Source organism: Rhipicephalus sanguineus, chromosome 10, assembly GCF_013339695.2.
Source record: "Rhipicephalus sanguineus isolate Rsan-2018 chromosome 10, BIME_Rsan_1.4, whole genome shotgun sequence".
Lineage (NCBI taxonomy): Eukaryota > Metazoa > Arthropoda > Arachnida > Ixodida > Ixodidae > Rhipicephalus > Rhipicephalus sanguineus.
The window spans coordinates 10,673,448-10,744,495 of record NC_051185.1 but is presented as its reverse complement, the minus strand read 5'-3'; the positions used below and the strand labels follow the sequence as shown (position 1 = coordinate 10,744,495).

Here is a 71,048-nt window from a genome sequence, read left to right as displayed (position 1 = left end):
GGAGGAGAGGCTGAGGAAATGGCCTCCCTGCCTATCACGTGTAAAGTGTTGTAGGCAACACTTTGGTTGCACCAAATCATGTACATAAATACAATTCGGCCTCTACATTGCCTCACTCTTGATAAGAAAGACAACTATGAAATATGACCCCACCAGCGCTTCATCAACCTCGCGAAAAGAAACACTTTCATGTTGCTATCTCACAGGAACATACTTAGGGGTTCTCTGCAACTTTTTCTGTAATTTCACTTCGAATTATTCGAAAAATATTTGAAAAATATTCGAAAATTATTCGAAAATATTCGATTCGATTCGCACTCAATCTTTATTATTCGAATTCGCTTCGCACCCAAACTTTTGCTATTCGCACAGCTCTACTAAAAAGGCTTCCAAGTGAGAAGCGGTGACGCGAGAAATGCGCAAAAATCGCGAAAAAATGGTGTAGTTTGCGTCCTTCTGTTGCGAAAATGACGCGGTGCCCGCCATTTGCAATCCTGCCCGCATGCAGCGTAAAGCTGTCTTCTCCACAATACACCAGGGGTTAGTCTCGTATCTTCACGCAGAATAAAGAAAAAACGAGAAAAACAACGCGTACGTCGAGCGTTTTGAATTTCGCGGCACGCAGCGCGAGGCCGCCATTGGACGGCGGCGCGCTCCACCCTCTCCTCCCTCCCATCTCCCCGGCAAAAGAACGAAGCCTCAAACACCGCGACCGAGTTGTTCTGCGTTTCTTCTGTATTTTCGTGCCATGGCAAGCCCTAAAAAGCGCAGTTCTGACGTTCGAAAGTTCAGGACTCGCCACAAGTATCGAGGGAAACGGCGTCGGACGCTTCCCAAAGCGACAGCGATGGACGATGCCCCCGACGCTCCGATATCGGATAGGCCTAACGCCGACACCGAACCCCGCGACAGTGGTTGTGAAAGTGACGCTGCTGTGGAATTTATCAGTGCATCCCAAAAGAAGATTGGATTCTTTGAGAGTGAGCCTAGACTTGTAGGTGCTCCTACTGTCAACACGATGCTTTGCGAAATCGGCGCGCTCACGGCACTTGTGGCGGGTTCGGCATGCCACCCTTGCCGCGAACGGAAGCTCGGCGTCCGAGAGGCGGCTGGAAAGCGCAGATTTTCGGCATTCCTCGAACTGTGTTGTGAAAATTCCGATTGCCCCGAGTCTACACTTTCGTCCACGCACACGTGGAGGCGGATTGTGGCCCAATTTGATGTAAATAGTGTTTTTTCTGATAAATGCCAACGTTTCAAACTTTCAAACTTGTTTTTCTCATTTTCATTTTTTTCGACAATTTCACGTTTTGCGGGCAGCCTTTTATAAACTTATATTTATTGTATAGTAACGAAACCTGGCACACGTATTCTTCAAGACATGTAGAATGCAAATATCTACTTGAAATTGCAATATCTATCAGAATTACTTGTGAAAATATTCGGTTACTGTTTCAAAGGAGACTGAAAATAATCAGTTACAGAGTACAAATTTTTTTATTAGTTCCATTATCTCTGTGGAATATCTGGATAGATATTAGCACTCTACAGTCTACAAAGAGTCTAATAAGATTCAACCCAATGATTTTACTGAAAGTTTAGTACATAAAAGAGTTCCCGCAAAAAGTGTAACATTTTTCTATTGTGTATGACATAACTCAACAACTGTAGCAGCTACATGGAAAGTAATGACATATTTGAAATCTGCATGAAAAACTATACATATAACAGAATTTTCAAGTCTCTATTGCAAAAAATTAAAAAAAAAGTTGTTTCAAGGAGCGTCTCCCCTTAAGATTCCCAAGCTTAGGTTCCCACCTAATTAGGAAAGTGGCCCCTAATTTTCAATATGCTTCACCTCATCACACCCCCGTATTGCGGCAAGGCTGCCTTTCTAGCTCCGTTACGGTCGAACTTTGCCAAGACGCAGTCAACGTCCGATTGGAAGTGGTCTCTAGAGTTTCAATATACTTTACCTCATCACACCCCGGTATTGCGGCAAAGCTGCCTTTCAAGCTCTGCCACGGTCGCAAATGTATTAACTGAAGAAAACGCTGGTTCCAACATGAAGATCAAAGATGTCGCAGAGGTGGGGGCTCAATTAATGCTGTTTTGGACCCGAAATTTGGGCAGGAAGTCCAAAAAATTGGAAGCCAAAGCTTTTTAGCATCCAAAATTTCAGATGTTCTTATATATCGACGTCTACGAGGGAGATTTGGAACCCCGGCCTTGAAGGGAGCACACCCTTGTCCGCCACATCAGTTGGGCTTCCACAGAAGTTGAAAGAGGAGTAGAGGCTGAGAAAATGGCATCTTTGCCCATCATGTGTAAAGTGTTGTCAGCAACACTTTGGTTGCACCAAATCATGTACATAAATACAATTCGGCCTCTACATTGCCTCATTCTTGATAAGACAACTATGAAACACCACCCTGCCACAGTGCTTCATCAACCTAGCAAAAAGAAATACTTTCATGTTGCTATCTCATGAGAACATACTTAAAGGAGTACTGACACGATTTTGAAGTGCAGCAAAACGGACGTTTTTGGTTTCCTTGGCATTTAGTGTTAACGTTCTCCCCACACCGCATCCGGGAAACACGTATAAATATTTAAGTTTGATTTTAAAGTTTTCATCTCCCAGCATCTGCAAGGCAGCTTCACCGCATGGAGAGCCCTATGACGTTTCAAGTCGGCTCACTTGGTTTGCGAAATCTGGGTTCTGCATGCAGCCTAAATCACAGAAATCGCTGTCGGAGGCACTGGACGACAGTTCACTCATCATGAACCACGTTCGACTGACAGCAAAGGACAGCAGGTGCATATTTCGTGGGTTGCAGTCTGCCCGTGACGTCACGGGCCGACTTGACACGTCACTATGAAGCTGCCTTCTCGAAACCGAAACCGAAACTGCTGGTTGAAAGAAGCGGTATTAAAAATATATGCAATGCATCCCCAGGCACCACGACACTCTTTTTAGGGTTCTCGACACCCGTGCTTTCATTTAGAGCAACAACCCGAAAAATTTTAAAATTCATGTCAGTACTCCTTTAAGGATTCTCTGCAACTTCTTTCTGTAATTTCTAGAGGTGTGCGAATATTCGAAATTTCGAATATTTTTCGAATAGTGTTTGCTATTCGATTCGATTCGCACTGAAATTTTACTATTCGAACTTCCCAAAAACAAATGCAGTCAACGTCCGGTTGAAAGTGACCCCTTCAGATTATCAATATGCTTCACCTCATTACACTCTCGTATTGCGGCAAAGCTGCCTTTCAAGCTCCGTTACGGTCGAACTTAGCCAAGAGACAAAGTCCGGCTGGAAGTGGTCCCTAGATTTTCAATATGCTTCACCTCATCACACCCCCTATTGAGGCAAAGCTGCCTTTCAAGCTCCGTTACGGTCGAACTTAGGCAAGAGACAGTCAACGTCTGATTGGAAGTGGTCTTTAGATTTTCAATATGCTTCACCTCCTCACAACCCCGTATTGCGGCAAAGCTGCCTTTCAAGGTCCGTTACGGTCGAACTTAGCGAAGAGACGGTCAACGTCCGTTTGGAAGTGGTCCCTAAATTTTCAATATGCTTCACCTCATCACACCCCCGTATTGCAGCAAAGCTGCCTTTCAAGCTCCGCTACGGTCGCAAATGTATTAACTCAAGAAAACGCTGGTTCCAATATGGAGATGAAAGATGTGGCAGAGTTGGGGGCTCATTTAACGCTGTTTTGGACCTGAAATTTGGGCAGGAAGTCCGAAAAATCGGATGCCGAAGCTTTTAAGTGCGAATGCACTTTATAAGCGACCCTGAATCTGCCGTCCCATAGCAACGGCGCGAGGAGCGGAGGGGAGCGTCTGTAGCAACGGCGCAGCGACGTCACGCCCCACGTGACTGCGCGCGCTCCGCCCTCCGCTCCGTGGCTGCGCGCACCCCGCGCATTGCCTGTGGTGATGAAGGCCGGCGGCGAGACGCCGAACGAAAGCGTGCGAAGCGAGCCGAGCACCCCGAAGCCGATCTGGCGCGGGGACGCGCGATGCGTGAGCGAGCGCGGGCCCTCGAATTCGATCGGCCGGACGCGCGCTTCAAGCGAGACTTCCTGGACCGCAGCTTCGGATATAGCTGCGCGGTGTGCGATCGACTGTGGTTCGACAACAACCTGAGCCCCATCTCGGGCGTGCGCAACGCCGCCAACAAGTTGAACGCGTTGCGGGTTCTTTGGAACGAGTTCGGAAGACAGATCATCATCAGTAAAAGTGCTTTGCACTTAAAAACGGCCAGACCTCCGTGGGTCGGCTGGCACGTGCTCTCTCGCTGCCGTCTCCTTCGCTCGGCTCTGCAGTTTAGTCGCGCGCGCCCCCTCATAGCATCACCCCGTGCTTCGCACTTCCTCATACTCCCCTTCGGGGAAATGCGGGTTTTTTTTTTTAGCATCCAAAATTTCAGATGTTCTTATATATCGACGTCTACGTGGCAGATTTGGAACTCCGGACTTGAAGGGAGCAGACCCTTGTCCGCCACATCAGTTGGCCTTCCACAGCAGTTGAAAGAGGAGGAGAGGCTGAGGAAATGGCATCTCTGCCTATCACGTGTAAAGTGTTGTCGGCAGCACTTTGGTTGCATCAAATCATGTACATAAATACAATTCGGCCTCTACATTGCCTCATTCTTGATAAGAAAGACAACTATGAAATATGACCCCACCAGCGCTTCATCAACCTAGCGAAAAGAAACACTTTCATGTTGCTATCTCACAAGAACATACTTAGGGATTCTCTGCAACTTTTTCTGTAATTTCACTTCGAATTATTCGAAAAATGTTTGACAAATATTCAAAAATTATTCGAAATTATTCGATTCGATTCGCACTCAATCTTTATTATTCGAATTCGCTTCGCACCCAAAATTTTGCTATTCGCACAGCTCTACAAAAGAGTCTTTTGCAATTTCTCGATTTTCAAAGGCCGCATCCCCCTTTAACTTGCGAGTGCTTTAGTGCCAGTATGACTGAATATTTTACTAGCCCAAATTACGACCCCGTTGAGTTACAAGTAATAATTGCAAATATAAAAATTTGTAGCATTTCGACGCCCGAGGTATACGAAAGGCGCGAGTTGCAGCAGTGCAAGCAATTTTTTTAAATCTAACGATGGCAGTGACCACAACTGACCTGCGAGGGTTGGCGACACCAACTCGGATGGGCTTGGAGCCCACCAAGAGGGAGTGCTGCATGTCGACCAATGCCTCCTGGTACTCAGTCCCATCCGAGAAACGCACAAAGCCAAAGCCCTTGCTCAGGCCAGTTGGATCCAACACGACTGTAACAGAAACAGACCACCAGCAGACATCAGTGCCAACCCTAGAGAATGAAACCATCTCATCTTGTCCTGTTGTCTTCCCCTTTTTCATCTTCGTGCGCTTAGATCAGTCAAACCATGCATCTCATCTACAAAAGAAGCTAGTTTATAATAATTGTTGGGGTTTAACGTCCCAAAACTACGATATGATTAAGAGGGACGCCGTAGTGGATGGCTCCGGAAATTTCGACCATCTGGTGTTCTTTAACGTGCACTTAAATCACGGACGTAAACACGGGCCTCAAGCACTTTTACCAATAACAGAACCTAGAGCCTGGGTACAGCAATAACAGGTATGCACACATTAATCCGAAGGATTGCCTTGTGCTTTATGGTCCCTACTACTTTCAGTGCAGTTAAAACGATGCAATTAAAATGGCATTCTAACGAAGTCAGCTTTTTGGCATGCTAGGGCAAATGAGCGCAGCCAAAATTAGATGAATGCACAAATAGAATGTTGCACATGCAACATTGGGGAGATGTCCCTGTTAATAAGTGCAACTTTCAAAGTGGTTAACTGGACTGCAGGTTTGCAGCTGCACGCGCCACAGACTAGTCTCCAGCAATGAAACTGGCAATGGCAGTTATAAAGTTGTGCAGAGTTTCCCAAATGATTTTGTTACACTATATCAAGAACTAAGAAGTAATTCCGCTGACTGGTCAAAGCCAGTTTAAGTCCGAAATCATTGCACTGAAGCGGCTTTGCTAATTAACTTAGCACAATGAAAGCATGGTTGCCTCAATATGCAGAAGCAAATTGCATTTTGTGTTTCTCACCTTTGGCAGCTCTAACTGATGGGTAACGCTGTGAGAACGCCTGGTAAAGCAGGGTGTCGTCCACGTCGGCCGAGAGGTCGCCCACGAACATGGACAACTCGTTTGACCTACGTTGTATGCAAGGAGTACATGCATGAAGTGGTGAACATGCATGAAGTGGTGAACATGTATGCCGTTTCATACGCAGCATGTAATGCTGTGAAACCTCAAGATACTTCACATTACGCAATTAGTGAGCTACTTGAATCATGCTCAAAGCATGCCTAAGACTCGAAACCAAATGAAGTAACAGTGATTTTTCCTGCCATGTCGCTTCTTAAAGAACCACATTTTTCAGTATTTTACATTTCTGACTGCCTACCGATGTAACCACAGCATATAAATATGAAAACAAAAAGTGATTTGGCCTAACAATGACCTCACATAACATACACTGGGTTCAATGTTCAAATATGTTTTTGCTAATCTTTGGAATATGGCTTTTCTGCTTAATCCAGACATTTATTACTCATTTATTTGGCAACTAAGTTCTTTTAGTGTAGAAAAGTATATGCATTTGATAGTCTGCATACATAAGTAAGCATTGTGCTTCAGCAACCTCACTTGCAATCTGTACAGCTGCAGTGTCACACTGTTTTCCATACTCCTCAGCAGCAATTTTTTTCCCCCGGAAAGAACAATTTTAAAGTGTAACAAAGGTTGGCTTCACTGCATACGTGCGGGCTCATAATCGCTGTCCACAGGATAATATCACTCGCACTCAAAAAAGCTGAGATCCCACTGCAGCCAAATCTTCTCAGAACGATGCACCCGTGCAGTGGGAGGGTGGAGGAGTGTGCCATTTTGGAACAGAAGGTTCGCATCAAAACAACATGTATAAGCTTTCAATTTTACTCTTCTGCAGGCCCTTGGCAACTTGAAATTATCAATAAAAAGTGCTAAATAGACCTGCACCACCCAGAAGCATGGCGCATCATAGGTGCCCAAGTTGTCTACAGTCCTGCCGGAAAAACAAACAAGCACTGATCTAACTGGGTCGTTTGTCCTTCTTGCAAGTATGCACTTGATGAGTTAGGCTCATCTCCTTTTCTCAAAGGGTAAAGTTGCAATATAACAGCACCTTTTCCCAAAACTGCAGAAATTACATTGAGGAGAAAAGGTACTTACTCACCACTTTGCAGGCCTAGCTTCAATTTCTTAGAGTGGAGGAATTTCAAGATTCGTTTATATTTACACATACTGACAATTATTTGTTCGAATGCAAACAAGGGGAGGCCAAAGGGAGGTGCGATAGACAAGGAAGTTCTCTTGCATTTAAATATCACGGAACTCATAAGAGCTAGTGCCGCAGAATGTTTACTACTACAGTCGACGTCCGATTTCTCGGACGCCCGAAATTCCGGACATGCCTGATTTCCCGGACTCATCTGTGGCACCGTCAAGTTCCCCGTAGAGTCAATGTATTAAAAAGTCCGAAATTCCGGACGCTTATAGCCTTCGCCATCCGATTTCCTGGACTTTTTACTGTTAACCGCCGACCCAAAGTCACCACCGATGCCGCCATTTTGGTTGTTTTCATTTTCATATCCTTGAACCCGCGCATCAGCAGCAACAGCAGCAACATGAGCAGCAACGCCGCACTGCGCCGCGGTTGCCATAACCTCGAAACCGCACGTGTCAATCCGTTGCCAGCCGTAGCTTAGCCAAGCCAAACCTCACTGTGTTCGTTCACGTGTTGTTTTTGTCAGCTGTGCCAGCTCTGCGGTCGTGTCTGTGGTTGATCGTTTGCTGCTGCGCGCTACCTTCAGTGATCACGTTTCCCGACCTTCAGCATCCACAGAGTTCCTAGCTGTTTCGTGCTGCGCTTTTCGTCTAGTGGATTCGCCGTTTACAGCAATGGCACCGACTGCTCCTTCGTCTTTGTCCGCGCCTTCGAAGCGCACAAAGCCACCTCGTAGGCTCACGATGACGAACTGCCATCCGCGGACGTTGCCTTCGACGATCTGCGCGCTGGCGGCGTGTTGATTCCAGCCGAGATAACCCTTGAGGGCTTCGCCGACGCTGACAAAGACCTCGAGCTATGTGCGGAGTTGACCGATGACGAAATCATTCATCAAGTTACGGAGGATTCCGATGCCGACACCGAGAACGAAGAGCCAGCTCCTACACAGCCAACGAACACGGAGTTGATGCGAGCACTGATGACACTGTCATTGGTGTACAGCGGCAACATGACGTTGACTGAAATTGAGGCAGACATAATCGCGGGCAAGTGGACCGTGCAAAAGAAAATAAGCGACTTCTTTGCGCCCAAGTGCTGACCTATGAGGTAGTGCCGGCCACGTCGTATTTTTTTTTTATAAACGGCTCTTTTCAGAGCCACCTAAACAATGCATTGGCTGAATTGCTATGGGAATCTTGTACTCCGGCTGTGACCCTCTCCGTCAGCGAAAAATACCTACCAAAAATGTGCGTTTTCACATGCATTCGTTTTTCCGGACTGCCCGATTTTCCGGACGTTTTCGCGGTCCCTTGAGGGTCCGGGAAATCGGACGTCGACTGTATTTGGAGTAATGCACTTACGATGATCCATATTGGGGGCGGCCACCGCCGTTGGCATAGCCTTGTTGTTGTTGGTAGCCTCCGCCTCCGCCACCACCACCTCCTGTGCTGTTGTTTGCGTGGTTTAGCCGGAACGTCTTCGGCTACAAAAAAAAAAAAAAAACAGCTCACACACACAGACCAATGATTACCACCACTGTCAGCATTGAGTCGGCCAAGCACCACCCTACTGGCCACACTAAAGAGAAACAATGAATTTGTTTAGATTGATAAAGTGCGCTCTGAGAACTCTCGTGTAGTTTATTTCACCACCATAGGTTTATTACTAGAGGAGAAAACCAAGTTCAAAGTTTCATTTTTCAATTTCGCGCCGAACTTTGTAATTCGTGACGTAAAAGACTTCAAAGAGCAGTTAACGTATTTTGGCGCCACTGGCTCGACGAAATTTCCACAAACTCGTTATGTCAAGTCTCTGGCCCCCTCAGAGGACAATGTACTTCGATTTAACCGATTAGGAACTACAGTAAAATCTCGTTAATTCGACCCCCGTTAATTCGGAATTTCGGTTAATTCGGACGCGGCGTCTGGTCCCGTCCAAAATGTGCATTGTTCTATGGCTGAGAACTCTCATTAATTCGGACAGATTCGACCGCGCTTCGGTTAATTCGAACTCCCGACCGAGGTCGGGTCGAGACGGGGAAGCAGCAGCGGATACCGCCATGGCCGCGGTTCAGATATAATTCGGATTCGCAGCCGAAATCGACGGCGCATCTAACACTTCGAGATCGGATCATGGCCTCCGAGAGTTAAAACGAGCTTTGCATCTCGGAGGCACATACACAATGAAAGGCAGTGCATCGCTACTGTCATCAGCAACAGGCAACATGGCAACGGTCCGTCCGCGTTATCAACGCGATCAGCCAGCCACGAGGGGCTTTAGCCACGAGTGGTGGATGATAAGAATAGCATAGAATATGGCATAAGGCATCGTTCCGCGATAGCACCCCTGGTGTTCCGCAACGTGCGCGGTGAAGCGTTGTGCAGGCCTGGCGTTCCGGACTTTCCGCACGCCTTTCTACGTACGAGCCGTGCAACATTATCAACACTGACGAGACAGCGCTGTTCTTTAAGGCTCTGCCTGAGAAGACGATCGTGTTTAAGGGGGACCCGTGCGTCGGCGGGAAACGGAGTAGAGAGCGGGTGACGGTTCTTCTGGCTACGAACATGACCGGCACAGAGTAGCTGCCGCTGCTGGTGATCGGAAAGGCTGCGAAGCCAAGATGTTTTAAGAACATTAAGCAGCTGCCTGTCGACTACCGCTTTAATAGAAAGGCTTGGATGACGGCCGAAATATTTCAAGCCTGGCTGCGTCAGCTAGACCGCCGCTTTGCGGCACAGTGTGCGCGGACAGCCACCTTCAGGAACTTAGCAAAATTGTGATTTCCTTGCACGTTGCCTCCGCGAAGCAAACCGCGATCACCGACTTCTTTAAGAAATAAAAGTCTGGTGGTGGCGGAAACATTTTTCTAGTGTTTTGATCGTACTCGCGATAATTCGAACCCTCGGTTAATTCGGACATTCTCTCTGGTCCCGTGAAGTCCGAATTAACGGGGTTTTACTGTACATAGGCCCAAGCAGGCGCCGTCAAAAATATGTGACGTCACGGCAAATGGTGCGGGAATTCCAAGGTGGCGTCGCCACCTGTATTTTCTTTTTGCGCGTTTTCTCGCTTATTAAGAGTCTTCGCGCAGTAAGCGTGGTGTTTTTGGTATCGTGGGAGACTACTTGACTAATGCGAGAAAAATCGTTTTGCTCTTTAGTGTCCCTTTAACAGCAGTGGCAGAAGAAAATCAGCTGCTTTAAAGGGGCCACGACACCCAGTTTTCAATTATAATCTGCACTATGTGGATTAATCCTTGTGCGTTCACAAACAAGCTGGCAAAATTTTAGCTCATTTGATCAAGCACTTGATGTATATTTGAATATTTTTATGAACACGCGAATGGCCTGACAGTCTGGCCACACTGGCGCACTCGTGAGCCATGACGTAACAAGCTGCTTGCTGTGCGAGTGTCTGCATTCCGTTGAACGATTTTTTTTCTGTCACAGCTGCACATACAATCGAGGTATTTCAGCTTTTTTCAGCTTTACAGTGAAATTCGACAATTTGCAGCGGCTGAAATTTTGGTTGGTAGAAGATGATGGCTCCGCTCCATGCAGCACATGACATCACACAGGCCGTGGCAAAATGACGGTCGCTGGTGGCAAGTGGGGTTTATAGCCGTTGACTTCTAAGGCCTACCATAAAATCCCCAGCAAGCGGCCCCCTTACGGTGGAAGATAATCGGACTAGATTTGGAGGGGGGGCCCATCCTCAGTCGCGGACCAAAATTCAAGATGGAGGTAGAAGGGCCTCTAAGAAGAATGCACACCTGTGCTTCTAATAAAATGCTTTACTGAATATGCATGCATTTACTGTTTTTTTTACTGAACCGGAGGGAATCATCGTGTGAAATCTCTTGTTATGACCAAGGGGGAAAGACGCTCTTCAAATGTTCAGACAATTTGTGACAGCTAAGAATGCAACCACGAGGCACCACACTGTAAAAGTACTAAGAAATAATGCATATATCTAAACTCTCAGAACTTGGGTTCCCAGGAACCACTGCTGCAGGATTCTGTAGTGGAGAACAGGTTGAAAAAAAAATGCCGGGAGGGAAGGTAGGGTGCACTTGCTCGGTCATTGGCACATATTTCTAGTCCTCCCGAAAAGGAGAAGGGGGCACTTGCTCGGGATTTTATGGTATACTGCACTGAAATTTTCTTTTACAGTCCATTTTTCATATATGTAATACAGCAGGGGTCTCAAACAAGTGGCCCGCACATGGCTGCCTTCGTCTCATACATTTCGTGAGGCACCCCACGCGGTCAAAGTGCATTGAAATAAAACCGCGCATCAAAACGTCTCTTTATTTCAGAATCGGCATCCAGATTTCAGTCATTGTGGAGATTGGTATCAGTTTGTCAAGTCCAGAGACCCAATCCTTATGAGAAATGATTCATTATGAGAGTGGGAAGGGTCCTTCAGATGGCAACGTTAGTTGGCCGACATTTCCTTCAAACCCTCCACCCTCGCACCTTCTTTACTGTCCTGGCCCTAGAGCGACCAAATTTTGTGACTGCGGCTCGCTAGCTGAGGAGTTTGAGAACCCTGTATATGGGCACAGCAGATATTCTGTTTTTCGCCGAAAACCGCAAGATGTTGGGTGACCATCTCATGGCCTCTTTAGTATGGTTGTTTCTCGTACCACATACCTGCATTGCATTAGGAATGGGTTTCCCATTGCAGCGCAGCAACGCTCGCTCTGCGGCTTCTTCATCACCAAAGTCCAGAAATCCATAGCCTCTAGGCAACCTGCTTGCAAACAATGACAGATATCGAGGTTCTTCTTGAGCCACTACAGCGAATTCACTATTAGGAATAATGAAAAGCATAATGTCGCCAGGGAAAGGTGGCTGTGCGGATGACGGATCAAATGCAGGAACTATACATGGCTTGCACGTGACGTCACAGACAGGTTCTCTGTGCTTGTTCACAAACATGGCAGCCACCGTGACTTTTTTTTTTTTTATCTCATTAGAGAGTCATTTCAGCAATCAGTCCCTCCCTGTGCGTTCTTTTGTGCTCTCCCGGCTTTCTTCCTTTCGCCAGCTGCACCAAGGAGGAACACAAAGGATTGGAGGGGGCACTGGAACTAATCTGATGTCACAGTTTCTTGCTGTGCATGCCTCAACTAGTTTGCTCACAAAGATGGCGGCCATGGTGACGTCAATGCAAGCTATGTATAGATGAAATAAAGAGGAAGAAGCAGTACTGATAAAAGAACTAGCATGACACTGCATTTTTTTTGCCCTTATAGAGATTGGCCTTCAGAGACAGGTTTCCACTGTTCCAAGAGAGGGGAGCGTGCATTGGAACTGTGCATTGAGGAAAGTGCAAAAAAAAAAAATTAATCTGGCATTGTTGTGATCGAAATTTGGAAGTTTATGTAATGTTCATTACAGCAGTACACTAAACGCTTTGTACAAAATGCAGCCAGTCATTGTGGCTGCAAAGAAGTGTACCATTTCCATGTAGAAAATGTAAGAGAAACACTAAATTTGGTTTGAAAAAGTTTTCATTCAAAACACGAGTTCTATTTATTTAGCAGCTGATAACGAGAAAATGAAGGATAAACTTGCTCTGAAAATTCATACTGAAACCTCGGTGCTAGTATGATGCTCTGATGTCACGTACTGCGGCGTATTTTCTTATAATTTGGCAGTTAAGGCACAGCGAAGTTCTACAAATTTGTAAGTATAAGTCAAACTTTTTTAGAGCGCAATGCAATCTACCTCTGCCAATAAAAAATGAACTAGACTTGTGCAGGTGCTGCAAAAACACCACCATGGTAATTTGGGCCAAGAACTTCACTGTGGCATTGCCACCGATCTTGCACGACATCTTTTTAAAAGCGCTGATCCTCCTTATGGCAAGAATACCTTTTTTGCTATTGTAGAAGCAATAGTTTTTATTTAGTGTCCCTTAGATACAAACTGTGAAAGACTGGAGAGTGCAAGTTACATCTTGCATACTACTGGTTACAGTGCCAATGATGTAAGAATTGTACTCAAATCACCTGGCCACAGTTCTGGCAGATGTAAAATTACAGCAATTATGCAGAGCAAGATTGCAGAACATTACCTTAGTGCCATTCTTGAGTGGTCTTTTCAGAGTGCTCCAGCAACACTAAAAAGTTGTGCAAGAGTGCACTTAAATTGCACTGTAAGGGTGCCAGTCTAACCAATATCAGAGCACCCCTTAATCTAGCGAAAGAATCTAGCTATCTTTTACACAAACTTCATTGCGGTTCACAAACTTCTTTGAAACAGTGCATTAATGATGACATATAGAATATACACACTGGAAACAAGCTGTTCAGCAGTATCTGGCCTCTTTTTTTTTTCTTTTTTTTACAAACAAGGCTGTACAGCTTATGCAGCCAACACTGTGAACCCAGTGGACAAGCAAACTGGACGATTTCGCCAGGGGCACATGTTTCAAACAAAGCAAAACCCTGAAAACATCATCCCAACCGGAACGTTCTAAGAGAGGCTAGTACTAACGGATGTCTCAAACACAGCTTGCATAGCAGGTTCTTAGCACAAATGGGCATCCATCCAGCACTGCATACTTACCTGAAGTGCCCATAGGGCTGAACCCTGGTAACTAAGTGCCTGCTCAGCACTCCCCCAAATACTGGCTCGGTTGAGCCTCTGATTCTTTACAGGCCCGAATTTTTACCCATTCCTGAAAGGGAGAACCAGCAATGTCCCATTTAGTCATGCCTCTGCCCATAGAAGTTACAGAAAAGTAGCTTTATAACCAGCGTATAAATCACTGCAAAAGAGATCTGAAGCAGATATGCCTTGGTAACCTAGCCCAACACACAGAAAAGATGTTACTGAGAGGACTAGCAGAAAGACCCGCGCAAAAGGCTTAAGACATGAAGCATCAGCAAAACATATTGCAAGCATTACATGCACGAGCGCACAGTGACAGAACGAAGTGCCTTAAGGTTTGTTACGAAAAGTGCAGTGGCTCTTTCGATAATTACATGCAAAAAGAGCTAAAGTGCAACATATAGTCGGCAGCCGGGCCCGTGCGTTTCAAGGATTACGAGGCTGAAACATCGATATCTGAACAACACAATAGAACGGCAAGAGAGTTGTAAGTTCAAGTTAGGAGTCGATTTCACAGTGCATGCAGTTTTGTTTCAATCAAGGACAAAGCCGTGCAGGCAGAAAAGCAACACATGATAAGCGCTGTGCACGCAATTAACGAGCTTGCGCCAACGACGTCGCCAACGGCTGCTCACCCTGTGAGCCGGTCTCGGATGATTTTCACGTGAACCGGATTCTCGCCCATCATACTGAATGCCTGCTGCACGAAGTACTCGTCCATGGTAGGCTCCAACTGGAAGATCGAAATGAACAGATTGAAACAAGACACGTTTATAACCGTTAAAAACTTGCCACCGCACGCCCGACTTCGCCGATTTTCAAATGTTGCTCCGCCCCATTGCGCGAACGGTGCCCGCTAGCTTGTAATACGTGAGAGACTGCGTTTAAACGACCGACACACGTCGTGAAGGCACACTTTGCCCCCAGGAGTTCCTTCTAAGGTAGGGCGTAGCGACGTCAAATGTTTAACGTACATACACACTCGCAAATATGCGCAACTGCCTTGTAACTCGCATTTATCGAGGTTCGGGATACTAGGAAGTAAGAAGTCGTTTGATTTGTGCAAAAACTAGGACTGTTCCTTACACGATGCTCTAGGCATTACTGGGAGGAAAGAATCATGTCTACGTGACCCCGAAAGTTTACTGAACTTTATCAACATCTATCAAGAGACATTCCAATATACTCACGTCCCCCATCCAGAGTGTTGACGCTGACCCAGCCATAACAAAATGTGGTAGAAGTAAAACACGAAGAACAGTCGCGCAGAAGCTCGCGCAAGTCAACAAAAATAGGATACGTGAAACGTGGGTTCACTCTGCTTAGACAAGCAACGGGGGCCTCGCACCGCAACGCAACGACGACGTCAACACAAAGCCGGAGCAGAAAATAAAAACTACCGCTGCATCGGCATGCGCGTACCACGGTCCGTCTGATACAACGATGATGATAGCTGCTGCGGCCAATGCCTTGCAACAACTGTTTCCAAAAGAGCCAAGATCGAACAAACAGGAAATAATTAGGCTTTAAAAGCTTGAATTACATTGAGCGTACTTAGTGTTGCATGAACACAGCAGGCAGCACATACACATAATTGTGCGATTCCTTTGGAGATTGTGTCGATTGCGAGGACAGTACAACGATTCGTATCACAGACAATGAGTGCATGTGCCCCTAGCACTGCCATACTTGTGGTGAAACACTGCGTATTAATTTCTTAAAATGGACGAGTGGAAAAAATGCTGTCAATGATGCCGTCGTTCACTTGAGCCGCAAGAGGGTCAGAGCGTCGGCATTGCGTCGTGCAACACGTTGTCGGACAGTTGTCTGATTGTCAACCATAAACACCATGGCTTCCAAGAAGGTTATAATAATAATGACCTCCTTGACGGCTTCCAATGGGTTAAGCTTGGGCCGACGAAAAAAGAAAATAGAAGAAAACACGATGAACAATAGAGGGAACACTTTGGTCCGTGCTTTTCTAGTGCCTGATTTTTCATATTGGAACCACATTTGGAACCTCTGTCGCCCAGCTTTCTGATGGAACCTGCCATCAAATGATAACCGCCAGTGAGCGACATCGCTCGCCGGCGGTTACGTCATTTTAGAAAATACCACGTAGTCTTAATTGATGCTACGTGGCGTACGTTTTTTTTTAATTACGTAAGTGTGCAGCATGTTGGTACTCCATTTCAGCCTTTTAGAGCTGGAAACAGCACCAAGGTCGATTCAAATAGGTCGCGAAGCTTCGGGCGAAAAACGGTTCAGAACCTATTGCCAACGACACCAGCAAGGGGAGTTATGGGTGCTGCGATTGAAGCGCGGCTATGTTTGGAGGGAACAAACACTAATAGCGAAAAACCAAGTTTTATTGTAGAGGTAAAGCAGTTTTTATGTTTTACAAATTACATTTATTTCGCGAACGATATTATGTAGGTGCAATGTGCCAAGAATGTACGACAGTGTTTAATTCTTACGAAAAACCTTTTTCTTAGCGCCCCCTGAAGAGAGGCGCACGTCATTATCATTCAGTGCAGCGCTTGCGGTGCATGGAAAGGCGCGCTCGCAAGTTCGTCTGCGGCGACACGCCCCCTCAGGTGTTCTGGTGTTTCGCACTTGCATGCGTTCTGTGAATTATTGTGGTGAGAATTTTATTTTGGTGTCCGCGAAGTTGCGAGGTGCGTTTCAACGTTGGTGAACCTGTTGGCTATGGTCTTCAACGGACAGCGGCACGAGGCGGCTAACATTTCGCGCCGAACGCTTTCCTCGGTACTCGCGGAAACGATTTGGTGTTCCAAGAATTTCCAGCGCTCGTAGGGGGCCGCCATGTTTGGCCGACCGAGGCGCCGCGGTGCGAGCATTTGCTTGGGGGCAGCTGAAACGCGCTAGCGTACAGCGCGGTGCACCACGTTTGTGGCTCTCAGTAGCGGGCGATGGCAGATTCGCGAGCGCTGCAGCCGCTCAGTCTTCTCTGAATGTCGGAACGTGCATGTTCTTTCATACGACTACATTTTCGAACAGTGGAATTGTGCCAGGGAGCTTGCCAAACATCGCGAGAACGTTCAGCAACATCGTCACGAAAGTTTGAATAGTTGCAACGCCGTGCAGTTGTCCACTCTTTTTTTAGAACTGTATCATATCAAGAAACGCTTTAAACTTACGGATTTGCGTATGATAACGGCCAGATGAAGCCTAGTAAGCTGTATCTTCTTTTTTTTTTTTTCTGAAAGACAGCAGCGACAGATATTTTCGTGCCGCGCTACCGTCCGACTTTGTGCTGCACGATGGCTGTTTTGTGCTCTCTCGCAAAATGCAACGGGATGAATTTAATTAGGCGACTATTTCAGTTTTGAACGCAGAACGCTGTAGCGGAGATTACGTTTTAATCCGATAGTGATTGAGTTCAATCCTGACCAAGCAGCGCACACGCGTGCACTTTCTGTCGCGACGTGCCTCGTTCAGGATATACTTAACTGCAATTGAAGGATCGCCCCTGCAATGACAAGATCCCTGTCACATGGGCACCTTCGATCACAATTGAGCCGGATCAGGATTTATCGCCTCGACCTTCCTTTGCTGTCACAGTAAAACTTCTTTGTTATGAAACCACAGGTCGACATGCCTCGCGGCTGTGAGGTTCAAAATACATATCTTCTATAGACATGAAGTTGTAAAAAGTGAAACAGTTCGTTACATCGAGGTTTACCTGCGCCTTTTTGAACAAATTATCAACAAGGTGGTCGCATTTTGGATTTCAGAAGCAAGATTAAACAACCGCGTGTTCAAATTTCTGTGCATGTTAATAACTGAAGCTTTTTTCCACTCGGCAGCTGCGGTGGCGCCTGTAAGTCTTCAGGCAAAATTAAGAAACCTTTGTTAATTGGCTTCGCAGTTTGAGAAAATATTGTCGTTCTAGTAATTCAGTTTATTATTTTTTTTTTTCATCCAGCAGGTGGTCCTGTTTTAACCCATACACTTGCAGTGCAGCCCTTTGAATAGGTAGAAAATATGGCCTCCTGAGCAAAAGCACCAGCTCACATATTACTTATCGAAATCAAGGGCCTTGAAAACGTCTGGAATACACGCTGCACAAACATAAGCCGCTCGTGTTACCGTGAACGTCGCAGGTCTGTTGCATCAGCCGCTTCCTTTTTATCTCGGTGTTCGGGCACCCAACGACGGCGCAGTGCCACCCGGACGAATTTTTATACATTGCACTGCCGTTCCGAGTGTGCGGCAAGCAAGCAACTGAGACCGCAACTTTCTAACAGCTCTGAAAGCACTGACACAAGCGAACACGCGACGCAAGCGCGGCTATTACCTCCCGCCACCAGCAGCCCCCGCCGTCGTCTGCACCACCAGGCGGCACCTGGTGTCGAGAGTAGCGGCGCGGCTGACACTCGCGCTACGAGGCTAAGAAAAATCTGGTCTCTCTCTTCTAGATAAGACACCGGGGCAACGGTTCGGAGTAGTGTGCTTGCTGGATTTTCATGGATCAGTACTCCTGCTGCCCGGTTTCCTTCGTGAACACGCGGTGCCTACTACATTTCCTGTTATCGGTGAGCAGATCGCTGAGTTATCTGTCGCTCTACAATCACTACAATTTGCATGTCTTGATACGTTGCACGTAAAGGTAATTTATCGGAACAAAAGGCAAAACATAGTGCACGTAGTGTACGCACCTTTTGTACTTATTATGACATTTGTTGCTCATTCTGTCGGGTGTGTTAAATTGCGTTATTGTGACCATTGAATAAAACTGAAATATCATTATTATGGCGTGACCAGGCGTCATTTCTTTTTGTTAGAACTGAAGCACACATGCAATGCGCTCTTTAAGTCCCCTGCGCATGTGCGAAGCAAATAAGCAACGCTGCAAACATGAGAGGTACGCTGTTGCCTACTTTATTCACGCTGTGGAAGGTGACACGAACGCAGAATAAAAGCTCAAAGAATAAAGTTTCCTGCTAAAACCAAGGCGAATTGCACGACGGTACACTTAAACACCGCTGTTTAGTCACGGGTCGATATTAGATTAGCTAGCGTTGGCTTCAAGCGCATTCGCCAAGGGCTTGCTGGCTCGCCGTAGCGCAAGTCCTTAGCAATCAGGGGCCTAAGAAAAATATTTTGAGGTCAAATTTCGCGCTAGTGCTAACAAAATGACGTCACTTTTTTTTTACCGGATATTGCGTCACATCCGCTTTATTTTTTGTTCCGCCGGAAGTGTTCCCTCCTCACACAGATGGCGCCAAGCCCCATGAGCAGCTGATGAGCAGCCATTTTCTGAACGTATGGGCTTCTATGGAAGCTTCGCTACCATTTACATTTACCTTGACAGCACTACGACAAGCACGTGATACTCTGCCACAAAGAAAGCAGGCGCTACTCCGTCGTTACATATATACGTATATGACGCTGTCATTGCGCGTCGTTTTCTGCGGTAAAATGCTAAAGATACGTGGCTTTACTATAGAGGGCACAGAGAAATGCGCATGCGCGTAATGTTGCACTCGTGCCTGTTGTTTACAACGGAAATGAGCTACGAGTGCTGAAGACGTGTAAACAAGAGTTGCAAAGCCATGGTATTCTGTGAGCTGTCCGTAAGCCTTTTAAAGAACGGTCGGCTCGGCATCAATTTAGATTCAGCCACCTAAACTCTGCATTCAACACCGCCTACTTTGAGACGTCCACACAAGACGCGTTTGGAAGCCCTCATCGCTTTGTTCAGCAAACAGGTGCGTATTTTTGTTACCTTTGTCACACACCCGACACATTGATATAATGCTTGTGGAACAGAAATGTGCAGTTCATTTTAAACACTATACCGTATGGTTCAGGCTTAACGGCCACTATAGTGGTCAGGTCTACAGAGTTTATTGAGTCACATAAGCGAGAATAATACAGTGTAATTGCACCGATTACATGATGGCTAGTGTAGGTCCAATCAAAATCATACATCGATCGTTTGTTACTTATAACGATGTTTGCTGCGAGAACTATACGAACTGGAGAAATAGAAGGACAGTACAGAGCGCTCTCATTATTCTGTCTGTTTCGTTTGCAGTTCGCGCAGCATGTTACTCGTTTGAATAACTGCTTACACACACATGATGCATTCATCTGAAGTTCAGTGAATTGACACATTATCAGCAGCATTTTCGCGTACAGAGGTCGACCGGAAAGGCGCGCCGGAAAGGCGCGCTCAGGATTGCACTGCAAACTATGTGTGCCGATTACACATGGTTCAGAGCCCAAATTATAGCGTGCATGACCGCTTATATTGAATGCTCAAGCGCGGGCTGCCTCAAACTACTTATTATCGGTATGCACGGCCCCGGAGCGCGCTGGAACGTGCCGAAACGTGCCTTTCAAGCGTTCTAGGCAAATGCGTTGACCTCTGTGCTAGGAGTGCGCACTCTTCGCGAATATGTCGCACTGTGCGTGCCACAACATTACATGTTCCGACCAGATAACTATAGTATGTCTGGTTAGAGGAAGTGCAGGTCTTGTCACAGTTTTCAATGTTGAGGCATTGTTGTCGGTCGTCTCACGGTCGCAAAGCTGTCGCATGGCACCACTGAGCAGTATACACTGGGCTTACACGCCATCCATTTCAAGCGAGGAGATCATTGCCTACGTCCATGAGGATCCTGGTCAGAGACGGCGATGCTGGTTTGCTTCGACTTGCCACGCATATGCACGCCGTCGTCACCTCGATGCTTACGTTGCGACGCTGCTCCGGGTAGTAGACGGGATACATCTCCGTCACCTCGTGACACCGGAAGTCCCCCACGTTTCCGCAGAGCGAATCCAGGCAGTTGCAACGCACCGTGGGGATCTCGGGAGGAAGGCGAGCTTGGTCCTTGTCGACAGTCCTGGTGTACGTGCACAGCGCCCGTTCTTCGATCCTGCTCGATGTTGTTTTGGGGTCGCAGTTTTCGCTTACGTCATTCGTTGGTGCCGCTAAGATGCCTCTACTCGATATGTTGGTGACTGCGACGATTACGTATATACAGACGTTCATGTCTTCGATGTCAGTGAGGCCTCGAGACTTGTGACAAAGACCAGATGCTTGCCGAAGACGCTGTCTTTCCAGTACGGGCAATCCAGAACGTAGATTTTGGTTCTAGAACCGCAGGATACTGAATCAAAACGGTCACTAAGCTCAATTTTCTCTTGGCAACTGCACCGGTCTGTCTGCAGACCTGTTTGGCAATTGAAACTTTCCTCGCTGTGGCGTTCACGCTCTGTAATGCTGCTCATCAGACTCGGGCAGCTGGCAAATCATGCAGCGTTTTTGTTGGCCGTTCTGTGACGATGCGCCATATCACGAGCCGCAGTCTGTCTCTTTTGCGTAAGGCGTGACGGTGTTCCTCTTGACGTCATCGTGTGCAGGACGCAACAAACACCGGATGCACATCAACAGAAAACAGTAAGATCAATGAGATCAATGCACCCAACCTTTGAGCACTCTGGCGTTTATGTTACCTAAGCGGCGGATTCTGACATCGACCACTAATTCCACCTCCCCCCTGTTTCGCCAATCATCGGCTTCCGGTGTAACGGACTTAGAGAAGTACGTAAAACAGGCAAATAGTCCAGGCTGCTGTTTAAGCTTCTCGCGCCTCTTGAATCCTGCTATTCACGCTTGCTCAAGTTTCACACGACTGTAAAAAAACATAGTTTTACGTAAGCCATTTAGAGCTGGATAGATGACGAGGTAATTATTCCGAGAATTGATTAGCTCTATTTTGATGTATATGCTCACGATAGGCAGTACGCGTGCGCCGTGCCGGGGAAGTTAGCGGATCTGACGCGCTTCAGCGTTGTCTTGCAATGCTTTCTGCGTAATGGGGTCATTGGTGCGTGACCCGCCTCATTGTGCACGAAACTAAAACACATTGTTCTTGTGCGACGAAATGGAAGCACGCAGAAGCGCTTCGTTACTACGCACCGCTCCTCAGCGTCATTGCATACAGAGGATGAGGCTTCGGTGAATACGGGTGGGCCTCGCTATACATTGGTTAATTGGTTTTGATCCGCTGCATTTTTAATCTTTGGCGTTCCAAGTCGCTGGAATATCGATGCCATATGTGTATGAAAGAGGAAAGAGGAATTGTAACGATCGAATATCGGGCAGGTCGAGTCAAGTGTGCCACCTTTTTAATCAATGTGCAAAATCGAAGCCAGAACTGCTTTTGCTGCTTAGTGAACAAACAATTTTGGTCTGGCACCGAGGCAGTCAAAATAATGGCGGGAATTCACCGAAACTGAAGCCGGCGGAAAGAGCAGCTTATCCAAAAGAAATTGTCAGAGGCGGGGAACAAAAAAGAAAAAAATTCACAGCATATCTACGGGTGAATGATGAAGAGCTTGGGCGAAACTCCTGAAGCAATCATGGTTACACCGTGAAATCTTCAGTGGTTTTGCCCAGCAGTAATCAAAGCGATAGCCCAGTACATCATCAAAGGCGTGACAAACACTGTATATATATATATATATATATATATATATATATATATATATATATATATATATATATATATATATATATATATACATATATACAAGGAGGAGGAGGAAGGAAATGAAGGAAAGGAGGTTAACCAGACGCGCGTCCGGTTTGCTACCCTACGCTGGGGGGAAAAGATGAAGGGATTAAAAGAAAGAAAGAAGAGGGAAGAAGGCACTGTCAGGGTACATATGCACCTGTCCATTGAATGCCTACAAGCGGTCGTTCCGTTCCCCCTTCATTATAACGGCTTTATGGTCAATGAAGTGATGGATCGGTGATGGGTCGTAGTGGGATGTTTGCAAAGACGAAGTAGTGGGCAGTTTGAAAACGTGGTTACGCCGGACAACGGAGACGTGACAAGGTTAGACTAAGAGGAGCTTCGCCCCTAAAAAAAGAACTTGCGAGGCCCCTTATGCATTCGCCTAAGACGACTCGAAGGCGGAAGCCATCTTCTTCTTTTTCTTAGTCGATTTATTGATCCTCCCCGGCCCCCTTCCGAAAGCCTTCTTCATATGACGTGGTTTTGCACTGCCTCCAGGATCGGGGGCATTGCAAGCTTTCTGCACCTCACTTGGTTTTGCACTGCCTCCGTGATCGGCCTACCTTTGACCAAGCGACGATGTCATGTGATGACGTCACAAATTTTGGTGATCTGTGACGTCAGGATAACGTCATCGTGTGATGATGTGGAGGCGAAAATGCTTGAGGCCCATGTACTTAGATTTAGGTAGCCGAAATTTCTGGAGCACTCTACTGCGGCGTCCCTCATAATACTATCGTTGTTTTAATTGTACAACCCCCAAAATTATTATTAGCACGTGATGATGATTTTTTTTTTGCATCACTCGTGTTGACGCCGCAGACGCGGGACGCGTATGACACCGATGGTCAATTTTCGAATTTGATGAGGCCTTTAAAGCTTTCGCCATTATAATTTTGCCGATTGTGTACAAATTCATTCAGCCTGCAGCGTAAGTCCTCGGAGAAATCAGCAGACCGATTGTGCAAAGTAGTTTTCTGTGTAAAGTGTATAATTTATTGTAAGGTTACAAATACGCGCATTAGCATAAATTGCGGCGGCACCACCATGCAGAATATTGTCATGTGCTCCATACGCTCATGACATGTTTTCCGACGTCACTGGTGCGACCGATCTGATTGGCTTGTTAGTGTTTGCACTGGACGAGAAAATGCGAGTGGCAGGGTTTTTTAGCGGCACACAGGAACGCAGCGATCGATCAGAAAAGCACGGAGCACGATATCTGCAGTATTCCGTGCTCCATCAAAACGATCACGGAAGGGCTTAGCCCCGACAGCTCGGCGAAGAATGCGACGAGGATAAGCACGGCTTGGGAGGAGGGTAACTTAATCACCCGCAGCTCCCTTGATAGTTTACTCTATAGCTGTAGCCTAACCACTTAAATAATTAAAAAAAAGCCGTTTCAGTTATAAATAACACTTAAACAAGATAAAGAAAATGACATTTAGGATAACGGAGTGCGGCGGAAATCGCACACAGAAATAGCCTGACGTGAACATTTCGCTGGTTGATTCGTTCACTGTGCGCTTCCCGTGGACACCTCGACAAAGCTTTGAGAGAATGAACATTGGCCGTGTTAAACTTTCCTAGAATGCCTACTGCAAGTAAGGTTGTACAGTTGCGAAGTACCCACTGCGCCATACTTATTCATTTTGCGAAGTAGCGAAGTATACCCCTTATGCGCCCGAAGCAAGGCGCGCACGTACAGCAGCTGCAGATTTCGTCGTCTGGAAATAATTATTATCGTGTGCTGTGATATTATTGGTTTAGACGCCATGTTGGGACAATGTTATTTACAATGTAGGCGCGAGCATTGCTGGTATCCCGAATTGACAATTGTGTTACATAAGCTGAAATTTATATATCATGAACATATCAGCCTAAATTGTGTCCACGGCGAGGCGAAGACCTGTCTCAGCCCATTTTACGACCCGACTTCTTCTTGTACTTGAAAAGGTTCTCTTTCATTAAATTACGCTATTATCCACCGTCCTAGAGTGAGCATGCCGCGGACGCCACGGAAGCGACCGGTTACTTTGTGTTCTTTATCTGTAGTGCGTCCGAATTTGTTCACCCTCAATATTTCTGTCCCATACAAAGTGGGGCACACTCCTTCAAGGCGTATTGAGTTTTGTCATGAAAACGTTTCCGCTACAAGTAACAAATTATTACCGATCGGTGATGTGCCGCTTATTTAAGATAACTGCATCCTAAGCTCTACCTATTATTTTTTTTCGGCGCGCCCTAACTTGCCACGTAGGTATATAACTCTATTTAAAGACACACGTTAACATTTTTTCGGAGAGTCGTGCCTCCTGGCACTCCCCATAAGAGAGTATAACGATCTGTAAAGGTAAAACTCACAGAGTCTCTCATGCATTCACTTAAGACGACTCGAAGGCGAAAACCACGTTCTTTTTCTTCTCAGTCGATGTATTCATCCCGCTCCGCCACCATCCAGGAGGTTTCTGCGCATAACGTTGTTTTGCACTGCCTCCAAGATTGGAGGCACCTCACCTGGTTTTGCATTGCCTCCGTGATCGGACCACCTTTGACCAAGCTGCGATGTCACGTGATGACGTCATTATGTGACGTTACGTCACAGTGACGTCACGATGACGCCGTAATGACTCCACAAGTTTCGGCGATCTGCGGCGTCACCGTGACGTCATATGGTGACGTCACCACGTGATGATTTTTTTGCATCCCTCGTACCCGACTCCACGGGACGCCGACGGTCAAATTTCGCGTTTGATGAGTCATCTAAGGCTTTCGCCTTAATATATGGGCAGTAAAGACTCACCAAAAATATAACAGGCAATCTTTTTTTTTCTTAGTGCTGCACTGATTTCAGTCAACTCCATCCTTGCTTAGAATTTAGTCAGGCCTCCTTGAAGATGAGCATTGAATATCTCAAAGTGGTTGTTGTTGTGCCCATCCGTCGGAGGAAATTCCTCGAAATCCTAAATGGAAGAGTGAGACATCAGAAGCACTTTTGTGACCACACAGTTCCGCCTTCAGCTGCCGTGTAGGGACCTTTTCGAGTTGGCATAAGGAAGGTGCATGTATACAGATACGAGAAGAAGCAATCGTCTCCTTATCTCCGCAAGAGTCTGATTACGGCCTCTCGTCAACATCGCATACTCTTTAAAGGGGCCCTGTATACGTCTTACAGGCTGTGCCATTTTCGCCATTCCGCGATAGCCTATAAGCGAGCCTTTTCGAGACTTGTCTTGCGTTGGGCACGTACGGCTCTGCCATGCCGGAACTGGGCAAGGCAACGCTGCTCCGGCTGCAGGGCGGGGTCGACGGTGTCAACTGGAGGTCGACGCGGTTTGTTGCGGCCAATTTGCATCCGTACGCGTGTTCTCTGTGCGGTGTGATTCCCGGGAAGACGTTGTTGCTGCCCTGTGCGCACGCGTTGTGCGAGACGTGCAAGAATGGTTGCGTCGAAAACTGCACTCCGGCTGCCTGCCCGCTGGACGGCGAGTCCTTCGATGGAGATGACTGCACCGGGATTACGTTGCCCGCGAAGAAGATCAACGCGCTCAGGGTAAGATGCGCCACTTGAGTTATCCGTTATGATCGAGTCTCTCGCGCTGTGTAGGATGCCTGTGCAGTACAGAAACCAGGATGACTATCTTTTTCACTGCCGAGTGTAGCATAAATCACTAAATATTACTTCTGAAGTCCACCGTACTTAAGTCTCAGGGACGTTTGATACACACTCACACATTTTGTTTCATATGAATTGTTGTTCAATACATGTTATGAACATTTTAATACTAATGTGATATGTACATCGCGATTGAAATTGCGTAGTTGATATAAATGTGTAGTTTGCAATGTGAATACGCACTGTAATGCATAACAATTACGTATTACAATGCCACACATTATGTCTATGTTTATTTCACGAAATGTTCCTTGCCAAATGTAGCCAGAGCCGGAGCCCTTGTCAAGTTGGAAAGTGTCTTTGTGCTCCAGCCCTGGCATTTTGTCTTTTCTGTAATGACTGCATGCCAAATGAACTGTCTGTGTCTATGTCTATGTCTGTGCGTATGCCGGTGTCTATGTCCGTGTATATGTCTGCGTCGATGTCTGTGTCTATCTCTGTGACCTAATATACTGCTTTACGTTCTTTCACTTTCCGTGTCCCTGTCTTTGTCTGTGTCTCTGTCTATGACTTTCATTCAACTTTACGTTCTTTCACTTCAAGGCTCACTGCTGGAATGAAAACCTGGGCTGCCCGTTCGTCGACACATTGCCAGCTGTACTACGGCATTACGAACAAGAGTGCGCCTTCCACTTCGTGCAGTGCCCGAGGTGTGGCGCGAGTGTTAAGCATGCTGCCATGGTGACTCACTACAAGACAGGCTGCCACGGCAGTACGGAAGGCCCCTACCAAGGCGAGACTTCACAAGCTGACAGAAGCTTAAGGCCTCTAGATGTTGATGCTGCTATGGAGGAATTCAGATCACTATTGAAGAATCACTATCACGATCATCTTCCAACGATAGAGAGCAAAATGAATGAGATCACCGCGCAAATGACGAACCACAGTGCGCTGCTGCAGGAAATGTCTCGAACGCTGAGAAACACGCAAGGAACGATGAACTGTGAACAGCCGAGGGTGGAGGAACTTTCGACGATCCTTCGCAAGCTGCAGTGTCGGCTGGACACCTTAAATTCTCGGCACGAGCGAGACTCTGCGGGAGAGCACGAGCAGTTGGAACCGCCTGTACCTTGGCACATGGAGAAAAAACACATTCTTCGGAAACTAGAAATCGTAGCTGGCGAAATGCTCGTTCGTCTGGAGGATCTGCGTCAAGCATCTATTCGACACGGAGAATGTCCCGTCGCCAGGTGTCACCCCGACCGTCCGTCGTCTTTTAAAGAGTCTTCCGGCTTCTCTGTCGTAAGAAGACCTCGGGAGCACATGTTTCACAGGATCAATCTCAAGCACGATTCTGAGGGTCGCATTCTCAAGCACGCCCTTCGTGGTAAAGTGCTTGAGCTGATCTTGTGGCACTTGAAGGACGTGTTCTTCAGTGTCGCTATCGAAGTCAGGGAAAGTGACGACACGCTGGAAGTCCGGCTGAGATTGGCTGGTACCCTCGAATCGTCATCGCTAGAGTTCGACGTCTTGAGTGTGTTCCTGTGGGATAAGGACCGTAAGATGAACTGCCTCTTAAAGAAGACGGATGAGTCTGCCTATTCAGCTGAACCTACGGCGTGGCAATACGTATTTTGGCACAGCTACTCAGATCTCAAAAAACGTGGCTTCTTTGATGGCGGGGAGCTGGATTTTATTTTGGATGTGGTGGGCTAGCCGACGCTGTCTACAATTGCTGGTAAAGAGGTGCCCATTTGAATTTGTGTACCTTGTTTTCGTCTGCGCATCTTGATAAAGTAGCTTGGTATGTGTCCTTTTTATTGCGTTCGGTTTTTGTTTCTTGCTGTGTATCCTCTCGCAAAAGTTCTGGTACGTAATAATGAATTCCCGGCGTGTGTCTACGAATTATGACTATGAGATCATATGGAACTAACAGTGACTATAGATCATGAGTATAAATTATATGAGAACTTTTGTGAGAACTTTTTTAAGCACTTGACTGATGTCTTAGTGACATTATATATATATGTGTTTCATGTCTTTTCCTATAGACCATGTCTACGTATCATATTAGAACTTTTTTGAATGGTCGATTTTTGAAAAACACTTGACTGATTACTGCTTGACATTTGATGTTTCATGTCATTGACTATAAATCATGACTGCAGATGATATGAGAACCTTATTTAATGACAACATTTTAAAAACATTTGACCGATGTCTTTGCAACACCTTATGTTTCATCTCATTGACAATAGATCATATGAGAACAAAAAAAAATAAATAAATAAAAACACCACGTGACTTCTCAAGCGTGGCTGAAAGCGCGCGAGCTTCGTCTTTGCGGTGTTCACGTGACTCGGCCTCATTGCGTAACGCGGAAAGGGCTTAACAGGATACACATAAACAAAAGAAAAATGAAAGGAAGTTGAATAAATAAATAGAACAAGTACTTTCTGTGCACGCCTTTAAAAGGCCATATACGCTTTCGCCTTCAAGTCGTCTTAAAGGAGCCCTGCAACACTTTTTCAACATGATCAGAAAACGCTGCCGATCGGTAGTCGAGGCTCCTGAGAACACGCGAGCCAAACATTATAGCGCAGCACGCTGCCTGGAATTTACAATTAATTCACAAAGTCAGCAAGAAATCGTTTCATCTTCTCTCGACAAATGATGCCATATACCCAAATGACCACGTCATATACCCAATTTCACGATCATTGGCTGATTTGAGCATCGTGAGCTGCATAGTTACCATGGCCGCCGCGGGAGGCCACCACGTGACCACGCGCTCGCTCGCGATCACACTGAAAGTAAGCCGAGCGTTCGAAAAGAAAAGAGGTCGAGGTCATGTCGCGCGCGCGACGTAACTTCCTTTCCCCGCGACATGCCTCCCTGCTTAGCTTCCAGCGCGCTCGTCGTGGCGAGAGAAGAAAACAATTACAGCGGGCGACAAATCTCTAACTCCACTCGTACTTGACCGATTCTAAAAAGTTTTGCGGCGGTCGATTCGTGAGGCAATAAACCCCTCTAATAAAGCCATTTGATGGTTACTTGGAAAAGTGTTGCAGTGCCCTTTTAGGTCACAAGGGACCCCAGTAATTTTTAGATGGGAAGCATCTTATAGCGGAGTTCAATCCGGTGGTGGTGGTGGTGTGCGGCGTGACCACCCTTACTGCGCATGCGCTAACCCTCTCCACTTCCCCTCTCCCCTCCCCTACACTCCCCCTTACCCCTTCCCCTCTCAGCTTACCCTCTCCTCTTTCTCCTCCCCCTTCTTCCTCTCCACTTCCGCTCTCTCATCGCCCCCTCACCACTCCCCCTCTGAAACGCGGGCTCTACATGCCGAAACACTGCTTCGCATCGCCTCATGGTCCCCTTTAGCGGGAGATGGTGTGATTTTTCGTAGTCATTGTGGTATAAAGGGAAATTAATGTGAACGAGAAAACCACTCTGCACCGGTACGAAAGAAGGGAAATTGCTCGAGGGCCTCGCTTTTTTGTTAGACACAACTAATGAAACTAACAGACGATTAAGGCAAGGAAAGCATAAGGGACATTATTTACTGTTTCTTTAACTGTAATGTAATGATTCTGACCTAAACTGAAAGGAATTAAAGTGGGAAAAAAATCACCCTTTCCGTCGGTGGGATCTGAACCCACAACCTTCGAATTGCGCGCCGCCCTTGGGATACGAACCCATAACCGACATGACTCTCGAATGCCATCCGCCACGGTGGTCTAGTGGTTATGGAGCTCGAGTGCTGACCCGAGCATAGGCGGAGAGTACGGGGGGGCTGGGGGGCTTGGGCCCCCCCCCCCCCCGGACTGCCTCATGGGGGGGCTGAGCCCCCCCTGGCGCCGGCCCAGGGTATTTTTTAAGAGCTTGGCTTAGGTCCCCGGGTCGTCCTGTCTGGCAGCTATTTCACAGGAGGTTGTTCATGCCCGCTTCTTTTTAATTTCAGCCATTCAAAGTTCGGCACATGGGCCAGTGACAAGTCAAACATTCAATGGAAAAATGCCCCTCAAACGGATTTTTACGTGCAGAATATGTTGTGCTGACGAACAACTGAAGCGACGACTTAAGCTACGACAAATTAAAAAATTCACCGGCGATTACGATGCTGCCTAATTCTCTGAACGCAGCCTCGTGTTCGGGCAACGCCAGCTTTGGTTGAAGTTTTGACTATCCGCAGTTCTAGCAATTTAACATTAATTACATATTGCCATAGAAACTGCCAGCGCTCGAGTGCTACGCACATTATATACTCTGTGCATTGCAGCTGTCGCGAACCAAGTGAAACGCCCACAGCCCCGTTACAAGCGAAGCCAGCCGCAGTGCACGTGCCAGCCCTGCATGCGCACGAGCTCCGACCGAGGGGCCAGCGCGCGCGACAGAGGAAGAAAGCGAGGTTAGAGGCCAGTATCTCGTGATATCGACGAACTCCGCGTTCGCTCTCTTTCGTCGTCGTTCGCGCTATCGGTTACGCCGCCGACGCCAACGGCGATGCCGCTCAACGCAGGAACGGTCGCCTAAGAGCTGCGCTAATTTTCTTGAACCCCGTAGTGAATGGTTTTGAGAACACAAAAATGATACTGAGAATACAAAGCAATCACGACACAGTCAGTCAGTGAACGCTTTGGCACAAGCTTACTCGCCAATAAAAAAGAAAGCGGGTAATTTCTTGGTTGCCTACATATCGGTACCCTTCGACATGCCTGCTTATAAAAGTGCCGAGAAAAGATTGTACGCACTTTTGATTTATCAGTAAAGGGTTTTACTAAAAGTTCGGCCACCAATGAGCAACTCCATTACTCGTCCAGATTCATAACCGCAGCTTCGCACAAGGTGTAGTGGTAGCAAATGGTATTTGCTACTGAACTCACTGGCATATAATTAAAGCTTCCCGTGATATCGTAAGCCTACTGTCTCCTGTGTGGCGCATGTTTTAACAAAGTAAAGCCTAACCCCACGCATTGCGTGAATCGATTTTACGCGACGCAGTCAACGAAGGCGACCTTTTTCGCTTCGAGCCAAGAGTTACGAGGTGGAAATCTAGGGTCTTCCACTTACAGATCTTCATTATGATATCGCGGGCACCTTTAATTTGGAAGTTGGACTCCTCTCTCTCTCTCTCTCTCTCTCTCTCTATATATATATATATATATATATATATATATATATATATATATATATATATAGAGAGAGAGAGAGAGAGAGAGAGAGAGAGAGAGAGTGAGAGAGAAATGTGGAAGAGCAAGTCGGGCCCCCGCCCCCTCCGGTAAAATGAAAACTCTCCGCCTATGGACCCGAGGGTCGCGGGATCGACTCCCGGCCGCGGCCGTCGCATTTCGATGGAGGCGCAATGCTAGAGCCCCGTGTACTTAGATTTAGGTGGACGTTAGAGACCGCCAGATGGTCAAAATTTGCGGAGCCCGCCACTACGGCGTCCTTCATAATAATGTCGTGGTTTGGGACGTAAAACCTCAACAATTATTTCTGTGCACGCCATTAAAAGGCCATATTACACTCTCACCTTCAACTCCTCTGCACTGCTTAAAGGACCCTGATAATTTTTGATAGCATTTTTTTAAATTGAGGTGTAATAATTGTGGTATAAAGGGAGTCTAATGTGGGCGAACAAAAAAAAAAAAAAACTTTCCACCGGTGGGATACGAACCCATAACCGACAGGACTCTCGAATGTGCTCCAAGATTAGCCGTCGCCGACGCCAGCGACACGCGCTCGCCGCTCGCTCTCCGCAATCGATAGGGTTCTCCTCCTCGTTGCCTACGGGGCGCCGTCGGTACAGAAGAGAGTCGTGATGCCGGATACGTGCGCGGGGAAGCTGCTCCGGCTGCACGGTGCTCTCGGCGGCGTCAACTGGAGGCCGACGCGGTTCGCAGTGGACGGTCTTCACCCGTACGCCTGCTCGCTGTGCGGAGTGATTCCGAAGCACACGCTGCTACTGCCATGCGAACACGCGCTGTGCGAGACGTGCAAGAGCGGCAGCGTCGAGGACGACGGAGGCGTCTGCCCGCTCGACCAAGAGCCTTTTGTCGAGGACGAGTGCGGAAGGATCCCCTTGCCGCTCAGGAAGCTAGGCAGTCTCAAGGTCAGTATGTCGATATCTCGAGCGCGATTTCGACAGAAGGGGAACTTAAGACCTCGTTTTCTTTGTTAGACTGAACCTTAATGAAAACCAATAGACAGTGAAGCCAGGGGCGGTATAGGGGCATGCTATAAATGTTAAGAAATTAACGTGGATGAAAAGACAACTTGCCTCCGGCAGCGACCGAACCTGCAACCATCGAATAACGCGTCCGATGCTCTACCGATTGAGCTACAGCGGCAGTCGTCCTCCCGTACACTTTAGTGGGTATTTCTGTGCACGTCAACCTGGTATAGTGTTCGTGACACGCCGGTAAACGCGAAAGAAAAAAAAAGAAGCAAGAACTGTTTGTTGCATAAAATTTTGCCTGATAGTTTTAGAAGTAGGATCCGCATGGCGAGCAGGCAAATAACATTATCGGTGAGCGGCATTGCGATAAAAGCATTTGCCGGTAAACACGGCATCAGTCGTCTATAAAGATGAATGACGCAAGGCCACTGATTGTATACACGTGTGGTACAAAATTTTTTAATGTTTAATGTTTTGACGGCGGAGTTCCCTCTATTTGTAATCGATGTTTCTTTATTTGCGTATCATATCAGCATAGGCTTGCGCAGGGTTTCCCTCTGGGGGGGGGGGGGGGGCGAAGGTTCGTCGCGGCGCCCCCCTCCCTATTAAGTCAGTGTATACGGCGCAGACTTTGCGCCTCCCTCTTCTAAGGTGACCAGGGGGGCCGGCCGCACCCCCCCCTCTGCACACGCCTATGATCATCATCATACACTTGAACACTTACACTGGTCTCCGCTCTCACAAAGGGACGACTGGCAACAACCCTTCTTGCTTTTCTGTGGCGCGCCGTGGGCATATATATCCCATGCGACGGCCAGACGGGCCGCGTCGCCCGTAGTTTGTCGATCGTATAAACTGGGTTTGCCCTATACCATAGCCTCCGGGCTTTGTGCCCTGAGTTCGATCGGGTTCATATTGCACCAGAGATATCAGGCAGAGAGAATCGCCGGTAATATTGCAAGTCGTAAAGCAAACACGCGGGGCTTCCCTGATGCGAACTAATTTGCAATGAAGCGTTGTTATCAAAATCGGTGTATTTTACGTTACGCCTCGTGACATCGGCACCTTGAACAGACGTGTATGATTGTCGTGCATTTCCCAGTAGCGCCTTGCATCCATGACGTACGTTCGCGTACTCATTATTTACGATGAACCAGCATTAACCATTGTAATCGTAATTTGGACTACTTCCCCGTTAGAATTTTATCCTCGTTGCAAATGTTTCACGAACAACACGAGCCGCGACTTGTAGTGCTACTATGTCGAGCATCGTACAAAAACTGAGAAAAAAATCCGTTTCGCTCGAAGGGCGAAGCCTTCACTACAGTAGCGAGGTTTAGCGTCGCTCCCCGAACAGTATTCTATAACTAGATACACGAGAATGCGACGTAGGCAGGTGAGCCATGACACCTGGCACCATTAAAAGCTCTAGCTTACCTTGCAAGGCATGTGAGGACACTCCGCTGCCTGTAATGAGCACTGGCGCCTATACGCCAACGAAATTTCAGATTGTGTGTCGTGTAATATTGTAGTTCATGGGTAAAAAAACAGCACAAACCAGACGATTAACACAAGGAAGACACGGGACAGAGTGCTGACTTCAACTAACGGTTTATCCTTCAACTAACGGAAGACATGGTTTAACGTGTCTTCCTTGAGTTAATCGTCTGGTTTGTGCTGTTTTTTTACCCATACTATGCATCACCAACTAGCCTGCCAGCAAATGTTATTGAAGTAATATTGTAGATAATTTTTAATTTCCTAAGTACATTTAAAATAAAACACACTGTCAAATAAATATTGTACGACTGCTGTTTGCGTGCAGCCACGTCAAAAATTCGAACGGATAATTCAGATAGGACCATTAAACTATAGAGTGAGAAAATTTGGCGTACGTATAAGATGACGTCGACCTAATGTGCGCGGCATACTAATGCATTTAGCGCACAAATGAATTGGTGTATATGAAATGTCACGGTGACGGCGGTAAAGATGGCGACGATTGCACTGGCACCGCAATAAAATAAAATCAGGCTCAAAGCCGTCGGTCGTGTCATGACGGCTTCCTTTTTTCTGCGCTCCACATAGTTGTTCTGACAGCTTTTGCGCCGAGCTGTCCATCGCTTGCAAAGTTAAGGGCATGATATTTATCGTCTCGCTTTTTCTTTTCTTTTCGTTCAAGGCTCGCTGTTGGAATGAAGCCCAAGGCTGCCCCTTCGTGGACACCCTCCCGGCTCTGCTGCATCATTACGAGGAAGAGTGCAGCTTCCACGCGGTCGAGTGTCCGAGATGCGGCGAGGTAGCCCTACACGCCAACCTGGTGGCGCACTACAAGGCTGGCTGCCTCGGCCGCGCGCCGTCCGTGACGGACGACGAACCACCGCGTTACGACAGCGTCCTCAGAGTCAGCGACATCAACGCCACGCTGGGAGAATTCAACGCGCTCTTGAGCCAGCTGTACCAGGACCAGCTACCGACCATGGAAAGCAAGATGAACGAAATCACCGAGCTGGTGACGAACCACGGCACTCTCCTTCGGGAGCTCTCGCAAACGTTGAGAGAGACGCAGCAGAGTCTGACTTGCAGACAGACGGAAGCGGCGCAGCAACTCGCCTCCACGTTTGACGAGAAACTCCAGTCCCAAGTGGACACGCTTTGCGCCAGGCTTCGGAACATTACGCCGGAAGAAGAGCGAGGAGCGCCCATGCCTTGGTGTCAAGAGAAGAGGCACGTACTTCGAAGGCTGGACGTCATGGTCACCGAGTCGCTCGGCTACTTGAGCGACCTGCGCCACGCGACCGTACGGGACGTCCCGCATCTAGTAGCCCGATGCGAAATGGCATGCGACCACAAGGAGAGGGCGATAGTGGACCCGCTTTACTCGTCCGAACTGAGACTCTTAGAGCGCTTCACCTACTGTCTGAACCTTAAAAACACCGACAAAATAGGTCACGATTATAAGCGTTCCGGAAGAAGGGTACTGGACGTGGTGGACATGTGGCACTGTAAGGACCTGTACTTCACGATCGCCATCGCCCTCGATGATAATCCGGGCTGGTTCGAAGTGTGCGTTCAACTGGCCCAAACCGTTCGGATCTCTCGTCTGAATCCTTTCGTCAGAAGCGTCGAACTGCAGGACAAAGATTGCAGGAAATGTCGCTACTTGCAGGAGGCGGATCCCAATAACATGTCAGGTCATCGCTCGAAATGGAAAAACATATTTCGCACTGACTACTGGCAACTGCTAAGGGATGGCTTCTTCGATGGTGGAGAGGCAAATATCAATGTCACCGTTTGCCATGTTTAGGAGCATTTTACGGTACTTCTGCTTGTTAGCGACAAAGAAAGAATGAAAAGGTCGGGAAACTGGCGACCTCTTTAGGCTCGTTTCGAAAAGTTCGAGGGGATCACCGCGACGGTCGGACTGTAGTGTTTTACAAAAATACTTCGCAGATGCCTGCCAATCATGCACAGCGAAGTTGTATTAGTGGGTCCTCGTAACCTCCTTAAGTACGAAGGGTCTATTTGCTAAGTCTTTTGCCGTGAATCCTCGATAGATAAATCGCGGTCCCTGGTCCACCTTATAGGGCTCCGCTGCAAGGTTCGTTGCTGCCTGCGCCTTAACATAGCCGACAAACCGACCTTTACCAATAACGCGCAGCCGTTAAGTCACCGTGTAAGTAAGAAACATTAAGAAATCGTGCAAAAAAGATGTTCTCTGATGGTATGCGCGTCAATTACGTTTAAAGCGAAAAATTTAGTATTCCAACGTAAGTCACATTGCTGACTGATATTGAACACGCCGCAACAGCAGGCTTTGGTCGCACGAAAATATGTGTTGAGCTTTACTGAAGAGAGTCGGTGTGAAAATTTAACCATCACAGCTGCAACATCGCTAAACAGTACGAGAGGATTACGACGGCCGCCGTAGTGGAAATCACCGGATTAACTTTGACACAATGTGGTTCTTTAGAGTCAACGCTAATCCCGGTACGCGAGCATACTCTAATTCCGCCTCCATGAGTACGCGACTCTGCGGTCGGGATTCGAACTCACGACCTCATGCTCAGCAGCGCGACGCCGTAACCACTGAGCCTCTGCGTAGCGGGGGACTGCGATGAAAGTGATCGAGCCGGTTCGATTGCGGGAGCTGCGAAAGTGTGCGATAAGAATGTTGCAGTCTTGCTGGCGTGCATGGTTCTAGTTTATTCAAGAATAACGAAGGTGAAAATACATCACGTGTGATGTTGCCTGTATGGATGGGTAGCTAGTCTTGGCTCTGTTAAGAGAGCATCTCGCGATAATATCGGAACCTCGATGGGAAGATCGAAGTTTCGTCAAATCTTCAGAATGTTGAGTGCAGTGAGACTCGAAGTGTTTTGCGGAACATCAGGCGCCGCAAACGTTCACAGCGGTGGGCCAGCGTTCTGCGCGTCCACGCCTGTTGACTTGTATCTTTTAAGCAAACTTGTCTTCCTATACAAGTGCTTCATGTCGGCCTAGTTGGTGAAGCGTGGCTACAAAATAATGGGAGCAAATGAGGACGTACACAGACGGAGGAGACGGGACCAGCGACACGTCAAGAAAAAAAAAAGAAAAGAAAGAAGATAATTGTATCGGTAACGCGTCCATAGCCTTGTACAGCTCAGAAGGTTCTTTGTTAGGACTTCAATCAAGACAGAAGTTCAGAGGAAGGTGGATCTTCAACAAACAGCGCAGAAGTGGACTACGTAAAAAGAAGGGAACGAAGGCAAGCGCATCAGTTATGTGCTAGGACATGTCCAGAGAAGCAAGCACCGTGCAAGTGCGAGGGAAAACATAAAAAAAAAACGTGTTGAATGTGCCGACGAAGTCGTGTATAGTGTTCCCCTCTCTTGCGGTTTCAAATATGTTGGTCAGACAAGCCTATGCCTGAACGTCAGGTTAAGAACACATTTTGAACGTGCAAAAAAAAAAAAAGGAATGAGGGTTTCCTTGCCCAGCATTGTGATCAGTGCGTCTGTACCTACTCCCGTGTTTCACCGAACTGCGGTCCTGGCAAAACATGCGAGTGATCAGACAAGAGTTATCATTAAGGCCTTGGTTATTGCTAAGGGAAACTGTGTCAGCCAGCCCGCGGTTGCCTTGACCCCAAAGAACTGGCGTTTCTTGACTGCGAAAACCACGGCACACACCTCTGACATGCAAAAGAAAAAAGAAAAAAAGAGCAACACTTGCCTTTGTTCCCTTCTTTCTCCGTTGTCCGCTCCTGTGCTGTTGATGATGAACTACCAACTAGCCCAATCTCAAACTTTGATGAAAAACCTGTTGAACAGAGAATGTTGCCGGAGCCAAAGTTTCCACACTTTGACATGAAAGTGAAAACCATTATGTATTTTCTTTGTGTGATCATTTATGTGTGCTGTTAAGCGCATGGCGCCTCATGTCTAGTGGATTATGTATACGAGTTGCGACGCCTGATGGAACAATTTATAATGGGGCTCACCCAGTATCTTACATGTCTCTCTATGTTCTAACTTACGACTCTCATATTAGGGTTGTCTTCCTATACGAATGTTCTTTAGTGCATGCGAGGTCTAGAGACTTTCGAAAAAAAAAAAGGTTAAACTTCGACTTCTTTTGGTCTTTGTGTGTACTATATACTATAAGCTTCCATACTTGTATTATGCATTGCAAAACAATATTAATAGTAATTTTTATGGTTTTATGTGCCAAAACCACGATGAGATTATGAAATGCGACCGGCGTGGCCGGGAATCGAACCCTCGACTCCGAGCTTAGCAGTGTGAAAAACGATGGAAACAGTGAACGACGTACGCGCGGCGACGACTTCCAACAAGTTTACTGCTGACGAAACGACCATAACTATGTACACTGTATTGCGGGAACACTATAGACAGTTTTCGTCGAAATATATAAGGGCAAATGTTGTTGCTGATGGTTGCGATCTTTTAGTTGCTGTTGTAAAATATCGTTCGCTCGCGCCGCACCTGTGCTCGGTGCGGCGACGCAGACGTATATATAAGAGTGGTTTGACACTAAGGCGCTGTTGTCTAATATCGGTGTCAGACGGTCACTTCTGATCGCGATCGGGCCTGGTCCAGATATAATTTCACGATTGTGAAGTTATATCCTTGTGCAACTTCTTTACGCGAGTTGCACTAGGGAGCTGGTCACTGTTGAGGAATTTGATCCTGATCAGGCTCGATCGCGATCAGCAGTGCACCGTGTGACACCAGTATGAGACGCAAGCACGCTAACATCTGCAACCCATAAGGTTTGAGGGGGAGTGAAATATAGGAGAGGAAAGGCCATCTATAGAGATGATTACCCATACCACTATGTAGCGGCTGTGCCCATACACCACCGAATGCCAGGTCGGGGTATCTCTTCCACCTTTAGAAAAAGCGGTGGTGGCCCGGCGCCACTTGGAATCGAACCCAGAACCTCCCGAATTGTAGGCGAACGGGCAACCGACTTCACCAGTACTCCTGTTCGCGGACACTGGTTTAAAACTCCTTTCCCTTTAAATTTTAGATGTGAAGCATCTTATAGCGTAGTTCAATCCGGTGGTGGTGGTGGTGTGCGGCGTGACCACCCTTACTGCGCATGCGCAAGCCCTCTCCACACACCTCCTCTCCATCTCCACTCCCCATCTCCCATCCCCCTCTCCACTTCCCATATCCAATCTCCTCTCCCCTTTACCCCTCCCCACTTCCTCTCTCCCCTTTCCATCTCCCCTTCCCCTCTCCGCTACCCCTCTCCCCTTTCTCTCTCTCTCTCTCCTCTCCCCCTCTCCCATCCCCTCTCCACACCCCCTCTTAAACGCGGGCTCTACATGCCAAAGCGCTCCTTCGCATCGCCTCTGGTCCCCTTTAGCGGGAAATGGTGTGTTTTTATTTATTTCACTACTTTCTCCCCGGTGGTGCTGAGCCATGTTTTGTAGGCTGCAGAAAATAGGGTCACTTTTCTGTACAATAACCACTTTCACCGTTGCTGTTTTCGCCTGTGCTTACCGTGCAATGAAGCGCGCACCCCACGATCGCCCCACGAGGAGTCACTGCTCTAAGCGTTCGCAATTGGCCCGATGTTGTTGTTTCGTGTAAGTACATGCGTCCATACTGCCATGTAATAAAGCAAACACTGCCCAGGTGGCGCATTTACGCATACTGTCATCTTTCGCATGCAAAGGTCGCTGGTTCAAAACCCATCGTAGTGTCAACCTTTTGATCTTATACGTGTATTGCAAATCCGTTTGCGGAAGCCATAGACGTTGACGAAGAACCACGAAAGGAAAAAAAGAGAGTCATCCGTCGACAGAAGCCTGTAGTGGGCTTCCTTGTGTTCTTTGGTAGGTTTTGCAAGTGTCTGTAAGTGCACCGCGCGGTTTCTTCGATGACGTTTTTATTCAGTGGCATGCTTTTGCGGTGTCTCAGAGGTATCAGCTCTTTATTACACACTGCTCTGCTCGACTAGCAGTAGCAATAAATGAAATGATCACGCACTCTAGGAACGTACCATTATGAACCTTAAATGCCACTCTGTCGACGGCAGCGGCCGGTTGTCATCATTGAAATAAAGGCAAGGTTCTCCGCCACTGCTTAAATTTCGTCATTTTGTTCTTACTAACACGTGTCATCAATGTGTAAGTGTATTCAGAATAAAACTTTGTGCGGTTTGATGACGTTCCATATGCCAGTAAACACTAAAAAAAAAGGATGACCTAATTTTTAGGTTTGGCGGTACCATGCCGCCAATTTCCCACAGGGAGGGTGCCTTCCGAAGCGACTACGTACTTCGTTCTGCCGAGCATCAGGCCGGTAGCGTGCTTGTACCTATTTCACCGGCATACGCGGCGGGAGCAATTCTCTGCCCCCCACAGCAGCGGCGGATGCTCGACTATTTCACCAAGGCTTGGGTGGGTTAAGGTGCACCCAGGGGCCTTTATAGGAACTTATGGGGTCACCATTCCAGATGAGCATCCGTGAACATCCGAGTGCCAGGTCGGTGTACTCCTCTACCCCTTAGGAAAAACCGGCGGGTTTCCGGTCGGGCACTGGGAATCGAACCCGGTACGTGCCGCATTGGAAGTGCACGCTCAACCAGACAGCACCGCTGGGGTCTTCAGCTTTGACATAACCATAGTTTCAGCTTCCTGATACAGCGTTCGGATTCCTGACAGATAACTCTTTAATGCATTTAGCTGGGTTGGTTGGTACTGGCTGAATGCTTCTATATTACTCGCGAACACACACAAAGTCTTCACAGAAAGACTAGCGGTTGTCCTGTGTCTTTCTCTGTAGTCCTTGTGCGTGTTCGCTAGTAATATGGAAGCATTCCCGACAGCCTTCCTTACATAGCTTCCTGACATAGCCTTCAGCTTCCTGACATTTCCCACAGTTTCCCTTCCTGAATGTAGTGACTCATGGCTTCCATGGAAGCGATATACCCAGAAATGGAGGTGTCAGATGCCTTTTATTTTCGGACACCGTCGTTTGCAGCCGTCCGCGGAGGGTGCTGATCTTCGGTGGCTCCTTGGGTAGTGGTATTGGAAGCGGAAGCATGGTGATCCACTGCTGTAGACGAGAGGTGACCTACGATATGAGTAGCGTAACACAGTAACTTCCAAGGAACATAATCTCTGGAAAGAATACTTCGCATCCACTTGTACGTAGTAGTAGGCTATGCATCTCTAACTTTCGCAAGATGTCCTCCATTTTGTGAGTTTCAGCTGTACTAAGCTGTTGGGAGCTCACTGTATACGTTACCTATACGTTACAATAAATCATGCGTCGTTTACAGTAGCGAGTTGAGCACAGAAAATAACAATAATGATTGCCTTTGAGTCCACTGCGAGTCACGAGGCGATACGTAAACAAGACAACCGCTGCACTTTATCCTTTGCCATAGCAGTCGACTGTCACAGTGCACGCGATACCACTTTCTTTTTTTTTTTTTGGTCTGTTCTTGCTCCTTGCGTTTCAGTTCAGCTGCCTTGGGCATGTTTACCAAAGGACTTTGCTATCGAGCAAAATTTGTTCAGTTAAGAGTCAGGACATTGACTGTATTTGTGTGCCTTTCCTTTGATGTCACTTTAGCGCTATCTTCTTATTGATACACTCTAAGAAGGGGTAGTGTGGAGGAAGAAATATAGTGGCGCTGCGTGTCTTTCCTGTCAGTATATAGTTAAGCATAGCCTTTCATATACAGACGAATCCGGATATACCGAATCTGAAGGGGATCACAAAAGAGTTCGATATATGGGTAATTCAATAAATGAAATATATAAATATTTATATCGATATATAAATATTTTCGATATTTATATATCTATGCGATATACCCAATAATTCGTTGAATGTGGGTTCGATATATGCGGGCTCGACTGTACTCTCTTACGGATTCGTATAAGTGCCCCCTCCTTGGACTGCTGACGTTATAGTTTTGTATATGTATAGCAGCTAAATGAAATTTCATACAGCTCCTACTCGTACAGATATAAAACTTAGAGGACGCTTGAGCTTCGCGTTCGAGAGTAGAAAGTGATAACGAAATCGGGCCTCGTGCGCATCGCCTTCTCAATTGCTAGCCTAGCTTCGGTTCTTGGTGCATGCTTCAACCGTGCCGTAAGGAAACGAACGACTGTGCGCTTAACATTGGCCGTTTCAAACTATCCTAGAATTCCTACTGCAAGTACAGTTTTTAAGTGCCCGCTACGCCATAATTCCTCCTTTTGCGAATCAACGAAGGACCCGCGCGTCCCCAAGGCAACACGCGGACCTACTCAGCTGCTCACTTTGTTGATGCTTTTGCAGCTGATGATGATTAAATTTGTCTGAGCGCTTTGTAATGGGTGGGCCCTTAAAACACCCACTCGTCGGGAAATTCACATGTTTTGACGCCTGGCGCGATACTACTCTTCTGCCACGCATATTACATGCGTTAAGGATACTCCTTACACTACGTGACACTCGTATAGTTTCTTTTTTGTTTTTGAAGCAGTTTCAAGCAGTAACGTGGCTCTGTGGTAGAACAGCTGCTTGGCACGCAGACGGCCTGGGTTCGATTTACACTCGAGCCCAAGATTTTTATCATTTATTTTATTTGCATCCTTCTCGATTCTTCGGTCACAGACAAGATGATTTTTTCTCTCACAACCAACAACGCCGGCGCCGACACCGACACCAGAATTTCTGCGAAACGAACTCTTTAACGCTATCACGTTATGATTTCGTTAACCGTGCACAGTACCTGCGTTGTTACAGTAAAATCATACGGATGAACACGACTTTATCAATGCATTCGGCGTTTCACTAACTTGTGAATTCGACAAGGGTAGCAATGTGGGCTTATTTTTTAATCATCCGAGCAGCTTTAATGTAGCGCGATACGACACACGGACACGAGAAGGCACATATGGACACCACACATCACTACTAGCAACATGTCTATTTTCAAAACCTATAATAATAACTGTTGGGGTTTTACGTCCCTATTTTCGAAACTAGATTGCTTATAAGCCACAATCGCCAGGTAGACACAAACACGGGGAAGCACTCGGAGAAATTCGCGAAGGAAGTCACTCTACCAAAGCAAAATTATGAAGCTAACACCGTGAGTCACCGCTTACGCAAGAAAGTCAACCCCTTGAGGCGCAATGCAGTCGACGGCTTGCTAGTACACAAATCACCTAGTGTGTCGATAAGTTCGGTCAACAGTCAGGCGGGTGATTTTTATATGGACCAACAATGACTGCCAAGGTCTGTGAGCGCTGTGTGGTTTCTTATGTGCCTTCTTGCGTCCGTGTGTCGTTTCGCGCTTCATCAAAGATGTTCAGTTAATTTGACGTTACGATATATAAAACTGAGAAATCACGCGTGTGAAAACTAAAGTAGAAAAAAAAGGGTGTCTGATACATAGGTCGATTTCAGCCCTTCTACATACCGTATACTTATAGTTTGTGGTCTCAAGCAGGACTTGATCTTCACTTTTTTTTTTTAATCTTACCTTCGTCTGCTTGCTGGCTTGAAGTCGTTGATGCGGTGGCTTGTAGCGTGGCCTCCGAAATCTTGGATGTTGAATCTTGCCCTTGTCTTGGCGGGCCCTGTTCGCCCTCGATCGTCCCGACATCGTCAGACTTCTCACGTGTGGAATTCTCCGAGTTGCTCCGTCCTGCCAGCGTCGCGTTTTGAGCTTTGTCGTCGCCCGAGACGTCGTCGTTGTCGTCGTCGTCATCGTCGTCGTTTTGTTCGTCACTCGGGGAGGACGTGTTCGCGGACTTGGGACCGTCATCGGCGCTGGCCGCGTTCACAGATCCGTTGGACACGTTCCCGTTGACCATAGACAGCGTTCCAGCTGACGTTTCCTCTTTGCTCTGACCTACTGACACCGTCGTCGATGCGTTGTCGATCTGGACGAATGGGCTAGGACCGTGACTCAGCGTTGAGGAGCTGTTGTCACTGTGTTGTAGAAGCGTGTCTCTCGCGTCAGATGCACCGGCACCTCCCGAGTTTGTTACAGAGCCTTCAGTGCTGATAGACTGCTTGTGGAGGTCCAAGGAGACGTTTACAGAGCCCGAAGGCCCATCAGCTTCGTCGCGTCTCTCTCTTGGGCTGGGTACATGTCCGCTAACAGCAGCGCTGTGGTCGGCATGCTCTTGGGGAGATACAGTTGTGACTGTTTCGCTTTTGTCGCCTGTAGTATCAATCAATCAATCAATCAATCAATCAATCAATCAATCAATCAATCAATCAATCAATCAATCAATCAATCAATCAATCAATCAATCAATCAATCAATCAATCAATCAATCGGCAATGTTTTATTATTACATAACATGTTAATTACAAGGCACAATACATACAGACGAAATATACACACGATAATAATGATGAAACCGAGGTGTTGCCTTACTAAGAACAGATACTATTAAGATTGGTACGAAAAAAATATCATTTCATTACAGTAAGGCAAGTAGCTCTGGTTACTACAGCACTGGACGGCACTTCTAACAATCTTTGCCGACAGCGCCTATGATATCGCCGAAGGAGGGAGACAACGTTATTTCCGTGGACCGGCAGTTCCAATACGTTCCCAATATGCTTTTCTTCCTATATAGCTTCGCGTGTCTATTGCATGCTCGTACACGTTACCTTCCATCGAGAGCGTGAGAGGTGAAGAGACTTGGTGTACGATTCTTAATTGAGCCTCGCTCCTGCTTGTTCACCTTGACGGAACTAGCTGAAGGAGGCACAAAACACCCCATCCAGCTTTTTTATACATGAGGCCGCTTCGCCATTCTTGCACGCGGTCTGGCATACGTCTTGTCACACCAACAGTCACACAGAACTGTGCATCAGATTCAATAAAGTTTGAGCTGTTTGACCTTTCGGAGGCATCGGACTGCATGCTGGACGACGTGTCTAACCGTGAGTTTTCTGCTTAATTCGCGTACCTTGCACTATCGTCGGTCACGCACGAATCGGAAGTATCACCATTGCACAAAACAGAAAAGTACGAAAACTTCGCTGGTGGCGTTTTCAGCGTTGCCTGAATGAATTCTCTCTTCTGTGCGGGAATTAATAAAACGAGTTTTGCTCACGTGTAATAACGAGGCGGTTGTTACGGAACTCTGACGAAGAGTTGAAGTCTTGGTCGACGCCTATGGCAAGTGCTTTGTCGTCTCCCATCGGCCATGGGCTTCCTGTTCCCACTGCAGAAAGTTCGTCGCATGCAAGTCAAACACACTATTAGTAAGCAAGTTATGACCCATGAACTCAGCGCGGTTATAAACTAAGCATATGAACGCGGTAAATTCATATAACCATCAATCATAGAGAAATTTAGAAAGCGACTCCAGCAAACGGCGAGGGGTCACTTTGGCTAAACGCATATAATCAAATGCCACTCCTGTTATTACACACAAGGGCAATTTTCAAGTCCGGTGTCTGAATGTCCACGTGCTCAGACACAACCTCGAGTAACTTCAGGGACAATATTATCTTATTCCACAAGATGTTTCTAATAAGGGGCGTAGTCAGAGATTTTTCTCGCGTGTGTGTGTGTGGGGGGGGGGGGGGGGGGGGGGGGGGGGGGGTGGGGAGGGGTTCAACCATACATTGTGTACGTTCGTGCTTGCGTTTGCAGTTTACGTGTACATAGGCTTGCGCACAGGGTGGGGGGGCGGCCGCCCCGCTTATACATCTAAGAGGGGGGCGCAATGTCAGCCCCACATATTGGCATAATAGGGAGGGGGGCACGCTGCAACTCGGGGGGGGGGGGGGGGGCGCAATATCAGCGCCATACCTTGACGTAATTGGGAGGGGGGGCGCTGCGACGAACATTCGCAACCCCCCCCCCCTGAATGGGAACCCTGCGCACGCCTATGTACGTGTACATATACGCATGCAAAATTGAAAACTTTACGCAAGTTTATCTAATGGGTTCATGTGGTCTTCATTCAATGCCTGCTTTCGGCGCGAGTCTTGTCGCTTTCGTTTTTAAAAAGACGCCATATTTTAAACACTACAGCATTTTGCTCAGTCCATCTAATCAAACCACTTGCATCGCCCTTGCGTGGAAGCAATTTTTTGAACCGCTTATCCTCTGAGCCATCGCCTCGTTTCATATGGTAGCTATTTGAGGTGCGTCGGTTACGTTACACAGATGGAAAAAAGTGATACTTCTCGGTTTTGTTTCATATAAAAAAAATTGAGTGAGTTCTGTTAGAAGTAGACATTTCGATATTCGTCGCTACTGAAAGTGTTAATTTTTTTCGCAGTTTACAACTGACATATTGTACAAGCTGCAACCGTCCACGCGAAAGACCTGTAAGTCTTTTTTTTTACGTTAGTGGCTAAGCAAAGTTCGAAATGCGATGACGCCTGTATTCGCTAGCAGTGTTATGAAAAAACACAGACGTAGCCACACAGAGGGCCATTGTTCTAATGCCTAGCACAGCCTTCGCGTATAACGTACTTCTGACGCATTTCCTACGAGTTTCAGCACGTTGTCGCTCCGCGCCAGTGCGCTGACTGAGCGGAATATGTTTCATAAACACGGGATCTATGCTCATCAACAAAGAGACGTAGCGCAGACAAACAGAATATAAACAGAATATGTGACTACGTTAACGTCTGAGGCCTTTTACGCTACTTATCACATCAATCAACGTCTGCCACAGTGGAGATGTGTGCTCGGCTGCGAAACCGAAGGCATAGGTAGGCAAAAGAAGTGGAACTCACTGAGACTCACTCAAGGAATATATTTTGCGCATAGGTCTTGCTCAGATTCAGTCTCACCAAAATTTTCCTCAACCAGAGTCACTGGGACTCAAACTCACCAAAGTATTGCTCACCCGGACTCACTCAGACTCACGGTCAGATCCGAGTCTGAGTGAATCGACTCATGAGCAAATTTGCCGACCTATGCCCGAAGGTCGCGGGTTTGGTCCCGGCCGCGGCGGTCGCATTACGATGGAGGCGAAATGCTAGAGACCCATGCAATGTGCGATATACGTGCACGTTAAACAAGACCAGATGGTCGAAATTCATGGAGCCCTCTGCTATAGCGTGCCTCAATCATATCGTGGCTTCGGCGCGTGAAACTTCATATATTATTATTATCACTTCAAACAGCAATCTTTCCGGAAGTAGTAAGAAAACTTCCTAGCGTGAATGTTGGCTTCAAAGAAAATAGCAGTTTAAATAAAGGTGGTCGAAATTTAGTTTTGCGTGTACAAAATGCGATAGCAGCGCCGACACATTTCAGTGACGTCACGCTGCAACTTGCATCTAAATATCCAAAGGAACGTTATTAATAGAACAATAGAGAGATTCAGACATAGTTTATGCAATGGAGTGCACTACTTAGGTATTACCTCTTGGGACTTCGCTACTTCCGGTTTGGTTTCCGGAAGTGGTTTGGTTTGATGGCGCCGGTGCGACAGGAACGGGCTCTGAATAAAAGAAAATGCATGTAGGTGAATGCTAACCTTCACCTAGTTAAAAGACACCAGCCAATGACGTCGACCAACTCCTTCGACTCTCTCAGATTTAGAAATAGTATCTAACGGCAGTCACAAAATCATCACAGACTGTTCAAATGTTTTTTTAAATGACTTACAGAAGAAATCTCTCTGGAAATCTCTGCTATTATTCCGCTAATGGAATTTAAATAAAATTATTCGATGCATTCTGCTTACTACTTCACTGACGCAAGAGTTTTCAAGAAGATGGTCAATTGAGTCGCGAAGCTTCTACATTCACATACTGTGGTTCCATTACATTACGATTAAACAAATAAGTACGGGAAATATGCATACTATATACGTTGTATGTGGGTTGAGTTGCTGTTGACTGGTGTACTTGCATTTTGTTACCGTAACAATGGTGCCACTTTTTATAAGCGAAGGTCAAGGAAATTAGTACGTCAAGTTAGAGTCGCGATCTTTTCAGGTGGGGTATGCAAAAGCGAAGTAAAAATATTCTGCATTTAGTTTACGAGATAGTTTCTGTAATGTGTTCGGAGGGCGGCTGCAAAACGAAGTAAAAATATTCTGCATTTAGTTTACGAGATAGTTTCTGTAATGTGTTCGGAGGGCGGCTGCCACGAAATAACTCACGAAAAAAAAAAGACTATAGTGTTGTAATTCTTACGGTCATTCGATGTTAAAAAGAAAGCAAAAAAAAGCATTAGCGGTAGCTGCCAAGTGCAATTTAGGCTGTTGTCTTTTTGATGGACATGAACGTTTTGTTTGTGATGGCACGAATTTTATTCTGCGTAGTTTTCGTATGTGCATAATTACCACAAATGCATCCGTAGAGGAAGCAGCCCTCGATGTCCTTCGGAGAATTCTGTCGGCAGCGATATCCCAGTGGACATCGCTGGGGACACTTCATCTCTGAAATTTGACAGCGTAAAAATCATCCAACCAACCAACCAATGAATGAATGAATGAATGAATGAATGAATGAATGAATCAAATAAGTTTTCGTTGAAAGAATTGGCGCTTAGCTCCCTGAAGTTAGTAAAAAAAGAAAATAAAAGAAACTCACAAGCTCCCCTATGCATTAGCCTAAGACGACTCGAAGGCGAAAGCATTCTTGTTCTTAATCGATATATTCATCTTCCCCAGCCCCCCTTGTGAAATATCTCTGCACCTAATGTGGTTTTGCACTGCCTCCAGGATTAGCGGCATTGCAAGCTCTGTACACCCCACCGGGTTTCGCGCAGCCTCCGTGATCGGCCCACCTTTGACCAAGCGAAGTTATCATGCGATGACGTCATCATGTGACATCTTAGTGATGTAATTATCACTTCAAGAATTTTGGCAATCCGTGACGTCATATTGTGTCGTCATCACGTGATGGTGATTTGTTGGGTCACTCGTGTTGACACCGCCGACGCGCGACTCCGACGGTCAATTTCCACGTTTGAAGAGGCACCTAAGGCTTTCGCCTTAATAAAGAACAAGAAAAAAAAAAGGCGATGGGGCCATTTGCACATGTGACGCTAAAAAATAATAGGCTGAGGTGGGACCATTGTGGCAGAACATAGTGGTTATGGCGCTCGACTGCTGAAAGATGGAATAGCTGCATTTTCATAGGGGTTCTGAGGTGGGCTAGTTGGTTCATGAACATTGTGGCAGAACAGCGCAGACAACGGGACCTGTATGTTCTTCGTCCCGTTGTCTGCGCTGTTCTGCCATAATGATAGTACATGACTCGATGTTTTTTTAATTTTATAAGAGCTGTTGACGTCATATATAAATCTCAGGCGCTCTGACTGATGAGTATATATGTTCACAGGGAAAAGGGATAATGCTTCGACAAGATCCAACGACTTGTGCTTGATGTTCATGTGGCTGACCATGGTCATAAGTGCTCAGTACGATCGCAAGGGATCAAGGGGAAGTCAGAAATAAAGAGTGCACTGCACTGCAAATACTTTCAGTCTCTATGAAACGGACTATAACATTTTTTTTCTTCTTCTGAGCAAGATACACGAGCGCATACTTCGCTCTTTTGAGCGATTTGGCATTGCTTACCGCAGATGCAGCCTCGTTGGAAGCAGCCTCGCTCATCCCTGGTCGAGTTTTCTGCGCATTCCTTGCCGAATGGACACGGAGAAATGCATCCTGTGCAAACATACAGGCGTTACGGAAAGCATAAATGTACGTAATATGTCCGAACACACGAGGAAAAGTAAAAAGAAAACAAGTGTCACGCTTATTGTCACGCCTGGTTATCACGATCAGGGGTCTCAAACACGCGGCCCGGCCCGCACGTGACTGTATTCGTCTTATATATTCTTTATTTCCTTAATAAATACGTTCATTAACATTCTATCTTCATAAATGGTACTCGCATTAGTTTCCCGCCTACATCGATTAATAACGCTTTGTTCGGGAAAGCGACACGGACGTGACTGATCTCAAGCATTTTTTTTTTTTTGTGAGGCGCCCCATGCAGTCACCGTTCCGAGTTAGTCATCATATGTTGAAACACAACCGTGGAGAAAAGAAAAACTATATTTCAGAATCGGTGCCCAGACTTTAGCCATTCTGAAGATCGGTATTGGCATGTTTCTCGAATCCTGACGTCAAATTTATTTCAGAAATGGCCCATGTATGAAATATGGCAAAAGCCTCCTCACATGGCAACGTTTTCTCACAAAGAGAGATCAACTAGTGAAGCACTCTAGATTGCTTTTTCACAACGTAAGATTCTGTGGAATAGGTTCGCACGGAAATTTCAGTTAAACTGAATACGCCGACACTGTCGGTATCCACTGAGCGGAAATCCACGCTCCTGGCGCTTACTCGTTGGAGTCGTTCCACGTGCTCTGTAGCCGTACCTCCTTGGAAGTTCTACGGAAGAAAAAAAGTGCCATAATTTCACGAGTGTGAGCACTTTATTAGAACTGGGAATTTACTGAACTTGCTCAGTCTGCAAGTTGTACCAAAAGTTCCTTGAACGACGCAACACAAGTAGGTGAAATCAATTTTTTTTTGTTGAACGTCATAAACCCCATAAAGGAAATACCGTGGGCTTATGAACGTACACCCTTTTGTCGCTGCAGAGCGCTGCAGTACCGCAGCGCACGAGCGCAGTCACGTGGTTTTATTTCATATTTCGCTGGCTTCCATTAAACGACAGAAAAAATCAGCATATACGTTGCCACAAAAAAATTGGATCGGTCGTTTTAGAATGCCCTCAACAACGTAGGGAAACACACTTGGGCCTATAGCTAACATGAAAAGTTTTCCATAACTGATCTTAGATGATTAACTAATTAAGCGCAATATAACGATACTCTCACGAGCGCCACAGGACGGCAAGTCATATGTCGCTGGTTTAATTCAATTGTAGTTAACCACTTTTTAACACGGAAGTGTTTTATGCCGGGGCCCACCACGGCTCCACTGACGTGTTTCCGTCACGGATATGACGTTGTAAAATATACAGACGAAGAGGTGGCAAAGAAAAAACCAATAAAAAGTTCCGCCACCAGGAGTCGAGCTTACGACCCCTCGCTCCGCCGCGCGCGGCGCGAAACGACTCGGCTATATGCAGCACGTTCTTCACCATACTAACGGCGAGATATTTATATACACCATTTGCCAGTGGCGGTACTCAGAGATCAGTGGCACTTCAGCGTGTTTTCGTTATCACTAGCGAGATGGTGCGAAGAGCTCGACAAGCGCGCTTTAAAGGTCGTCGTCCCACGCGTTGCGATGAGCGCGCAGCTCTACAGGGCGTGGTCGCTCGTGCGCGCGCGCTTATCTCGTGACAACGGTGGTTTGTACGTCTTGCGCTCTCACCGCAAGTTTGCGTTGAAGTTACAGAGAGCACGAAGGTCACTTCGCTCACTGCAGCGGCTGCTTTTGCGAAAGGAGCGCGCTGCTAACACGCAAATAAGTTACAACTGTGACAGTTCGCGCTCATAATACTTGTGCGTTCGTTTCGTGCGTCCTCCTTTGTGATTGAGCAACGCGCTTTAACTGTCGAGCTGTGACAGTCGTTAATTCGCGCTCATCCTGTGTATTTTCTTTCCGTGCGTCCTTTCTGCTTGAGCAGCTCGCTGCAAGTTTCGAGCTGCTTGCCGTTCTTTGCCTGACATTGCAATTTGTTGCTATAGCATTCATTCCTTCGCCCGGGTGGCGAAACAATGCACAGCAAACGCTCGACTGCGTCTGTGAAGACACATTTCACTTTCGTGTTATACCGATTCCTACGGCAGAGGGATCGGCCATGCTTTCTTAAAATATCTGGTTCCAGTAGCGTGAAACATGTGCACCCTTTACATATATAAGTATTTGTTACGCACGTAGTCTTTGTTATAATCCAAACTGAATTTTCCATAGAGTCTTTCGCAGAATTGAAAAAAAAAGGCCTGTTAGGAAGAGCCGCTGGCATACTTATAATAAAATATGATCAACGAGTCTAGGAAGCTTCTAGAGACTGCTTAAAAACTGAGTAAACATTGACGTAACAGAAAACCACATTACTTCTTACCGCATACGCAACCGGAGAGAAGCAGCCGTAAAGGTCCTTCGGTGAAGACGGTGCACATTCAAGGCCAGGCAGGCAACGAGGTGCGCAGTTTGGTTCTGGGGTCGTTAGAATGAAAAATTCTGAGTTTGCGAAGTTAACACGTCTTGTGAAAACCTATCGACCATAATTTCAAAACGTCTGAGTCTGAGTCTGAGTCTGAGTCTGAGTCTTTATTCCAGACATGCATACAAAAAAATATATATATACATGGCTGAGGAGGAGGGAAAAAAAGCCGCACAGTCGCGGCTTGACATTGCTCCCTTCCCCCCGTATACATCGGCACTGCGGTATGCACGAAACAGAAATAGCACAGGATAACATTGTAGCATAACAAACAAGAACTCCAAAGCAGAAAAAAAGAACACGGTGCACAATAAAATGGGTGACACTACAAACACATTATATCTCCAGATATATTCAAATAGAGTTGCGTACACAATAGAGTTGCGTCTGATCTTGTGCTTAATGTTTCTTTTTGCTCAAGGGGGTGCCCCTGAATTAACATGAGCAGCTTGTACGTTTGATGTCCAAAAGGATAGAATTTTGGGGCAGTTGGTGATGCCTAATTGAGTGACTGTGAAACACAATAGACGGGACAAGCAGTATTGGCAAGTGTCTGGTGTCTCTGATGATTGTGCGTGAAGTCGAGAGTTGGAGGGAAACCAGCCTGGCCGGGAGCATACGTGACAAGAATTAAAAGGGACACTGATTAAGAAAGTTTATAAGCACTGAAGACGCTTCGCCTCCCGTATGGGAGCCTTGTTCACAATGGGGATGAATGCCGAAATGGTCCGGCCGCAAATGGTCGCAAATGGCCGCAATAGTCGCAAAGCAGACTGCTTTGGCTAGTTGATCGCTCGCTGCTCCATTTTTCAGTCGACTGCAGTCACAAGCATCTGAACCAATCGGATGTGCAGGGACTGGATGTCAGCTTATATTAAGGGACAACTGCGATGCAAGCAGACGTGAATCTGTGTGGCGACGGGTATAGTCGCACGCCGCTGGGAACATCGGTCGCGTAGAGTCGCTTTTTGATCTCCAGTCGCGAGTGGTAGTGCGACTGGTGCTAGCCGTAGGTGTGAATGAACCTTTAAAGTGTGACATAGGCAACGTAGGCATCACGTAGGCCCGTGTGGGAAGTTAAAGTTTGTTAAAAAAATTTTAAAAATTTGCCTCAGCATTGATAGTGGTATTTATGAGGCCCGAAAGAGGAAATAATCTGTTCTGGAAAAGAATGAAACCTGTTCATCTGTGGTGGAGCGGTTTTAATTAATAAGCAAGACACTGCATCGTGGCCCGCGCTGCGTCTGCGTCGTCTCGCTGGCCACGCAAGACGCCTTGGGGACCCAGGCTAGTTTTCGATCTTCGGGTCTTAGGTCAACGCGAACGCAAGAGCCCGAGACTGGCTTGGGTTCTGCGCATGCGCACTTGCATCTCGCAACCTTCTTGCGTCCCCAATTCTGAAGCTCTCTATTATTTAAGACTTCGCTGAGGCGTTTGGTGTTTCCTTAAATGGGCTACAGCTGCTCGTCAGCGACCATTTACAATGCCCAAATAGCGCTCACCACATATGCAGCCCGGCCTGAAACATCCATTCGAGTTGACTGGTGAACCCGGCCGACATCGCTTTCCAAGAGGACACGGTGACGCGCAGTCGGATTCTGTGAGAAATATGTAAGCGGGAGGGCCATCTTTGCAGTGCTATAAATTTCGTGAAAGCAACTAGGAGGCGAAAAAAAATATTCGCCGTCAGAGCCAAGTTCGCAGTTACGTTAGACCACGAGGGAAGAAAAATTACGGCAGCTTCGTACTGGCGGTGCCAAGACTGAACGAACAGCGCTGCTGGGCGGCCTTCCTTAGCATACCAGCCAAGCCTAGCCTAGCCTAGAGATAGCCACTTAAGCCTAGATACAGCCACATGATCATAGAGGGAAGCATGCAGTTAAGCCTGGGGAAGCCAAGTTGAGCCAAGAAAATCCAACTTGAGGCTCCATCTCTCTCTATTTATTTCTCTACCTTTCTTTCTCTCTCCTTATCATTCTTTCTGTCTCTTTCTTTATTTATTTCTCCATTTATTTATCTATCTTTCTCTGTGTTTCTTTCTACCTTTATCTTTTTCTTTCTATCTTTTCTCGTTCTCGCCCATAGCAACGCAATCATATGGTTCCCATAAATGCTTGCTCTACTAGCGTGCCTGGATAGCCGAGTGGTTGCTACGCTCGCCTTCAGACCATGGATACCGGGGTTTGAATCTCGCCTGGCCAAGAAATTCCACTTCGTTTTATGCATTTCTTTACCTATTCCTCTCCACTTCTCCTCTCCTCCTCCTCTCCTGCCTCCAACGCGTTGCTAGGCGACGCATGATGACGTCATCGCTCGGCGAAGTTTTTCTGCGAACACCTAACGGGCCTAACCTCTGGCTTAAACGGCTTCGATGTTAATAAAAATTCAGTGTGTTTCGATGTCTACCCATCAACGAAGATAATGAGAATTACCTCCGCACACTGTATGCTGTGCTATGATTAGTAAAGTCTAGAAGCTTGTTTTCAAAGATGTTTCAAGACCCCTGCGGCTTACCACACGCACATCCTGGAGATGACAACCTTGAGCATCTGTTGGGGCATCGGAACGGCACCTCTGACCAACAGGACAGACGGAGCTGCAGTTACTGGCCGCCGATGGAGCTCTGATGGATTCTGAAAATTGAAATGTTCGCAGAATATGTGCACGAATTGGTATACGGCTTAAGAAATATGATAGAAAAAAGTTATGTTTTGCGACTCCGCGTCGCTATCGATAGCTTAAAATACAACCTAGCCAGTAACTCTAAGGGGACATTCAGGTGCACGGAGCTAATATTTCGATGTGAACTAAAGATGATGTCTTACTAAACCATTTCTACGTACTTTTGTTTTCCTTTTTTGTAATTTGTAAGGCCGTTGAAAAAGTCTCAGAGTGGGAAATCTGTATTTTTCCTATCAGCACCCGGAATAGACCAACTTGAAGGAGGATGATCATTGGGTTCAATTTTTATTAACCGCCAAATCAATCGAACAAAACAGTGAAGCGAGGGTTATTTGCATAGATAGATATGAAAATGTTTAAGAAAGAAGAATAAATTTGTGATAACGCTCACATCCGCGATAAAACACAAAACAAAAAAGGAAATTGGAGGTAGACAGCTACATTCCGCGGATGGGAGTCATCATGACGACTGTTGCATAGTCGCTCAGCGATGAGTGACACAGCAAAATGTTATCTGACTGAGTCACTCATTGAGAGATTGAAAGGTGGCAAGTGGCTCATTGAAAATTATCGACGACTAGAGCAAGACGCTATCGTTAGACTGGAAACAAGCCTGTGCTACAGGCTTGTTTTAAGTTTTTTTTTGTTTTCGTATTTTTTTACCAGATGCCTTTTGCCTTTAGTTACCGGATGATGATCATTTCATTTAATTTCATTTATTTTACCCTCAATCGCACAAAGCTTTACAGAGGGGAGGGGGGACACGAAATAACAATCAAAGCAAACAAAATAACATCAAATAATAACAAGTACAATGCATATGAAGATACGACGTTAGGCTAATACAGCTGAATGCAATGCACATACGATGAGAAATACAGAGCAAAAAAAAAGAATAAAAGAAAGGTATATGTACAATATACACTTTATGCGTCATCAAGTAAGTGATCAGAGTATTCACGCTTGAGAACCAGGGTATTCTACGGATAAATGTATTCTCGACGTCGCATGTATTCATAGTAAAATACTTGACTTTTGCCATACTGTTCATCATGTGCAGATAAGGTAGTTGCGTTGGCGACCAGTTAACTTCTAATGCCACGAGCTGGCCCGTGGTGTACGCACCGCATTTGCAGTTAGGCCTGAAGCATCCCCTGTAGTCCACTGGGGATCCGAGAACACACTCCTGATCAGGTGGACACCGCTTGTGGCAGTGCTCAGGGACTGTTGAAAGAATAGTCAGTATCGATTTAGCTCTAAAGATGACAGAAGTGTGTTAGCATTACGTCCGGTGATGGGCAACCAGTGGAATCGAGCAGCTCTATAGACTACAGGTGATCAACAGCATCAGAAGTGGTGCGTGATGTTTGCGTCACACTTCGACGGTGTATGGAATGAGCGCGAACAACCGAAAAATTACTTCGCATGGTAGAGCATCGGATGCGTTATTCGAAGGTTGCAGGTTCGGTCCCTGCCGGCGGCACGTTGTATTTTCGTCCATTTTAATTTATTCACACTTAAATCGTAATTACTACAAATAACATCGGCTATACTTTCCTTGCCTCGATTGTTTGTTAGTTCTCATTAACGTTGCGGGAAGCGTTGCAATGTTGAGATGCTTTCTCCCCACTAATATTTTTTTAATGTCTGCATTATTTGAAATTATTATTACCAAAGGCACATAACATACGTAAACAACGAGGGTGGTAGGATAAAAACTGCATAATGCAGGTTGACTAGTCCCACCTCCCCGTGAAACGCAAGCAGCAACATGGCAGGAAAAGCTCAATGCATAGAATTGTAGCAATACTGAAAAAAAAAAGAATACATACAGCGAAAGAAACAAAAAAAAAACACGAGAATTTAGCAATGTCAAATATTAACTTGAAATGTTTAGAACATTTCAAATTAACGTACGTATGAAGACTTAGCAGTAAAGAGTGCACCTTATAATATAGTGATTTCGCTCAACTCCTGAAGTTTATCGTAGGAGATGAAGGCAAGGAACGTAAATATTTGAAATTATTCGAACGAATGACGTCATTTAGCTACAATTTGATTTTTACTGTAGGCCAAGTGTACCGTATGTTTGCCGATTTATTTTCAATGGTTTTTATTTAGTACTTTATTTTCCGGCCTTCGACACCTCAGAACCTCGCTAATCCGGCACCCTCCGGCCAATAAGTTTGAAGCACACTGCATTATGTCTAGGGCTCCGTGTTTTCGGAGTTTATTTTTCTTGAAGTTGGGAGGGTGTTTCTCGGAGTTTACATTTTGGCCGAAATTTGGCGTTTATCGGAGTTTATTTTTCGTAAATCCCCAATTCTCCGAAATTCGGAGTTTAATTTTGCCTTATTCTCAATACTCGAATGTTTGAAATGGTCTGAAAACGAAAACGTCACAACACGCGATGTGTCTGTAAGGCTTGAACGCAATAACATATATACACGCAAGCACAGACACTTGAATACAAAACAAAACGCCCACTTTTTAATAGACGCAACCATACATCACGAAGTCCGTTTATTCGATGTCGTCTGGCGCGTCCTGGTGCCGCCTGGGTACCGTATATCAAGGTGTCCTTTTGGGCTGCCGGGACCCTACATACGTTGACGCCTCTCGCGCCGTGCTCGACAAGCCCTTTGTTGAATGTGCGATGGGTGCGGTCTGCGAGATACTGTTGACGTGAGGTAAAGCTTATATCGGCCAAACCGGCCAATGTATCAATGTCCGCTTAGAACATTCCTTTTCGATAAAGAACGGAACATGATCATATTGGCCGTTAAAATAGGAATTTTTTAAAATCGATCCGGAAACACGGATCCATAATTATGTCTGAATTTTTTGGATATCTGGTCGCATGCTGATAAAGGGTGCAGGCACACTCACAGCAGGCGCATCCTGGTTCAAAGCAGCCTTTTTCGTCCTTTTCCGAGGCCGGATGGCAGAAGAAGTGCGGGCTGCGGCACGGGTTCACGCAGGTCTCCGCGGTGCCCGGCGCAAGCTGCGCAGGGCCGGCATTGTGCGCTGGAAGGGAGGAGGAAGGAATCTGTACACGATGCTATGCAAAAGCGTGACTGTTCGCGTAAAAATCGCAGTACGATTAAAGTATGCTACGATTCGCGTCGTGACCTCAAAGCGAACAATATGATTCGTGAGTGAGCTCCGTTTATTTTGCCGACCTGCAGCGGAATTTGCTTTCAGGTCGCTACGTTCACCTGAAAGACCTTAGTGTGGATGGAGAATAAAACAAGGTATAGAAAAGAAGTCAAATTGTACACAAGTATATGAAAATTAGCGCTCAGACTAAGCGTTATAAAGAGAAACATTCTGAGTTATTAATCCAATGAATCCTATAAGCACGAAATACATATTGTTATAAATAAGAGGTGGGTGTTCGCCAAATCTGGATGTAGCAAAAACAGTAATTACAAGCTCTGTAACTTGGGAAACAAGAAGTTATGAGCCTTCGTAGACGCCGATGGTGCATGCGTAATTCTAGGATAGAATGACCATCGGCGGAGAGAAGGAACGTGCGTACTATCACGTGCGTGTGCAATGCGAAATGTTTCAAATTCATACGTCGGCAAAAAAAGTGGAGCTCAGTGAGACTCACTCAAGAAATATATTTTGCACTTAGGGCTCACTCGGACTCAGGCTCACCAAAATTTTCCTCAGTCGGACTCACTTGGACTCGCACTCGCGTCTCGATATGAGCCTGATCGAGTGAGTCCTGGTGAGTCCGCTCATGAGTTAGTTTGCCGACCTATGACTCCCAATGCAGAAATCTTTAGTTTGCAGGAAGTATTGTTCCATCAAATATACGAAATAAACTTTTCTTCATGTCTTCTGGTTTCAACTAACGGAAAATCTGGAGCCCAGGTTTCCTTTACGATTCCGAATGTATAAGTACATGTGCATCATTCGCGGGCAGTTTTAAACGGCACTGATACAAGCGCTCACCCCGTGCCGCCGCCGCGTCGCGGTGGCTCATGAAGCCGACGATCAGGAAGACGATCACGACGACGACAACAGACATCAGGCCGACGATGAGGAACAGTTTGCCGCTTCGCTTTGGGAACACGCCACCTCCGCCGCCACTGTACTCCACGCTGTCGCTGTCGCTGCGACGGAAAGAACGAACAAAACAAAGCGAAGCTTTTTTCACAAACCTTCCCAGCTTCTAATAATAATATATGGGGCTTTGCTTAGCCAAACCACCATAGGATCATGAGGCATGCCGGAGTGGAGGGCTCTGGAAATTCTGACCCTCTGGTGCTCTTTAACCTGCACTGACATCGCACAGTACACGGGCCTCTAGCACTTTCGCCGCCATCGATATGCGACCGCCGCGGTCGGGATCGAACCCGCCACCTTCGGGTCAGCAGCCGAGCACCGTAACCGCTGAACCACCGCGGCGGACCCGGCCTCCTATCAATCGTGGCTACTGCTGTCTGACACAACTGACTTCCCTTTACGCACTTTGCATCACGACTGGTTTCTACTTGCGGTTTCCATCTCTGGTCTCTTACTTATAAATTGTGAATAGAGTAGTACACGTACATAAAATCAATGCGAACATTAAAGTACAAAAACAGATAAGAAAATAAAAATAGAAACGTAAAAAGCTACTACAAGGACAAATTTCACTAACTAAAACGAAAGAATAACAGAGAAAGCTAACGAGGCTGAACATTTACATCCTGAAAGAGTAGCCAAGTGAACGAATTTGTGCGAAATCGGTAATTTATCGGCTCTTAAAGGGCCCGCAAAAATTTTATAGCTCATGAAGGAGACGAAAGAAAGGTAAGAGATGTTTCACGTGGGTAGTGTTGTACAACAATAAGGCACTAATTTGAGTAGCAGTTGAGTTTCGTTACATTTAGCGAAGTAGAAGAACTGGTGTAGCGGGCGAAATCCTGAAACAATGAGCGTAACAACTTCTGAAAAGGATAAACGGAAATTAAATCTGCACTTACTGCGGCTGGTCCTCTGAAAGTTAGTAAATTGAGAAACCGCATTAGACAAATAACTTTCACAATAGGAGTTTTATGGATGTGTTCATTTTTCATAAACAAAAATAAATGCAGTTACATTAGATGTTCCTTCCTATTTGATCGACACCTGCTCGAGTACCGTGCCGTATTTGCGTATCGCGATCAGCTTTTATGCACAGGGTGAGCCATAAGAGAAGAGAACACCATAACTAATATCTGATATTCTGCTTTCTTGGTTTCTGTGCCAGAAGTGGGCATAACAGGGGGGGGGGGGGGGTTATTGCTGGAAAAAGGAAAGGCCACACTAAAGTGCAGCCCACAAAGGAGCACGGCGCAGCGCTGAGCCATGAACAGAGTTGGAAAATAAAACAACAGAAGCTAGTGGAGAAGGAGTATTTAAACCAACGCTCGCAGCGGGCGTTAAGGGTAGAGGCCCATGGCTTACGCAGCCAGAGGTTTTTTTCCCCGGAGCGGGGGGGGGGGGGGGGCAAAGTTCAACCAACATTTATGTATGCTCGTGCGTGTGTTTGTATGTGTGAGTGTATACCTGCAAAACTGAGAAATTTCGGGAAAGGGGAGGGTTTCCTTATGACTTTGAGCAGAGTTTCCACTTGAGATTGTAGGCACAACATCGTCGACGAAAACAGCGCAGGAAGAACAGGGACACTATAGGAGGACACACAAAACAGGCGGTAACTTTCAACAAAACGTTTAATTTGCAACTGCACAGCTACTTATACTAAACAGTTCACAAAAAAAAAAACCCACCAAGATAACACATGCGAGCAGATCCCTCTCGTGTCGCTATCGCCCTGGCAGGTTTATCTAGAAAGGTCAGCCCTATTTCACTCAAAGCTACAACTTGTATAACAGAAGCGCAAAAAAGGACGACAAGGACAAGAAAATGCAGAACACGAGCGCTTACTCACAACTGAAAGCTTTATTGCTTGAAAAGAAAATATATACCTAAACAGTGCCTAACACCCGCGCATGCGCACCGTGGACAAAGAAAAACCGAAAACTAAAAGAACACAGAACCCCCCACGCCCCTCGCACCAGCTACCAAGAGAGTTGACATGTTGGGCTAGTTGGTGTTTAGACATGGGAACCATCGTTAAAAGCGCAACACCACACAACACAAGAGAAGACCAGACGAGCTTGCGCCTGTGCTCGTCCGGTCTTCTCTTGTGTTGTGTGGTGTTGCGCTTTTAACGCTTAGCTTTTAACGATGGTTCCCATACCTACCCTCCTCGAGTAGTTTTACTTCTTTGGCCGATATTGCCAAAGATAGATGACTGATGCATAGGGATGCCCTAGTGTTAATGTGATAAGCTTCCGCCAGTTCCCGTGTCAGGCGGTCGCGGTGTCTGTACAAGATCTCTGTCTCTGAGAACCGCGCTTCACATCGGTACTCAGCACAGTGCGTGGCTAAGTGTGTTAGTGGTCTTCCCTGCAAGGAAGACTGATGCTCCCTTAGGCATATATTTACACATCGGCCTTTTACATTTACACTGGCCAACGTAGATACGTCCACACGACAGAGGGATGCAATACACGACGTTGATCTTACAGCGACATGAACCTAACTCCGCGGTTAATAGTGCAACCACGAGTCATGACGTTGTCAAGCTTGTTGCCGACCATTGAACATAGCCTACTTAACTTACTACTAGCGGAAAAAACCACTTTGAGCCCAAATCACTGAGCTGCCTTTTTCAGCCGATGTGAAAGTCAGCGCACATATGGCATAACTGCTACTCTGTCATTCTGATTCAGATTCTGGCTGCGAACATCAAGACCTTTTATCTGCTTGATAAGGCGTTGGCAGGCGGCTTGTATCACTGAGACAGGAAAGGCTGCATCTTTTAGACGATCTACCTGCTCATTAAAACTGCGCTGAGCGAGATGTTGACACGACTTATTGACAGCCGATTTCAGACACGACAGAGCTATTCCGTTCTTCATTAGCTTAGCAGTGAAAGGAAGGGAAACTCAAGAGCGGCTTAGCAGACCGGGGTGCGTAAATCCAGCAGATACGTTGTGAGGAAAAATGCAGGGATAGGTCAAGGAATCTTAAAGTGTTATCAACAGGCCATCTCAAATGTGAAATTCAAACCACCGACAACGTCAATTCAAACCAGCCGACTAGCTTGACAACGTCATGACTCGTGGTTGCATTATTAACCAGAGAGTTAGGTTCATCTCGTGTAGGACCAACGTCGTGTACTTGCATCCCTCTGTCGTGTGGACGTGTCTACGTTGGCCAGACAGGCCGATGTGTAAATATATGCCTAAGGGAGCATCAGTCTTCCTTGCAGGCAAGACCACTAACACACTTAGCCATGCGCTGTGCTGACTGCCGATGCGAAGCGCGATTCGCACAGACAGAGATCTTGTACAGACACCGCGATCGCACGACACGGGAACTGGCGAAGCTTATCACATAACACTAAGGGCGTCCGTATGCATCAGTCATCCATCTATGGACATATCGGCCAAAGAAGTAAAACTACTCGAGGAGGGGAGGTAGCTGGTGCGGGGGGGGGGGGGGGGGGTATTGAGCTTCTGTGTTCTTTTGGTTTTTGGTTTTTCTTTGTCCACGGTGCGCATGCGCGGGTGTTAGGCCGTGTTTGGGTATATATGTTGTTTTCAAGCAATAAGCTTCCAGTTGTGTGTAAGCGCTCGTGTTGTGCACTTTTTGTCCTTGTCTTTCTTGCGCTTCTGTTATACAAGAATGAATCAGTACCAACTAGCTCGCCTTTCTGTTTTGCTTCAAGCTACAACCCATGACTACGCCAATTGGAGAGAGGTACTCAGCTCAGCGGTGGAGGCACTCATCTTGAGATGATGGCTTCCTCTTTGTGCTTTCTTGCTTTCTTCTATCATTCCACCCCCCCCCCCCTACCTCCACCACCTCCACTCCCGTGTTCTCTTACACTCTGCAGAACCTAACCTCTAACCTCTCCCAACCTCAAACCACTGCGTCTCCTCACCTCTCGTGCCTTGATTGACCAATTGACGCAGGCCGCCTCAGCTGGTTATGAAGAACGATTTGTCAGTTTTTTTTTCGTGGAACTGTGGTCTAACATGAAAGGGGACACCCACCGCGGTACGGCCAGTAAGGTACAATGGAGTTTGTCAGCGCACTTAATTAAGCTAGTTTGCTCTGCGCGACGATGTGGACGTGATTTCAAGACGCGGACAGTATGTCCCGTCTCATCTCTGTCCGCGTTTTCAAAGAGCATGCACATCGTCATCAAGTACAATGGATTGCGCAATACTGGTGTTCCCTGTTCACACAGGTGCCCTGTAGTCCACAGGTGCCACCAGAAAGGACGGTAGTTACGTGCTATCTTCCAGCGTTCCCTCGGCTTCGCTGTGGGGCGCATAAGACGGAAAATGCAGCGACGCGTACGATGTACGTTGGTCCGGGGGATTTCAACTGAGAGAGTAGCTTACCGCTGTTGTCGGGCTGGGACGAAGACATCTTTGCGCCGTCTATCCTCACTGCCTACACTGGACAGTTGCCAAGGCTTCTTCTTCTCTAACGTGCGCTCGAGCCACGAGCTCCTTTCATTGCTGATGACGATGATGCTCCTGGGATGATTGGCACCTACCCACTCGGGGGAGATCGGCCAAGAGTTGGGTGGATCATATAGTCTGAAAATTTTTAAGTGCTACTGGAGGTTACAGTGTCAGTTAGAATGGGGAGTTATTTTTAATGAATCCCAATTTTAGCCAAAACCGCGTTGTCAGTGTCACCTAAGTACCGTGCATACTGTTTGTTAATGGTGCCGTTGTTTTTGCCTAAGAAAATTGGCTCATATCCACGAGGGGGATTGGCCACACTATAGTTAATAAAGAAAATGCACATAACAATTAAATGGAACAGTACTGAGCACCATCTGATATGAAAAACAAACAAAAAGGAATGGTGAGACCTGATGTAAATGAATCATATGTAATGAATTCTCAACCCCCCCCCCCCAAAAAAAAAAAAAAAAAAAAACATTATGGCAGCTTCGCGCTAGTGGTGCCAAGCCTCAAGGAAAAGCGAAGCTGGGTGACCTTCCTTGTTTCTCATTATGCTTTCTTTCTTTCTTTCTTTCTTTCTTTCTTTCTTTCTTTCTTTCTTTCTTTCTTTCTTTCTTTCTTTCTTTCTTTCTTTCTTTCTTTCTTTCTTTCTTTCTTTCTATTATCTCTTTTTTGTATTTTTTCTTTCTGTTTCTTTCTTCCTATTTCTTACTTTCTCTATCTATTTCTTTTCTTTCTCGCTCTTTCTATCTTTATTTCTCTTTCTCTCTCTTTTTTTGTTTCTCTTCAATATTTCTGTCTTTCTTTCTCTTTGAGTCTTGCTCTCTGTTTCTTTCTATCTCTTCTTCGTGTTTCTTTCTTTCTCTTCTATGCCTTTCTCTATATTTCTATCTTTTTATGTCTTTATTCTCTTCATTTCTCTCTATTCTTCTTTCGCTTTCTTTCTCTGTTTCTTTCTTTTTCTATCAATTTTTTTTCTCTTTTTTTTCTTTCTCTCTCTCTCTTCACTTGTTTCACGTGCTCCACTTCGCCGACCAGAGTTTTCGAACAAGAGAGGTCGTAACACAGAGCCCTGCTGCACTCCTGAATAAACCTCGAAATTGCTTGGCGCACTGTTTTTTGCTTTAAGTGATTGTTGATGATGTGATAAATATGCACCAATACAATCAAGCAACTGCGTACTGATTCCTACACTGTGAAGTTTAGGAAGAAGTTTATTGTGAGAGACATCAAACGCATTTGCGAAGTCAGAACATATAACTTCGACTTGCTGATTTGCATCCATACAAAAGTCATGAATTGTTTCAATCAGTTGTGTAACGGCAGAAAAACTGGATCTGAACCGCGCTGAAAAGGACATAATAAATTATTTGTTTCTAGAAACTCTCCTTAATGTTTGGCTATAATGTGTTTAGCGCTTTGTTACATGATTTTTGTATTACTTGACGCCATGTAATAATCGTTCGGTTTATTTCGTACTTTTCGTGCACGACTGTCCGTCATCTTGCTTCTTTGCCAAATTGTAACGGGGTCGGCACCTCGTCAAGCTGCTCGAGCTTTTAGTCCCGTACTCCTCCTATGCAAAGAAAATAAAGTTGATTAATAAATAAGTAATTAATAATTAAATAATTAAACAAGTAATTGATTGATTGATTTATATTCGGTAAGACGGAAAGGTCCCATCTTCGATTCGGCCAGGAACAACATCGGGCTCTTCGCCTGGCAAGCAGGCGCAGCGCCTCGAAGGGAATTCATGCAAGTCTATGCAAATGAAGTCGTAGCACTTCACCGATAGCACAAGAATGCTGTTGCGAAGTTTAAAGCATCGAGTTTAGTGCGGAAGTGCCTTGCTTGCCGACACAACGCACTGATTCCGAAAAGGGAAGCAGAAATGGGGACCTGATATATGGATGCGTAGGTGTCTCATTTTATTTTAGAACGCATACCATTCAATTACTAATAACACCACCTTCGTTTCTTTGCCTAGCTAGGGCGGCTGGGGTGACACGTGATTTCTATTATTAAATAATAATAATAATAATAATAATAATAATAATAATAATAATAATAATAATAATAATAATAATAATAATAATAATAATAATAATAATAATAATAATAAATGCTTCAGTACTTCTTGAGCTGTCACGATATGTAGCACTGACCAAGGGTATTACAAATGTGTGATTTTTACGCTATATTGTGTATTGCAGCTTGTCCTTTAAGAAAGAGCACATAGACTTGTGGTCACATTGTTGTCAAACTCACAGTGTTAGACTTCTTTATGATGCTACGGTACAACTTTGTATATATATGGCATGTTGCCATTTGCCGCTTCCCAAAAGCACCGTGCACAGAAAAGAAGCAAGAAACACTGACTTCTCACGTTTGCGCCAACCTTTTCTAAGCTTTAATGATAGAAAATATTATGATATGCGAGATATGTTTTGCACTTTCGTTACTTAAGCATGTATGTATGAAATAAAAAAAAATAGAATAAGCAACAATATGGACCCTGTGCGATGAACATGGCATTTTTTTTTGGGGGGGGGAGGGGGGGGGGAGAGGGGAGAGTGCTTGAAGGGAGTGTGGTGCTGTTCATCATGGAAGAGCATCTTCTCAAACGATGGAAGGTCTCTTGGGGGCCAAAAGCCATCCTTTAAAAATTGACGAAAGCCAAGAAAATTCATTTAAATATGATATACTGCTGTTTTATGTGTGTAGTTGCAGTGGCGATTACAAACTTTTTATTTAGCTGATGGTTTTCGAAGTGCGAAACATTTATTTGGGATCCACAAGAAAGGCACTCTGACAATTTCTATCTGTCGTTTTGCCTGTCTATGTGTCTATCTAGCCGCCTCCGTCTGGGTGCTCTTGCGTATGAACTACCGCTAACCTTTGCAATAATTCCAGTTCACTAGTGCGTTGTCGTGTAGTGCATTGTCGGAGAAATATACCGAGCCGAAAGAACGAACTTGTATTCATCAGCAGCAGCGATAGCTGCTGATGCTGTCTTATTGTTCAACTTGTGCACAACGCACTGCCTATAAAAAACCTCGCTCAGCCAGCACGTTTACTGCTCTTAAAGATGAACCGGGGATCAGCTGTGACGTTGGGTAATACCAATCGTAGGAGCAGGAACTGCTCGTGCTGAAGGATGTGCTCTGTTGACGCAGAAGATTACATACGTGCATAAAAAGGAAATAACATAGCCGATGCTCAGGAGATGCTAGCAAGTTTTTCTCGTCTCATTGTGGGAGCAATGAACTGCACTGTCAGGAATGATCTCTATGCTGGATCGCGATTTGTCGCGCTCCGCTCACAAAATTTACATAGCCACGGTTTCCAGATTGAGCAGCGGGATTTGGAGTCAAATGCACCGAATCTCAGAGGCCGCGCGGCACCTAGAGACATGTGCCGTAGTTCCGGCAGGTGGCGGTACTGACTCGTGCTCGAAGCTTTATTGAACAGAACCATAGGTCGGCAAAACAATTGGAGCTCACTCAGACTCACTCAAGAAATATATGTTGTTTGAGGGCTCACTCGGACTCATACTCACCAAAATTTTCCTTAACCGGACTCACTCGGACTCAGACTCACTAAACTTTTTCTCAGCCGGACTCAAACTCACCAACATATTACTCAGCCGGACTCACTCAGCCTCAAACTCGCGGCTTCACTTGAGTCTGAGTGAGCCTGAGTGAGTCGACTCATGAGTCCGTCGGCGTAAAATTAGCTTTTTCGATAATGATGTCAATCTTCTTTAACGCCAATATCTCACATAATCATTGCTCAACGATGCGTATTTTGATCTTGTATATTGAAATACGAGTCATCATCATACATTATATATCATCATTATCATATATCGATCCAGTAAGAACATTTTTTATGAAATTGGCTACTCACACGAGATATTTTTATTAAGAACTTCCCATGAAAGAGTTTGCGGGGGGAGGTCATGCAACCCCTCCCCCTAAATATGTTTCTGATCAATAAATATTGAGGTGGCGCATGAATGCTAGTCTGCTGAGATATGCGTGAATAGACTTGAGTATAAACATAAGCCGGTATAAGGCAGATAGTAATGCTGAAGATGAGTAGATAGGAACATAAGTCGGCAAGAAAAGGTGGAGCTCACTCGGACTCACTCAGGAAATATATGTTGCTTTGAGGGCTCACTCGGACTCAGACTCACCAATATTTTCCTCAAGTGGACTCACTCGAACTCAGACTCACTGAAATATTCCTCAACCGGACTCACTCGGACTCAAACTCACCAAAATATTACTCACCCGGGCTCATTCAGACTCAGACTCACCGCATGATCTGAGTCTGAGTGAGTCTGAGTGAGTCGACTCATGAGTGAGTTTGCCGACCTATGAACAGAACTTGCTGGGTGGCCTTTCGTGTCAATTTGCTCTTGCTCAGCGAGAGCCAAGAATGAACCTGAGCAATAATTTTGAATTTCTCTCAGTTGTTAGTATTATTTAGTTTGGTTTACAGTGTGGTCGACAGGTCGGGTCTCCCTAACGGCCCTCTCACATTCTGTCGCTTTGTGGTGCAGGTCGGGTCTTCCTCATGGCCCTCTCACATTATGTCGCTGCCAGTACGCAACAGTGACTCTGCTGTCCGATGTCACGTTCTGAGGCGGATCCGTTGCGTTTTTTCTAGGGAAATAATAAAGAATTAGTAGTAAATAGGTTTTGATAAAACTCGTAACATTTTCAGCCAATTTAATGTCCCTGAACATAAATATCATCACTGGGTGTCAGGAAGATGCAGAAATGTCTAGAGTTTGCAAAGAGAGACAATATAATAAAACGTGTGTACCGGCAAATGCACTGACACAGTGCGCCGTGCTTTGTTTAAAGTTCCGTTTTTCTGCAGAGACGGAAGTTGGCATAAGGACTCGTGCACTTTTTGTTAGGGAGAAAGTAGGCAAATGTCAGTGATACAAAAGTGAAACATTGTGTGCGATGAAAGCTTGCTTTGCATCAGTTGTGTTGACAATACTTCAAGTTTCGAAAAACACACCACGGATGGCGATACTAGCTTGCCATTAGGAGAGTTACCTTATTTTTTAAAGACGATAGCCTTTCTTGGGGAACTTAAACGCAGAAATTTTGGTCTGTCTGTCTTTCTGTTTGTCGGCACGTCCCTCAATTCAGCCACTCGGCCAAAGTTGAACCCCTTGCACAAGGGCCAGCCATCGTGAACGGCTCACTAGGTTCATACTTGTCTACATGGTTGATCAAAAATCAAACATTACGCATATCTGAGGCGCAACATCACTAGATAAGTATTAGGTGGTGTGTTCCTTTAATAGAAAATACATAGATACGTAATTCTAGAGACCCTAGTTTCTTAAGCTGCGCTGAAAATGCGACTGCGCCGAAACTTGGCTTCCACCGTGCCCTCTGCGCGAGCTCATTGTTGTGTTTCGGTTTCAGTTCAGTATTGCACTGTACGAGTGCCATGGGGCGCCGCTCTGGCATTCCTGCTTTACCCAGGCGACGTGAATATAAAAGAGTGTGTGGAGAGTACTCGTTGAGTGCGGACGTTTCTTCTGCGTCGGCGCTTCGCGCCAAACCGCGTGTTCGGGCTGGCTGGCGTCCCCGCCGGTCGCGTTGGTCACCGCCGGTCTTGCCTGCTGCTGCGCCGGGACTACCAGCCCGCAACACAGCATTCACGTTTCCCGACGTACTGCCAGATGGCGTTCATATCTCACGCAGCGTAAAGTCACTGTAACGGGAAAAGTACCGCGTTCCTTTTCTCTTCGCCGCCGCGCCCTTTCGGCGGCTTCGCCACATAAATGGTCCAGCTCGCTCGCCTCGCTAGTGTCTCCCGGCCGCAGACGCACGGCGCTTTAGAGGGCGATTGTTTTTATAGGCTCAGGAAAGCGTATAGGAACATTACGACATCCCGTATCGTTTTGAGACTTCATCGAAAGCCTATCGAGGCATCGAAGAATGCCCGGGTAAGGCTCTCTTTGCCATTCCCAGCGGGAAAAAGGATGCCAAACGACGGGCTGTGTGGCTGCACAGAATTAGGCGGGAAAATTTTGTTCCCACGACTGATACCCGCATTGTGAGGTAAGCGCTTCATTGAGAATTCGCGCATGTTTCGGGGAATGTTGGCCCCTACCCTGCACTAGTGCAGCTTGTTCGCGTGGTTGTCGCAGGAGGTTCATGCACAATAACATTTTATTATGTTTGGCGTAAAATTGACGCCTTTGGGCTCACATATAACGATCAGCGCGCCATGAAAACTGACTGCTACAAATTGGTACTGCCTGACATGACTGTATGACGAACACAAATAACAGATGGTAGCATGAAAATAATGGCTGATGCTCTCGCGGCCGGTTCGCTTGGTTGATATGCCCCGAAATCGGTACTGCGTGACGTGACTGTATGACGAACATAAATACCGTGCGGTAACATGAAAATAATGGTACACATGTCATGTAACGCATGATTTACATGCCATGCTCATGATGCACTCGCAGCCGGTTCGCTTGTTTGATATGCACCAAAATCGGTATTGCGTGACGTGACTGTAATGCGAACGTTAATAACAGGTGGTAACATGAAAATAATGGCACGCATGTCATGTATGGCATGATTTACATGTCATGCTCATGATGCTCTCGTGGCCGGTTCGCTTGTTTGATATGCACCAAAATCGGTATTGCGTGACGCGACTGTATGACCAACATAAATACCGTCATGATTTTCACGTTACCACTTGTCATTCGTGTTCGTCATACAGTCACCTCACGCTATACCAATTCGGGTGCATTTCAAGCTAGCGAACCACCCGCCATCGCAGCATGAGCGTGGCAAGTAAGTCATGCCGTACATGACATAGAAGTCATGATTTTCATGTTACCACCTATCGCTAACGTTAGTCATACAGAAATAGCTCGTCATAAAAAAATTGGTATATATGCATTTCATTAAACGACCGCGAGCGCCCCGAAACTATGTCGTGTAAATCACGTTTTACATGGCATGTCTGTCAAGATTTGCACGTTATAACCAGTCACTTATGTTCGTCATACACTCTTGTAACGCCATGCCAATTTTGTTGTGTATCAAGCTATCGAAGCGGTCGCGAGCGCACCATGAACGTGGCATGTAAATCATGCCGTACATGGCATGCATGTAATTATTTTCATGTTATCACCTAATTTAAATTTGTCATACAGTCATGTTATGCCATACCAAATTTGGTGCACTTCCCATTAACGAAGCGGCCAGGACAGCACAAAGTCGAGGACGGATAGATAGATAGATAGATAGATAGATAGATAGATAGATAGATAGATAGATAGATAGATAGATAGATAGATAGATAGATAGATAGATAGATAGATAGATAGATAGTCACAGAAATTCGCTAAGAAATGATTCGCATTTAATAAATGCAGACAGCCGAGCGCGTAAATGCCGCGCAGTTCGCATTTCTTTATCGCGTTAGTACGCGTGCGTGCGCATGTAGGCAAGTGAAAATTGCCGCTATTTCTTTCCTAATCAGTCAGAGAACAACGGTATGCTTCATTCGGGGCTGCAAAAGCGCACGCAATGCGTAAAACATGCGTTACTCTACGTGAGATCAACTCCGCACCGCCGCAGCTTCGGCGGCGCTGGACCAAATATGGCGGCGCGCACGACGGTCGCGGTACTTTTCCCGTTCCAGTGACTTTAACGCAGCGCCTCTTCTATCGTCTTTACACGACATTTGCAGCGAAGCACGCAGATACGCGGCCAATTTTTTTACTGTTCGGTTGCAGAGTTGCGCGTAGGTCAGGCTTCTAACCACAGCTGTGCGGCGAAGCCGCGCTCCGGCCGCACATTTAACGCTCAAGGAGCGTGCATTTACAC

The 71,048-nt window shown here is 46.3% G+C and overlaps 5 protein-coding genes across 5 annotated transcripts in view; 2 read left to right on the top strand and 3 right to left on the bottom strand.

Moving 5' to 3' along the window:
• Nucleotides 1-15,390, bottom strand: part of LOC119407016 (tRNA selenocysteine 1-associated protein 1) — a 17,417-nt gene extending 2,027 nt beyond the window's left edge. Inside the window, exons 1-6 of the mRNA XM_037673837.1 lie at nt 15,166-15,390; nt 14,611-14,708; nt 12,008-12,107; nt 8,714-8,835; nt 6,131-6,237; nt 5,167-5,314 (exon numbers count right to left, since the gene is read on the bottom strand). Of these exons, the coding sequence (XP_037529765.1) occupies nt 5,167-5,314; nt 6,131-6,237; nt 8,714-8,835; nt 12,008-12,107; nt 14,611-14,708; nt 15,166-15,201 (611 nt within the window). The 5' untranslated portion in view covers nt 15,202-15,390. The remainder of the gene's footprint in view (nt 1-5,166; nt 5,315-6,130; nt 6,238-8,713; nt 8,836-12,007; nt 12,108-14,610; nt 14,709-15,165) is intronic.
• A 5,152-nt stretch (nt 15,391-20,542) lies between these two features.
• On the bottom strand, nt 20,543-21,021 carry LOC119372564 (uncharacterized). Its single transcript, XM_037643041.2, has one exon. The coding sequence runs from the start codon at nt 20,997-20,999 to the stop codon at nt 20,589-20,591; it is 411 nt and encodes a 136-aa protein (XP_037498969.1). The 5' UTR covers nt 21,000-21,021; the 3' UTR covers nt 20,543-20,588.
• Nucleotides 21,022-25,743: 4,722 nt separating this feature from the next.
• LOC119372431 (uncharacterized) lies at nt 25,744-28,031 on the top strand. Its single transcript, XM_037642910.2, has 2 exons — nt 25,744-26,083; nt 26,750-28,031. Exons 1-2 carry the CDS (start codon nt 25,790-25,792, stop codon nt 27,860-27,862), a joined length of 1,407 nt encoding a protein of 468 aa, XP_037498838.1. The 5' UTR covers nt 25,744-25,789; the 3' UTR covers nt 27,863-28,031.
• A 3,923-nt stretch (nt 28,032-31,954) lies between these two features.
• Nucleotides 31,955-39,032, top strand: LOC119407015 (TNF receptor-associated factor 6). Its single transcript, XM_037673836.2, has 2 exons — nt 31,955-32,261; nt 34,510-39,032. The coding sequence occupies exons 1-2, from the start codon at nt 31,971-31,973 to the stop codon at nt 35,632-35,634; spliced, it is 1,416 nt and encodes a 471-aa protein (XP_037529764.1). The 5' UTR covers nt 31,955-31,970; the 3' UTR covers nt 35,635-39,032.
• A 1,752-nt stretch (nt 39,033-40,784) lies between these two features.
• Nucleotides 40,785-63,112, bottom strand: LOC119372338 (dentin sialophosphoprotein-like). The gene is made up of 11 exons (XM_049419851.1): nt 63,085-63,112; nt 59,608-59,620; nt 58,592-58,752; nt 57,518-57,655; nt 55,754-55,852; nt 49,375-49,464; nt 48,133-48,228; nt 47,206-47,283; nt 44,929-45,039; nt 43,335-44,021; nt 40,785-40,921 (listed from the first exon to the last, which is right to left on the bottom strand). The coding sequence occupies exons 1-11, from the start codon at nt 63,110-63,112 to the stop codon at nt 40,803-40,805; spliced, it is 1,620 nt and encodes a 539-aa protein (XP_049275808.1). The 3' UTR covers nt 40,785-40,802.
• Nucleotides 63,113-71,048: the final 7,936 nt, after the last annotated feature.

What these genes read in the sequence shown, in the direction of transcription:
- LOC119372564 (XM_037643041.2), bottom strand. Translation starts at nt 20,999, where the DNA reads ATGAACGTCTGTATATACGTAATCGTCGCAGTCACCAACATATCGAGT.
- LOC119372431 (XM_037642910.2), top strand. Translation starts at nt 25,790, where the DNA reads ATGCCGGAACTGGGCAAGGCAACGCTGCTCCGGCTGCAGGGCGGGGTC. An exon ending in AGAAGATCAACGCGCTCAGG is followed by an intron (nt 26,084 to 26,749) that starts GTAAGATGCGCC and finishes TTTCACTTCAAG; the next exon opens with GCTCACTGCTGGAATGAAAA.
- LOC119407015 (XM_037673836.2), top strand. Translation starts at nt 31,971, where the DNA reads ATGCCGGATACGTGCGCGGGGAAGCTGCTCCGGCTGCACGGTGCTCTC. An exon ending in GGAAGCTAGGCAGTCTCAAG is followed by an intron (nt 32,262 to 34,509) that starts GTCAGTATGTCG and finishes TTTTCGTTCAAG; the next exon opens with GCTCGCTGTTGGAATGAAGC.
- LOC119372338 (XM_049419851.1), bottom strand. Translation starts at nt 63,112, where the DNA reads ATGTCTTCGTCCCAGCCCGACAACAGCG. An exon ending in CGACGCGGCGGCGGCACGGG is followed by an intron (nt 57,656 to 58,591) that starts GTGAGCGCTTGT and finishes CCTCCCTTCCAG; the next exon opens with CGCACAATGCCGGCCCTGCG. An exon ending in AAGTAGCGAAGTCCCAAGAG is followed by an intron (nt 45,040 to 47,205) that starts GTAATACCTAAG and finishes AACTTTCTGCAG; the next exon opens with TGGGAACAGGAAGCCCATGG.